This window comes from Coregonus clupeaformis, chromosome 1, assembly GCF_020615455.1.
Source record: "Coregonus clupeaformis isolate EN_2021a chromosome 1, ASM2061545v1, whole genome shotgun sequence".
In the NCBI taxonomy this organism is placed as follows: domain Eukaryota; kingdom Metazoa; phylum Chordata; class Actinopteri; order Salmoniformes; family Salmonidae; genus Coregonus; species Coregonus clupeaformis.
Genome location: NC_059192.1, coordinates 33,274,035 through 33,328,154, shown reverse-complemented (window position 1 = coordinate 33,328,154; position 54,120 = coordinate 33,274,035). Strand labels below are relative to the sequence as shown.

The 54,120-nt window shown below is 42.3% G+C and overlaps 2 protein-coding genes across 2 annotated transcripts; one reads left to right on the top strand and one right to left on the bottom strand.

The window, feature by feature from the left end:
• Positions 1–760: 760 nt before the first annotated feature.
• Positions 761–3,144, top strand: si:dkey-197c15.6 (putative nuclease HARBI1). Its single transcript, XM_041876903.2, has 2 exons — positions 761–1,661; positions 1,991–3,144. The coding sequence occupies exons 1-2, from the start codon at positions 968–970 to the stop codon at positions 2,395–2,397; spliced, it is 1,101 nt and encodes a 366-aa protein (XP_041732837.1). The 5' UTR covers positions 761–967; the 3' UTR covers positions 2,398–3,144.
• Positions 3,145–3,628: 484 nt separating this feature from the next.
• LOC121566944 (receptor-type tyrosine-protein phosphatase H) lies at positions 3,629–35,258 on the bottom strand. Its single transcript, XM_041876892.1, has 18 exons — positions 34,987–35,258; positions 32,836–32,899; positions 32,166–32,429; positions 15,608–15,871; positions 14,763–15,029; positions 14,174–14,437; positions 13,651–13,890; positions 13,225–13,491; positions 12,754–12,847; positions 12,616–12,666; positions 12,356–12,437; positions 12,022–12,112; positions 11,666–11,742; positions 11,097–11,231; positions 10,741–10,863; positions 5,884–6,044; positions 5,481–5,616; positions 3,629–4,995 (listed from the first exon to the last, which is right to left on the bottom strand). The coding sequence occupies exons 1-18, from the start codon at positions 35,056–35,058 to the stop codon at positions 4,840–4,842; spliced, it is 2,808 nt and encodes a 935-aa protein (XP_041732826.1). The 5' UTR covers positions 35,059–35,258; the 3' UTR covers positions 3,629–4,839.
• Positions 35,259–54,120: the final 18,862 nt, after the last annotated feature.

Here is a 54,120-nt window from a genome sequence, read left to right as displayed (position 1 = left end):
GGTGGAGGAAGTCAAACAAGACATAGTAGTTATATGCTCTGATTCATGTGCAGTGTTAATGAGTCTCCAGTCCTTTAGCTCACGTAGCAGACAAGACCTGCTTTATGAGGTGCTACAAACCCATGGCAGGATTAAACAGATGGGTATTCAGATAAGATTTACTTGGGTCCCAGCCCATGTGGGGGTGGAAGGGAACGAGGCAGTAGATGAACAGGCTAAACAAGCACTTAGTAGTGGGGATGTTGATGTTGAAGTTTCAATAAGCAAGGCAGATGCAAAAATACTGATATATACAGTGATGGTGCAGAGATGGCAGGAGCAGTGGAATAGAGATAATAAGGGAAGGCATTTATTTCAAGTACAGAGGAAAGTCGGGGAGGGGAGGACGGCAGGAAGGGACAGAAGAGAGGAGGCTATTTTTACAAGATTAAGGGTGGGACACAGCCAGTTGAATAAGATATTAAATGTGATAGGAAAGCATCCATCAGGAAAGTGTGATTATTGTCAGGAAATAGCAGTATCAGAGGGAAAGAGAGAGGATGAGATCTAGTATGAGGGAGAAGTGGATACAGGAAATGAGTTTAAAGAGTGTATTGAGTAGAACGTCATTAGATATAGTCTCAAATATTTTATCTATTTTAAGAGAAACGGGGCTGGCAGGTAGGATTTAGTTTCCCCCTGTCTCTGGCCCACACTCCAGTACAGTAGGTGGCGGTAATGCACCATAACGTTGGATGTCAACCGCCAATAAATCCCACTGAAGAAGAAGAATCCCACCCGTTTTTCATTGTTTACAATCGTTCTGTGCAATGAAACGTGTGTCTTTGATGCTTAAAGTGACTGAAATGTGACATTTTAGGACTTAGCTAAGTAGCTAGCTAGTCGGAATGTTCTAATTCCCTGCCGAGCATCGCATCCAAGACGGGGTATTTATCTGCAAACATTTGTTTGTTAGTCTAGCCTTGACATGGCTTTTGCTCCCGCTGTGTGGTTAGCTGCTCAAGCAGAACTCTACGAAGATGACGAAGAGGCCGAGGCAAACAACTTCCCCGAGCCACAGAAAAACTACTTGGGTGATTACGATGATGATTCTTTATTTGAGAGGTTTCATTTAACTAGACCTTGCATAAGTTTCATCACGGATTGCGTCAGGCTCCGAATGAAAGCCACGCTCCAGCAAATGAATGGACCTTCTGTCGATGAAATGGTCATAGTGGCACTGGACTACTACGTAAATGGTATTTTGTCGACCAAAGTCGTAGATATGATTCAAATGGAGCAAATGGAGATTCACGAAGTCATCAACAATGTCTCCAAAGTGTTGTCAGGTATGGTCAGGGAGTTTATCACTTTCCCGGCGAATGGTGAGGAACGAGCAAATGTGGCGCATGAGATCAAGAAAATATGCGGGATTCCGACCTCCATGGGCTTGGTGGGATGCATGCATATCAAGGTGAGACCACCTCAGCACGACAAGGATGCTTTTCGGAACACAATGGATAACCACACCGTCATGACCCAAGTCATATGCGACTGTGAAGGGAATTTCATGAGTGTTGAAAACTGCTGTGTTGGCAGCACACCAGAGCAAACCATTTGGGATATGTCGGATATTGCCCAGCAACTAAAGCATGGAGCACACGGGACGCATTGGATCATTGGTAAGCTAATTCTACACAGGAATATGTTTTATACATTTCTTATGACTAGAAATACTGTGCAGACCCACTAGCCACCCCAGTTATGGCTAAGGGTCTCCTGGTCTTGGAGTGCTATTAGGTGTGCATGCTGTTGTTTCAGCCCAATACTAACACCTGTTTTAAACAATCAACTAGCTGAATCAGGTAAGTTGGTGTTGGTCTTGAACAGTTCTGAGTGAGTTTGACCAAAAACAGTGGTCTAACTTTAGGTGGGTCACTCAGTCACAGTGTAAAAAAGTCTGTCGTGATTCACCAATGTTCATACTTGCCACTTTTTTGATCCCACAAAGCTGGAAAAGGCTATGCGTTGAGCAGACACCTCCTGACGGCCGTTTCGCCAGCCAAAGAGAAGGCAGATCGGCGGTTCAATGCAGCCCACGGCATGATCCACTCGGTCCTCCAGAGGACCATCACCTTGGTCAAGAGGCGCTTCAGGTGCCTGGCCAATCTGGGCCACGTGCAGCAGAACAGTCTGGACAAGAAGGCTGAGATCATCAAGGCCTGCTGCGTCCTGCATAACATCGCTAAGAAGTTTTCGGTGCCTGCGCTCAACGATACTGTGCTGGAGACCATGCACCCGGCCGAGAATCACCAGGTGCCGGTGGTGGAGGTGCCTAGCTACGCCGAGAAATCCAGAGCCGCCATTATCGGCATTTATTTCTCGCATTCCTCCGGGAATGACGGCGTTTCAGACTGAGGATGGTGAAAATGTTTATAAAATGGTTGTTGACGGTTGGGTTTAATAGGGGGATGGTTTGGCCTCTTATTATAACAGTATTTGTGAAAATGGGTGCAACTGGATTGACAATTTTTGTTTTTTACGCTTTGTGATACATGAAAACCAAGTGACAATACTTTGGATTGATCTATTTACATGTTTTTATACATTGTCAATAAATGTCAAGTAAAAATCAAATCCTCCATGAATCATTTCAATTGCAATTTTGAAATTGATAGGCTATAACTGAAATGTATTGAAAACACAAGCAGCATTGAGTATTCTAACACAATGATAAAAAACCTAAGTACATAGGTTAATGTGAAGTGTACTGAATTCTCCTGATTATATCCAGTGAATGATTACATACAATATAGGCTAAAACATTATGTACATGTGATGTGAAAATATTTAAATAAAAAATCTCAACATACAGAAGAAATTAGCAAGAGATTGCCATTGTTTGTCAGATCTTGGGCTCATAGATGGGCCACTTAACCACAAAGACTAAACTTTTTTTTAATCAATCACATTGGTGCAATTTTCACAACTCAAAACAGATCATCAAACACTCTTAAGCACATTTTCAATTGACTGAGTACAACAAACATTGTTCACTGCACCAAATCACTCTTAATTTGGATACATATTCAATCTACACTGAACAAAAATATAAACATTTAAAGTGTTGGTCCCATGTTCCATGAGCTGAAATAAAAAATCCCAGAAATGTTCCATACGCACAAAATTATTTCTCTCAAATGCTGTGCACAAATTTGTTTACATCCGTTAGTGAGCATTTCTCCTTTGCCAAGATAATCCATCCACCTGACAGGTGGCATATCAAGAAGCTGATTAAACAGCATGATCATTACACAGGTGCACCTTGTGCTGGGGACAATAAAAGGCCACTTGGCACAATTGGCCCAGGGTAGGGGAGGGAATGGCCGGCAGGGATGTAGCTCAGTTGATAGAGCATGGCGTTTGCAACGCCAGGGTTGTGGGTTCGTTTCCCACGGGGGGCCAGTATAAAAAAATATGTATTCACTAACTGTAAGTCGCTCTGGATAAGAGCATCTGCTAAATGACTAAAATGTAAAATGTGGGGGGGTGCTTTTCCCCTCATTCTGATTGGTTGGGCCTGGCTCCCCAGTGGGTGGGCCTGGCTGCACCCCTGCCCAGTCATGTGAAATCCAAAGATTAGGGCCTAATGAATTTATTTCAATTGACTGATTTCCTTATATGAACTGTAACGCCGTAAAATTGTGGCATGTTGCTTTTATATATCTGCTTTCCGAAATTTAAAATTCACTTTACTTTTGATAGATTTTCTTGTCATTTGTTAACAATACAATTAACTCAATAAAACTGCTCAAAACTAATAACCACTGAACAAAAATTATGTAGTGCCTAGTTACATTTACATATGAGTTATTTAGCAGACGCTCTTATCCAGAGCGACTTACAGGAGCAATTAGGGTTAAATGCCTTGCTCAAGGGCAGATCGACAGATATTTTTACCTCATAAATGTATCAATTTGATGTTGGAAGGTAAAAACAAATTATATATGGATGTGGCTGTAAATACTTCATCATCATCCTCCATCAGCCAGTGTGCTTCAAAGGACAAAGTGGAAAGAGTCACTATGTGCTACCATTTGGAGTTATAGTGTAGTGTACCATGCACTGCTGAAATACCTGGGTTGTATATAACATATTTCACTCATCTGAATTTCAGCTTACACCTTTCACTGTAAACGGATGAATTTCAAGCAGAGAGACAGGCGATACTGTATCAGTCACGTAGAAAAGGTGATCTTGTTCAATGTTGCTTGGGGCAGAAATGGGATACAACAATGTGCTACGTTTTTACAGTAGCCAACTGCTTTACAATAACCCTATTTCTGATGATTTGTCCTACGTATGTACTGTATAAGGATAATTAAACTAAGACATATATTTCTCAACATCCTCACAACCTACCATTGGATACAATTACAAATAATTGTGCATGTCAAGTAGTCATACTATATGGAACATTATATTTACATCTATTATTCTTTATATTCAGCACTTCAAAAATAACAGTTTTGAAATGTGTATCTTGCATTTTTTGCTATTGGATTTAATTGTAGTTAAAATGACAAAATGGTGAGCCTATCATTATCTGATGTATTAGTGACTAAACTGACTAAACGGTATTTCACGGAAAACATTGATTTTGCATGAATGACTCGGGTGAAAGATGTGTGAAACCCCATTGAATGCACAATCAAAGGTTCTGAACATAAGATAGGGGGCATTACAATTGTTATCAGTTTAGAGTTTTGTACTTCGAGAATTTTGAAAATATACCATTTACATCTGAAAAATGTGCCAAAGTGAATGAAAAAACGAACTCACAGCAGACAATCCATGGCCTTATCTTAAGACCTTTGGATTGCCAGCTTGAAACTCCCTCAGTGCTGTGGCGTTGGCGTAGATCAGGTCCGAGTTCTCATACAGGGCCTCTTGTATCATCTTCTCTTTGGGCTCCAGAGAATCCATGATGCATTGGTGCAGGAAAATATACTGCGACTGAAAGAATGTAAATGGCAATGATAAGCCACAAATATAGCCTCATAAGTCATGTATACATTTTTTAAATCAAACCTTTAGTCATTATACCCAAAGAGGGCGGGGCTGTGTGCTACACCACTGCTTATAACTATAAGTTAAGTATAACTATAAGAAATCTAAGATGTGTCAAATAAATGATATCCAGCTCAGGCCTCCAGCTATGCATTTGGTTTGCTAACTTGCTAGCTAAGTGGCTAGATGTCAAGATCAAGCTTCTTGGTTACAGCAGATACATTCAATCCCCTCCTGGATCAACATCCTTGTTGCCTAAATTGTTTTGTGCACATTCGGTAATACCATATACCCCGGTATGGTACAGAAACGGTATGACGGTATGAAAATCTAGATATCGCCCAACCCTAATCAATAGATATTGCCATGTTTTAGGGTAGTATCTGGTGTTAATGTGGTGATCGTCTGCATTAGGCTAACTCAGACCTTACCTCTGTCTGAACCATGAGCGGTCGACTCAGCCTCATCTTGTGCAAAAAGGCAGCGATGCCCACCGCCTTCTCCCTCTCCAGTTGTTGTAGCATCACGTCCAGAGCAATGATGGTGCCCGTCCTCCCCACCCCAGCACTGAGAAACAGGGAGATTAATATAAACATAACGTTTACAGATAGAGTACAGAAAAATCAATTTTAAGGAAGAGACAACCTAAAACTAGGCCTATACTTCTATAAGGAAAATTGCACTGTCACCACCAGTCATTGTACACACACCTCACTTGTTGGTTAACGGTGCGTTCTTGGAACACCTCAATAGGGTTGCCACATTGTACATCCCTATTTAGCATTTTTCTCTGTATAAAGTAATGGCTGGGTGTTGTCAGTACTGTAACATTACCTGCAGTGCACCACAGTGGGTCCGGTGTTCTCACGGCTCTCTATGTGCTGTCGGACCAGCCCTCTGAACTGGATCAGAGCCGCCGTTCCCTCTGGGACTCCGTGGTCGGGCCAGGCCGTGAAGTGGAAGTGTTTCACAGGGCGTTCCTCGGATGTGTCCTTCTGGAAGACAGAAGTATTTACAGTTGAAGTCAGAAGTTTACATACACTTAGGTTGGAGTCATTAAAACACGTTTTTCAACCACTCCACAAATTTCTTGTTAACAAACTATAGTTTTGGCAAGTCGGTTAGGACAACTACTTTGTGCATGACACAAGTCATTTTTCCAACAATTGTTTACAGACAGATTATTTAACTTATAATTCACTGTATCACAATTCCAGGGGGTCAGAAGTTTACATACACTAAGTTGACTGTGCCTTTAAACAGCTTGGAAAATTCCAGAAAATGATGTCATGGCTTTAGAGCAGGGGTGTCAAACGTCCGGCCCGCGGGCCGGATCAGGCCCGCGAGATGATTTTGAAAAAAAATTAACAAAAATAATAATAATAATAATTTTGTAAAGTATAAAAATGCGCTGCAATTTTTCAATAAAATAAACTGCTGTTCCAATTGCGTCCACTGGATGGCGCAATAGCAATTGTGTTAAGCAAGCAAACTGTTTATACCGGGGCAGAGCAAGTAGGTCAAGCACGTGCAGCCAATGAGCTACTTTGTTTTGCCCGCAATATTTATTATGGCTTCTACTTTTAACATTATGTGCTTTGGCACCCTCATTGCCCCAATATGTCTCTGTCAAAAAAGAGAAAAGTGGACGCAGAGTGTTCCAAGAAAAATGGTCATCCTATTTATTCACGGAATTGAATGGGAAAGCTGTATGTTTGGTGTGTTCAGAGCATGTTGCAGTGCTGAAAGAATATAACCTTCGTCGCCACTATGTGAGTCTTCATGCCGACAAATATGACAACTTTCAAGGACAGCGGAGATGAGAGAAGGTGAATGAACTGTTGGCGGGTCTGAAGAAACAGCAGTCTGTGTTTACTCACAGCCGAGACATCAGTGACGCTGCAGTGAAAGCTAGCTACCTCATTGCTAATGAAATCGCAGTTGCTTCAAAACCATTTAGTGAGGGTGAATTTGTAAAAACATGCATGATGAAGGCAGCGGAGATTGTGTGCCCTGAAAAGCGGCAGGCTTTTGCAAATATCAGCCTGACAAGAAACACAGTTGCAGACAGGATTTCCGATCTTTCAGTGGATTTGGACAGCCAGTTGAAGCAAAAGTAAAGTCATTTATTGCGTTTTCGGTTGCAATTGATGAAAGCACGGACATTACAGATGTTGCACAACTGGCCATTTTCATCCGCGGAGTTGATGACACATTGACCGTCACCGAGGAGTTCGTGGAGTTGGTGCCGATGACAGATACAACGACAGCAGCTGATATTTTTACCGCACTCGTCGGCGCGCTGGACAGGGTCGGAGTGGACTGGTCCCCGCTGTCAGCCTGGCTACAGATGGTGCGCCCTCAATGATCGGGAAAAAAGCAGGCGTTGTGACAAAGTTCAGAGAGAAAGTGCAATCTGCAAATGGAGGACGTGATTTTTTGACTTTTCACTGTATTTTGCACCAGGAGGCTTTGTGTTGCAAGTCATTAAAGATGGATAACGTCATGAAGGTGGTCATCCAAACTGTTAATTTCATCCGATCCAGAAGCCTGAATCACCGTCAGTTTGACAGCCTTCTCAGAGAGAAAGACCACATCTATGGCCTGCCATACCACACTGAGGTAAGATGGTTAAGCCGAGGTGCTGTGCTGAGGCGTTTCTTTGATTTACGAGAAGAAATTGAACAGTTCATGGAAGAAAAGGGCAAACCAGTGTTAGAATTTCATTCCGCAGAATGGATGCAGGACCTTGCATTTATGGTGGATGTTACAGAGCACCTGAATAACTTGAACAAACAGCTGCAAGGGCGCAACAAAGTTGTCACGCAGTATTATGACAGCATACGTTCTTTCAAGTTGAAGCTGTCATTGTGGGAGACGCAACTTGCCGGTGGTGATGCAGCTCACTTCCCCTGTCTGAAAAACGTGTGCGCGACCCAACATGTGGCAGACATGAAGCGGTTCAAAGATAAAATAACGGGACTGTTACGGGAGTTTGAGCAACGCTTTCAGATTTATGTTTATATGTTTTTATGTTGATGTGCTATTGTTTTTAATTGATTTTATTTTATTTGTATATTTAACCTATTCTTGACTCTGTGGTTCTTGCACTTGTTTGGGGAACAGGATTTCATTATTTTTATCTACATTTTTGCCTGAGAAATGACACCCTGATCTAGTTCTGTGATCTGTGATATACTTCTGTGAATCACTGAGGCATTGTGTGTTTGTGTGTTCTTTGTCCTCAGAACTTTCAAATAACTTGAGGTGTTTTATGATTAATAGTGATGTTGTGCTTTTGGACACTGTCCTCAGGCTCCAGCTTTATGTTTATATGTTTTTATGTTGATGTCCTATTGTTTTTAATTGTTTTTATTTTATTTGTATATTTAACCTATTCTTGACTCTGTGGTTCTTGCACTTGTTTGGGGAACAGGATTTCATTATTTTTATCTACATTTCTGCCTGAGAAATGACACCCTGATATAGTTCTGTGATCTGTGATATACTTCTGTGAATCACTGAGGCATTGTGTGTTTGTGTGTTCTTTGTCCTCAGAACTTTCAAATAACTTGAGGTGTTTTATGATTAATAGTGATGTTGTGCTTTTGGACACTGTCCTCAGGCTCCAGCTTTATGTTTATATGTTTTTATGTTGATATGCTATTGTTTTTAATTGATTTTATTTTATTTGTATATTTAACCTATTCTTGACTCTGTGGTTCTTGCACTTGTTTGGGGAACAGGATTTCATTATTTTTATCTACATTTCTGCCTGAGAAATGACACCCTGATATAGTTCTGTGATCTGTGATATACTTCTGTGAATCACTGAGGCATTGTGTGTTTGTGTGTTCTTTTTCTTTAGAATTTTCAAATAAACTTGACGTGTTTTATGATTAATAGTGATGTTGTGCTTGTACTATTTTGGACACACTGTCCTCAGGCTCCAGCTTTATGTTGTATGTTGATCGTATTAAAACAAAGAAAACAATCTGAAGTTGTTGTTTTTAAGTTATATATACCATGATTTTTCCGGTCCGGCCCACTTGGGAATAGATTTTCCTGAGCTAAAATGAGTTTGACACCCCTGGTTTAGAGGCTTCTGATAGGCTAATTGACATCATTTGAGTCAATTGGAGGTATACCTGTAGATGTATTTCAAGGCCTACCTTCAAACTCAGTGCCTCTTTGCTTGACATCATGGGAAAATCAAAAGAAATCAGCCAAGACCTCAGAAAAAAAATTGTAGACCTCCACAAGTCTGGTTCATCCTTGGTAGCAATTTCCAAACGCCTGAAGGTACCACGTTCATCTGTACAAACAATAGTACGCAACTATAAACACCATGGGACCACGCAGCCGTCATACCACTCAGGAAGGAGACGCGGTCTGTCTCCTACAGATGAACGTACTTTGGTGCGAAAAGTGAAAATCAATCCCAGAACAACAGCAAAGGACCTTGTGAAGATGCTGGAGGAAACGGTTACAAAAGTATCTATATCCACAGTAAAACGAGTCCTATATCGACATAACCTGAAAGGCCGCTCAGCAAGGAAGAAGCCACTGCTCCAAAACCACCATAAAAAAGCCAGACTACGATTTGCAACTGCACATGGGGACAAAGATCGTACTTTTTGGAGAAATGTCCTCTGGACTGATGAAACAAAAATAGAACTGTTTGGCCATAATGACCATCGTTATGTTTGGAGGAAAAAGGGGGGGCTTGCAAGCCAAAGAACACCATCCCAACCGTGAAGCACGGGGGTGGCAGCATCATGCCATGGGGGTGCTTTGCTGCAGGAGGGACTGGGGCACTTCACAAAATAGATGGCATCATGAGGAAGGAAAATTATGTGGATATATTGAAGCAACATCTCAAGACATCAATCAGGAAGTTAAAGTTTGGTCGCAAATGGGTCTTCCAAATGGAGAATGACCCCAAGCATACTTCCAAAGTTGTGGCAAAATGGCTTAAGGACAACAAAGTAAAGGTATTGGAGTGGCCATCACAAAGCCATGACCTCAATCCTATAGAACATTTGTGGGCAGAACTGAAAAAGCATGTGCGAGCAAGGAGGCCTACAAACCTGACTCAGTTACACCAGCTCTGTCAGGACGAATGGGTCAAAATTCACCCAACTTATTGTGGGAATCTTGTGGAAGGCTACCCAAAACGTTTGACCCAAGTTAAACAATTTAAAGGCAATGCTACCAAATACTAATAGAGTGTATGTAAACTTCTGACCCACTGGGAATGTGATGAAATAAATAAAAGCTGAAATAAGTAATTCTCTCTACTATTATTCTGACATTTCACATTCTTAAAATAAAGTGGTGATCCTAACTGACCTAAGACAGGGAATTTTTACTAGGATTAAATGTCAGGAATTGTGAAAAACTGAGTTTAAATGTATTTGGCTAAGGTGTATGTAAACTTCCGACTTCAACTGTGATGTCTGCTAAATGACTCAAATGTAATGTAAATGTAGATGCAGAGGCGACATTCACACAGGTAGTAAGCAGAGCATGCACTGAAAACCTTGTCCAGGGTGGTGTTCAGTAGGGAGAAAACATTTTGAAACAGTAAGATCAGAGATTTTCATTTTTTGTAGCAGAAAGTTCTGCAACTGTGTGCCCTACTGAACACGATGACCCAGGTTCCATAAGTAGAACAAGCACTATACTTACATTTTTCACTACAAACTCCCGCAGTGTCCAGTTGGTTTCCCTCTTCTCGGACCGGACTGTTACCAACAGGTCTCCGTACAGGCAAGGGGTGTAGTCCAAAGGCCAGTACTGCTCACATTTACTCTAGGGAGACACAGCCAGAATAGGTCAATGTATATAATCTATATAAATACTATATATATATCAATCTATATAAATACAGTACATAGAATCTAATCTGTCAAATTGCCATGTTCTGAGGGTCTTTGCCCGTTCTAGTGATTCTATTTCTATGACTGTTTATCTGTGATGTCACCACATTCTCCACACACCCAATGCAAAGCAAACACATTAACTCGGACTCCAACAGGACTCACCCTCCCTCCTTCGGTGCAGTTGGTTACCATGACCACACCCTTTACCCTTTGCTCCCAGATCATTCTCCAGAAGTCGTTGACGGTGGTGGGCAGGGGACCCTGTGCAGCGATGTACTGTCTGCTGTTACCGTAGCCCTGCGACAAAAAGCATCAGGGTTAACAAAACACACCTATTCTATTTATAGTCATTTTTAATGCCTCAGATGTGTAAACATTTATAGGTGTAAGAAGTTCCTCTAAGGCATCATATGATTCAGCGATATTGTAACGTGACACTAGAATATTATTACATTATGACATTTTATAACTTACATAAAGGGTTGTGTGGCGATGTATTGAAGAACGTGTACCGGCAAATAACTTAAAGTTGACCTTTGTTTCAAGCCAAGCCTTTACCGTAAGTGGGCCTTTTACAGTAGGCTATCAAGGTTCAGATCAGTATAGTAGATAATTCTAGTACTGATCTACTTACTGCAGTCAGAGTAAGAATACCTATATAGGATATCTAGGACTGATATGGACATTGCTCTTTATTAGGAAATCAGTGACTGACATGCTGCTGTACCTACAGGCATGTGATTGGCATTTATGTAGTCAGAGCTCATGTTTTGGTTTAGCTTGGTTAGCTTCACCCGACACCAGTCATCTGGAGAGAGAGAGAAAGGATTTAAAACGCTTGATGATTTAACAACTTCACTTTGAGGATTATAACCATTTAAAACTATAACCTCTAACTGTATAAAATCTGCAAGTGGGGTGATTAAGCCAAAACTCCGCCTGGAATCTGAGGGATATCTGATCCACCCTATTATACTTGGTCAATTGGCTGACACAAAGTTAAACTATTGCAATAACAAGTGGTGACGTCAATTCAACAACTGTATGTTGTTCATACGTGCAGAAATAGCAGCCAGAATACACTTACATGGCAGTACATTGGTGAAGCGGTTCTTGTTCTTGTTCTCCTCCAGAAGGGCTGCTTTTCTAGTCTGCTCTGTGCCAACAGGGATGAAGTCCTGCATAGAGATATAAACCATAGATCATAATGTAAAGAAAAACTCATTTATGTTTACATACTCAGAAGGGTCAGCTAAAGGCTTATGAACAGACAAACGGATGGATGACAAAGATGACAAAATAATTACAAGATGACAAAATAAAAACACAGGGAATACAACGTTGGACGATCGCCCAACTACTTTGCATTACCAACACCATGATGAAAACAAACAGAGAAAGCATGTTATCCTTATAGCTACCTCATACTCCTCACTGAATCCTCTGTTCGTGTCAGCGCTCATTCTGTGGAAGTGGTCTGGAAATTTCCCCATGGGAATAGCTCTGGGAAAAGAGAAGATAGTAAGTTCTCAGTTGAATAGTTCAAAGTCGTTACGGTTATTAACAGCTGTGATGTCGAATGCACGTGTCATTGGCCTTGCTATACATAGTTGCTAAAGGGTTGAGTTTAAGGCTAAACCTGACTCGTAAATACTGAAAATGAACTGTATACTGTACATACTTTAATTTATTGCTGGCTAGTTTGGATTCCACAAACAACGACTTGGGCCGGCTATTGGAAAAGGAAAAAGAAAAGCATTGATTATTGATTCCAAATGGTTTCCCTATCTAACACCATTGTGAAGGCAGCAGCACCAACCTGAACATGTCTGGCTTCTGACGCCATATGAAGAAAACCAGACAAACCAGAAGGCAGAGTAGCAGCACAGCCATGACTGACCCTGCAATGACCCCTATAGGGAAGAAACCTGGGCTTAGTATGAGAGTTTAGGGCATGACATGTTAATAAATAGGTTATAGGCCTACTTCTAAACATGTAAGAGTAATCATCATAATAACAATGGTCTGTTCTTCCACGGATACTGAGCAACATAAGCCTACTGACCAACACACATTTAGTATCAAAATATCATATAAAACAAGATATAAAAGCTCTCCATTTTGAATACAGGAAGCAGGTGAGATCCCATGGTTTTCTGCCAGCAGAAGGCATGGCAGCTATATCACATCATGCTGTGTGTAGATACTGTTATCGGTGGTAATACAGATATCATTGACCAATCGTTGAACCTTTTAACATGAGTTAAAGATAAATGCCAGGCTCACTCACCTCTTGGGTCTGTATTACAGCTGAAAGAGACAGCCTTACTCATCCGAGGCCCAGAGATTAATGCCAAAGACACTGGATAGGTCTGGGCAGGTTGAACCCCATCGATGTCTGCCTTCATCACACACACTCCCTTCACCGTCTGAGGGCTTTTCCCAGTCACATTCACCTCCACACTTGTCCATATTCCCTCCGGCACATCCCAGGCCAGAGAGAAAGCGTAGCCACCAGACAAATAGTCACATCTTGGACTTATCAGCGCTGGAGGAACTGATTAAAACAAAAAAGGAAGATGTCACATTAACTCCCTGCTAAAGTCACTATCCTACAGGTGTACCATAATAAATCAATGCTAGACTACTAATATAATTAGTGGAAAAGTGGACTAAACAAAATAGGTCACCTTGACAAAGTAAAAGACTGACTCACCCACAGTCTCCATGTGTTCACACATAAGAAGTTTTTTAGAATCCTGTCTAAACCAAAGAGTCACGTTGTAAACTGCGCCAGGGTAAAGGTGAATGAATGACAGATTGCCATTGTTAGGGCTGACGTGTTCTCCAGTTTGACTTCCATTATTTGCCTGTCCATAGGAGACTTCACTGGACTGGAGCACAGTCTGAATGGATGAGTTGGTGACCTCCCAGTGTAAAGCAGAACAAAATATTTCTGCAGGGAAAAGCAAGGGACTTCTGTTAATAGCTTTCACATTTAAGGATTCAATTATGTTTTTATGTGTGAAATGAGTGTGTTATTCAGGCAATACTTTTGCTGAGTTTAGATTCAACCCTTCTAAATAGTATATAAAACTCTAGACCACTATCCAAATAAAGTGGGACCAACTTGAAGAGCTAACTATCACTGTAGCCACATAAAACAACTGATTGGATAATTGTAGGGTAAGAACTGTGAGATTGTAATTGGAAATCAAGGTAAAAAAAATCACATTTACTTGTTACTGTGAAGTTGCTTTCTCCACTGCTCTTGATACCTTCAAACACAGTGAAGAGGGTGAAGACATATCTTTTCCCAGCATCGAGAGATGAAACTTGATGTGTCACTGTTTCTCCTAATTTATTAATTGGTATATTTCCCTTATCGCCGAACTGCAGCACATAACTGGAGACTCCATTCGCCGGCTTTTTCCACTCCAGAGTTATGCTGGTCTCAGTGCGGTCTGACTCTGTTACAGTCACAGCCTCAACATTGAGGGGAGCTAATACAGAGAGACAGAGAGAAGACACATAACCAATCAACACAGTCAATGGACCACTTCAAAAATGACTACTGTACATGTCTGATTTTATACAATCCCAATAACTATTCAGTATCAGACGATTCCAGAGTTATAATGCATGAATCCAAATCTAAAATGTCAATATTTTATTTAATCAAAATATTTGTGTGAAGATAAACCATATATATTTTTTAAGGCTATAGATATATCAGTATTTAATGTATCTCACACGAGTGATCCATGAAAATACTAAAAGACAATCCAGTATCACCCCCCCCCCCCCCCAAAAAAAACAACAACTTACCAGTGACTGCAGATAATTTACTTCCATCAATACTCCTGACACCTTCAAACAAAGTGAAGAGAGTGAACTCATATTTTGTCCCAGCAGTGAGAGGTGATACTATGTATGTAACTATTTCACTTTTATCAGATACAAGGATGATAGTATTAGTCCCAGTGGTGTTCTGCAGTTCATAAGTGATCCCTGTTCCATTCACTTTGTTCCACTGCAAAGTTATACTGGTCTCATTTTGCCCTGTCACATTGACACCATCTACACTGAGGGGACCTAAGATAGAAAGACAGGAAGATAACAATGACAATTAATGGATCACAATGTATTTACAATGTATCTACAATGCATTCACAATGTATTTACATACATTGTAAATACATTGTGAATACATTGTGAATACATTGTAAATACATTGTAAATACATTGTGAATTCATTGTAAATACATTGTGAATACATTGTAAATACATTGTAAATACATTGTGAATACATTGTGAATACATTGTGAATACATTGTAAATACATTGTGAATACATTGTGAATACATTGTAAATACATTGTGAATACATTGTATATACATTGTGAATTCATTGTAAATACATTGTATTTACAATGAATTCACAATGTATTTACAATGAATTCACAATGCATTCACAACTCATGTCACTCACTTTGTAGATTTTAGAAAGTGTAGATGTAATGTTATCTAAGACATCATTAGCATGATATTATATGCCATTTAGCAGATGCTTTTATCCAAAGCGACTTACAGTCATGAGTGCATACATTGACATAATATAGAGTCATTTAAGCATGCAAGAAATAACACAGAATCCATTCTTAGGACACTCACGGGTGACTGCGATGAAATTGTATGCTCTGCTTGGTACTTCTTTGAACATAGTGAAGAGAGTGAAGTTGTATTCTGTCCCAGCAGTGAGAGGGGAGACTGTGTATATCACTGTTCCATTTCCATCAGATACAGAGATGGTAGTATTAGTCCCATTGCTGAACTTCAGTTCATAAGTGATCCCTGTTCCCGACACCTTTTCCCACTCCAGAGTTATACTGGTCTCATCTTGCCCTATCACAGTGACATTTCCTACATTGGCGGGAGCTGAGACACAAAACAGAAAAATTCAGTCAGTAAAATGTTAGCTACCGGTATGGGAGCTGAAAAATAAGTAGAGAGGCAAATCAAATATGACCCTTCAACCAGTATGCAAATGTTTCACTGTACAGGTACAGTATGCACTTTCATATATTAACAGCTTAAAGACATACAGTTGAAGTCGGAAGTTTACATACACCTTAGCCAAATACATTTAAACTCAGTTTTTCACAATTCCTGACATTTCATCCTAGTAAAAATTCCCTGTCTTATGTCAGTAAGGATCACCACTTTATTTTAAGAATGTGAAATGTCAGAATAATAGTAGAGAGAATGATTTATTTCAGCTTTTATTTCTTTCATCACATTCCAAGTGGGTCAGAAGTTTACATACACTCAATTAGTATTTGGTAGCATTGCCTTTAAATTGTTAAACTTGGGTCAAACGTTTCGGGTAGCCTTCCACAAGCTTCCCACAATAAGTTGGGTGAATTTTGGCCAATTCCTCCTGACAGAGCTGGTGTAACTGAATCAGGTTTGTAGGCCTCCTTGCTCGCACATGCCTTTTCAGTTCTGCCCACAAGTTTTCTATAGGACTGAGGTCAGGGCTTTGTGATGGCCACTCCAATACATTGACTTTGTTGTCCTTAAGCCATTTTGCCACAACTTTGGAAGTATGCTTGGGGTCTGTCACGCCCTGACATAGAGTTCGCTAGTTGGTTTGGTCAGGGTGTGAGGATCTATGTAATGTGTATATCTATGTGTAAATCTAGTATGTTTAGATCTATGTTGGCCAGGTGTGGTTCCCAATCAGAGGCAGCTGTCGATCGTTGTCTCTGATTGGGGATCAAACTTAGGTAGCCTTTTTGCCTACCTATGTTGTGGGATCTTGACTCTTGTTTGGCTTGTTTGTGTGTAGCCATTGTGAGCTTCACGTTACGTTGCTTTTGTTGCTTTGTCGTGTGTTAACTTAGTGAACAAACATGTACAGTGGGGGAAAAAAGTATTTAGTCAGCCACCAATTGTGCAAGTTCTCCCACTTAAAAAGATGAGAGACGCCTGTAATTTTCATCATAGGTACACGTCAACTATGACAGACAAATCGAGAATTTTTTTCTCCAGAAAATCACATTGTAGGATTTGTAATGAATTTATTTGCAAATTATGGTGGAAAATAAGTATTTGGTCACCTACAAACAAGCAAGATTTCTGGCTCTCACAGACCTGTAACTTCTTCTTTAAGAGGCTCCTCTGTCCTCCACTCGTTACCTGTATTAATGGCACCTGTTTGAACTTGTTATCAGTATAAAAGACACCTGTCCACAACCTCAAACAGTCACACTCCAAACTCCACTATGGCCAAGACCAAAGAGCTGTCAAAGGACACCAGAAACAAAATTGTAGACCTGCAGCAGGCTGGGAAGACTGAATCTGCAATAGGTAAGCAGCTTGGTTTGAAGAAATCAACTGTGGGAGCAATTATTAGGAAATGGAAGACATACAAGACCACTGATAATCTCCCTCGATCTGGGGCTCCACGCAAGATCTCACCCCGTGGGGTCAAAATGATCACAAGAACGGTGAGCAAAAATCCCAGAACCACACGGGGGGACCTAGTGAATGACCTGCAGAGAGCTGGGACCAAAGTAACAAAGCCTACCATCAGTAACACACTACGCCGCCAGGGACTCAAATCCTGCAGTGTGAGACGTGTCCCCCTGCTTAAGCCAGTACATGTCCAGGCCCGTCTTAAGTTTGCTAGAGTGCATTTGGATGATCCAGAAGAGGATAGGGAGAATGTCATATGGTCAGATGAAACCAAAATATAACTTTTTGGTAAAAACTCAACTCGTCGTGTTTGGAGGACAAAGAATGCTGAGTTGCATCCAAAGAACACCATACCTACTGTGAAGCATGGGGGTGGAAACATCATGCTTTGGGGCTGTTTTTCTGCAAAGGGACCAGGACGACTGATCCATGTAAAGGAAAGATAGAATGGGGCCATGTATCGTGAGATTTTGAGTGAAAACCTCCTTCCATCAGCAAGGGCATTGAAGATGAAACATGGCTGGGTCTTTCAGCATGACAATGATCCCAAACACACTGCCCAGGCAACGAAGGAGTGGCTTCGTAAGAAGCATTTCAAGGTCCTGGAGTCGCCTAGCCAGTCTCCAGATCTCAACCCCATAGAAAATCTTTGGAGGGAGTTGAATGTCTGTGTTGCCCAGCGACAGCCCCAAAACATCACTGCTCTAGAGGAGATCTGCATGGAGGAATGGGCCAAAATACCAGCAACAGTGTGTGAAAACCTTGTGAAGACTTACAGAAAATGTTTGACCTGTGTCATTGCCAACTAAGGGTATATAACAAAGTATTGAGAAACTTTTGTTATTGACCAAATACTTATTTTCCACCATAATTTGCAAATAAATTCATTACAAATCCTACAATGTGATTTTCTGGATTTTTTTTCTAATTTTGTTTGTCATAGTTGACGTGTACCTATGATGAAAATTACAGGCCTCTCTCATCTTTTTAAGTGGGAGAACTTGCACAATTGGTGGCTGACTAAATACTTTTTTTCCCCACTGTATGCATTCCACGCTGCACCTTGGTCCAATCCTGTACTCAACGAATGTGACAGAAGATCCCACCAAATACGGACCAAGCAGCGTGCCCAGGAAAAGCAAAAAGCCTGGACATGGGAGGAGATACTGGAAGGAAAAGGATCATGGACATCGGAAGAGATCCAGGATGGTATGGATCGCCTTCCTTGGGAGCAAACAGAGGCAGCGAGGGAGAAAAGACGGCGACTCCAAAATGCGAAACGACGACGGAGACCCGAGAGGCAACCCGAAGAAAAACATTTGTGGGGGCACACGGGGTGGTCGACGAAGCAGCAGGAGGCCATGTAAGGGCTGACTGTAGAGGAGGAGGCCGCTATTTTAGAGGTCCTCCAAGACCTGCGGATCAGCAGTTTGAGAGAGGAGGCCACCACATTACGGGGGCTGATAGCGAGGATAGAGCAGGAGAGCTCCCTTCAAAAGGAGGCGCTGCAGGAGGCCCTTAGGGAGAAGGAATTAGTGGATGCACGGAGAGAGGAGCTGGTCAGGCAACAGAAGGAGCGTGTGTTCATTGAGGAACCAAGTTATGCGGCGATACGCTCTGTGTCGCCAGTGGACCTTCACAGCCCAGTGTGTCCTGTGCCAGCGCCCCGCACGTGCCGTGTGAAAGTGGGCATCCAGCCAGGACGGGTTGTGCCGGCTCAACGCTCCTTGTCTCCAGTGCGCCTCCACAGTCCAGTATATCCTGCGCCAGTCCTACGCACTGTGTCGCCAGTGCGCGTTCACAGCCCAGTGCGTCCTGTGCCAGCTTTACACTCCAGACCTCCAGTACGCCTCCACAGTCCCGTACCTGCTCCTCGCACCAAACCAGTGGTGCGTGTCTCCAGTCCGGCACGGCCCGTGCCTGCTCCTCACACCAAACCAGTGGTGCGTGTCTCCAGTCCGGCACGGCCCGTGCCTGCTCCTTGCACCAGACCAGTGGTGCGTGTTCCCAGTCCGGCACGGCCCATGCCTGCTCCTCGCACCAAACCAGTGGTGCGTGTCTCCAGTCCGGCTGGTGCCAGAGCAGTCCGCTCCACCGGTGCCTGGTCTAGCTCCGGTCAGCGGCTCTACTCCAGGGCCAGAGCAGTCCGCTCTACCGGTGCCTAGTCCAGCTCCGGTCAGCTGCTCCACTCCAGTGCCAGAGCAGTCCGCTCCACCGGTGCCTAGTCCAGCTCCGGTCAGCTGCTCCACTCCTGTGCCAGAGCAGTCCGCTCCACCGGTGCCTAGTCCAGCTCCGGTCAGCTGCTCCAGTCCAGAGCCAGAGCAGTCCGCTCCACCGGGGTCCAGTTCTGCTCCGGTCAGCGGCTCCACTCCAGAACCAGATGTCAACCCCTCTCCAGGGTCGGGGCCTCCCACACCAGGGTCCAGACAGGGCTTGGTGCTTCGCGGGGGGATTGCCGGTCCAGGCCCAGACGTCGGCCCCTCTCCAGGGTCGGGGCCTCCCACAGCAGGGTCCAGACAGGGCTTGGTGCATCGTGGGAGGACTGAGAGGGGAAGCATCGCGCCGAGGTCCAGACCGGACCAGGGGTGCAACGGGGAGGCAGTAAGGGAGAGGACGTCACGCCCGGAGCCGGAGCCGCCACCGAGGCTAGATGCCCACCTGGACCCTCCCCTGTTAAGTTAGGTTTTGCGGCCGGAGTCCGCACCTTTGGGGGGGGGTACTGTCACGCCCTGACATAGAGTTCGCTAGTTGGTTTGGTCAGGGTGTGAGGATCTATGTAATGTGTACAGTGAGGGAAAAAGTATTTGATCCCCTGCTGATTTTGTATGTTTGCCCACTGACAAAGAAATGATCAGTCTATAATTTTAATGGTAGGTTTATTTGAACAGTGAGAGACAGAATAACAACAAAAAAAATCCAGAAAAACACGTCAAAAATGTTATAAATTGATTTGCATTTTAATGAGGGAAATAAGTATTTGACCCCCTCTCAATCAGAAAGATTTCTGGCTCCCAGGTGTCTTTTATACAGGTAACGAGCTGAGATTAGTAGCACACTCATAAAGGGAGTGCTCCTAATCTCAGCTTGTTACCTGTATAAAAGACACCTGTCCACAGAAGTAATCAATCAATCAGATTCCAAACTCTCCACCATGGCCAAGACCAAAGAGCTCTCCAAGGATGTCAGGGACAAGATTGTAGACCTACACAAGGCTGGAATGGGCTACAAGACCATCGCCAAGCAGCTTGGTGAGAAGGTGACAACAGTTGGTGCGATTATTCGCAAATGGAAGGAACACAAAATAACTGTCAATCTCCCTCGGCCTGGGGCTCCATGCAAGATCTCACCTCGTGGAGTTGCAATGATCATGAGAACGGTGAGGAATCAGCCCAGAACTACTTACAAGTTTTTCTGGATTTTTTTGTTGTTATTCTGTCTCTCACTGTTCAAATAAACCTACCATTAAAATTATAGACTGATCATGTCTTTGTCAGTGGGCAAACGCACAAATTCAGCAGGGGATCAAATACTTTTTTCCCTCACTGTATATCTATGTGTAGATCTAGTATGTTTAGATCTATGTTGGCCGGGTGTGTTTCCCAATCCGAGGCAGCTGTCGATCGTTGTCTCTGATTGGGGATCATACTTAGGTAGCCATTTTGCCTACCTATGTTGTGGGATCTTGACTCTTGTTTGGCTTGTAGCCATTGTGAGCTTCACGTTACGTTGCTTTTGTTGTTTTGTCGTGTGTTAACTTAGTGAATAAACATGTATGCATTCCACGCTGCACCTTGGTCCAATCCTGTACTCAACGAACGTGACAGGGTCATTGTCCATTTGGAAGACCCATTTGCGACCAAGCTTTAACTTCCTGACTGATGTCTTGAGATGTTGCTTCAATATATCCACATAATTTTCCTTCCTCATGATGCCATCTATTTTGTGAAGTGCCCTAGTCCCTCCTGCAGCAAAGCACCCCCACAGCATGATGCTGCCACCCCCGTGCTTCACGGTTGGGATGGTGTTCTTCGGCTTGCAAGCGACCCCCTTTTTCATCCAAACATAACGATGGTCATTATGGCCAAACAGCTCTATTTTTGTTTCATCAGACCAGAGGACATTTCTCCAAAAAGTACGATCTTTGTCCCCATGTGCAGTTGCAAACCGTAGTCTGGCTTTTTTATGGCGGTTTTGGAGCAGTGGCTTCTTCCTTGCTGAGCAGCCTTTCAGGTTATGTCGATATAGGACTCGTTTTACTGTGGATATAGATACTTTTGTACCTGTTTCCTCCAGCATCTTCACAAGGCCCTTTGCTGTTTTTCTGGGATTGATTTGCACTTTTCGCACCAAAGTACGTTAATCTCTAGGAGACAGAACGTGTCTCCTTCCTGAGCGGTATGACGGCTGCGTGGTCCCATGATGTTTATACTTGCGTATGTGACAGGTTAAAGGAAATATTCATAGCCTGTTATACACTAAAAAGTATCAGTAAGTTCACTGTATGTGAGGATCTTAAAATATCTAAGGTTAAAAAGATCATGCATTCAGTACTAGTTCATAGAGATTGATAAAATTCATATAATTGTGTTAAAAGGTTAAAATCCGTCAAGTGTACAAAGGGTAAAAATTGGAAGAGGAATGTGTAAACGTTATATTGATTACTTTATTTTGTGGTGCCTAATTTAAGGGTAAAAGTGTTAATCTGTGATCTACTAAATGCTCTTAATCTATGAGCCTGAGATCGATTGTGTCACGGTTTACTAAGCCAGAACCCAGAAGCAGACCAGGACAAGGTAATTTGAAACAAAGGTGAGTGTTTATTTAATAGATCCACGAGTGAGACTGAATAATCCAGGGAACAGAGCGGGTGGCGTGGATGGGTTGTTGAGGGTGCAGTGGTAGGTCCAGTAATGGCTCGGCAGCCGCCGACCATCAGGCAGAGGTTGGGTGAAGGTTCCGGGTGAGTGACTGCAGATAGAACAAAACGGAGGTAAGTATACAGCAAGTCAAAAAGGTGCAAAACAACAAAACTAACGCTAGAAGTTCCAAGGCTGATACACGGACAACATACTGTTCATGGCTAACGATCCGGCAGGGAATGGATGTCAGGTCAGAGCTTATGAAGGTGATGATCAGGGCCAGGTGTGCAGATTGCTGATGGAATGCAGGTGTGGAAATCAGGAGAGCTCCCGCCTAGCAACGTAGCCCGGCAACCAGGCAGGGAGCGTTCCAGAACCCTCGGGAAACTGGAGATCCCGAGCAGAAAAACTAATACACAGACAGGAACCGACTCAGACTGCCGGAATCGTTACAGATTGCTCTGGTCTCCACCCAAGTTCCCGGGGAAATCGTGGTCTTTTCCTCATTTCACTAAAGTTTTCAGTGAGGAAACATAACTGCATCGCTCTCATGATTATTTCTCCCCCTTTTCAGGGGCGTAACATTTTGGAGGCTCCGCTGAGATAGCTGCTCAGATGTCCGGTTTCCACATCCTGGTCGCTGAATTCCGAGCCAGCTAAATCCCCACATAACAACCCAGGCAGTCTGTAGTGAGGAAAGTGTTGCTGTTCGAGGGGAGCTGGAAGTTGGTGGTTAAGTACGTGTCAACTGAGGCCATTGAGAGACCATCAGAGACAGTAAGGACCATCTAATTCAGAGTCAACTCCTGCACAGTAAAAGTTCCTCCTGTCAACATGACAACCTCCTTGGAAGAACTACAGGAAGAGGTAGTAGGATAATTGCATACCCTGACAAGACAAGTTACTAGACATATGTGATTTCCTTGACATAACAGGCGAACAGAGAAGAGATGTTCAAGACAAATCCCACATATCATTGATGACTCACATTATGATTTTCCTTGAAAGAGAGGAAGTTGCAGAGTTAGAAGATGGCGGCATGTCGGAATTGTTGCTACTTAAAGACAAAATGACAGAGATGATCAGTGGCATAGATAACAAAACAGGGCAAACTGACCATGATATTGAAACAGCCGGAACACATCACAGAATAGAGGAACTGAGAACTGTAACCCCAAAACAAGGGGTGGGAACTGAGCAGAGTACTGCAGCCAAAGCCAGTGATTCTCTGCGCCAGCCCCAACCCCCTGCCCATCTTCAGGGGAGCATGCAGCTCTCACCCAGTGCACAGCCCGGCTCATACTGGCGCAAAGAGTTAAACATTTCTGGTCAGATAGGTGAACCGGGCCAGAAAGATAAACTGACTTTTTCCAGCCTTGCTCATCAGATTGAGAATGGACTTAACAGAGGCTATCCTGAGGTAGAAATAGTAGATGCAGTAATCAGGGCTATTTCTCCAGGCTCACAGCTACGTAGCTACTTGGAAGGTAAACCTCAGCTAACTCTTCCCACACTTAGATGCATCCTGCGTTCCCACTTCCAAGAGAAGAGTGCAACAGAGCTTTACAAACAGCTAGCTTCAGAAGCACATCATAGCAAGGAGACCCCTCAAAGCTTCCTGATGCGCGTCTTAGATTTGAGGCAGAAAGTACTATTTGCATCCCAGGACTCAGAATCAGGGCTTAAGTATGACCCTGCTCTAGTCCAGCGCATGTGTTTACACACAGTCCTTACAGGTCTCCAGAGTGACAGTATCAGGATAGACATGCAACCTCTCCTGCTAGATAGCGAAACATCAGATGAGGTTTTGCTAGAGAAGCTTAACATTGCTTGTGCTAATGAGATAGAAAGACGAAACAAAAAGCGGTTAAATGCCCCACAGCCTGCTACAACTGTAAGTGTAGTCCAGTTAGAAGATACGCCATCTGCAAAGTGTCCTGTGAAGGAAGCCAAAGCTAAGATACCCGCAGAACTGTTAACAGAGTTAGCTGAACTTAAGACAGGTGTAGCTTCCCTAAAAGGTCTCAGTGCAGAGATTGCTCAGATTAAGGAGACATTACAGCAACCTGTGTTTCAGTCACCGCCTTACGCCTATGCCCCACCTCCAGTTAGGAGGCCAGATAGGGACCCCCAGCCACCTGTTTCCCAGCAGCAGTATTACAGCAACTACAGTCAGCCCCAAGCACCTGACCCTGTGCAGCATCAATATGCACCTAACCTGTATACCAACCGCTCTGCTCAAGCTCCAAGGAGGTGTTTTGTCTGCCAGCAGGCCAGAACAGATGCATGCTGCACACACTGCCTCCGATGTGGGAGTGGAGAACATTTTCAAGCTGGATGTAAAATCCGGGGAGTCAGACCATCAAAAGAGGCCCCTTTAAACGGGGAAGGGTTACCGCTGAGGGACGATTGTTAACCGTAGCTACCATAAAGTCCCATAAATGTGCAAATTGTGCCAGAGAAGATTCATTTGAGAACCTGAAACAATGTTCATCATGTAAAGAGACACTGTACTGTTCCAAAGGATGTCAAAACCAACATTGGACTAAACATAAGGAAAAATGCACTCACCTGAAAATTGACTCTACCAGTGAAAAGTTTTCCTGTACAAAGGAAAATGCCCACTCTTTACCATCCCTAGCTCAAGTTTGCCACCCCCATAAGGTCACCTCGCTAGTCGGCAGACAGTGCCTTGTTGAGTGTCACCTGAATAGCCACCACCTCCAAGCCCTATGGGACACAGGCTCTCAGGTATCAGTCATTGATGAACGATGGAAAGAGGAATCTCTCCCAAACGCAAGGCTGAGGGATGTTTCAGAAATTCTGGACTCACCTGATGATCTAAGATTGACGGCAGCAAATGGGACTGAAATGCCGTACCTGGGATGGATTGAAACAACTTTTCGGCTAGCCTCTCAAACTGACCAAACAAAGGAACTGGTCATCCCAGTGCTGGTAATGAAAGGCTGTCACCTATCTCATCCCATCATTGGTTTCAATGTTATTGAGCACATCCTGACAATGACCGAAAAGACTAAACGGTACAGTACAGTGAAAAAAGCTTTCCCAAGCCTCCAAAGAAACAAGGTGAGAGCTTTTATACAGGCTGTTAGCGCAGAACAGACAGATGAATACGCAGTGAAAACCAAGAAAGAGAAGGTTGCTGTACCAAAACACAGTAGCATTCAGATTGAGTGTCGTGTAGCTTCCCAGCCTTTCAAAGAGGACATGACAATGCTTTTCCAGCCAGACCTGAACCCACAGTGGCCAGGTGTTTTTCCAGTTATCATGCTTGATGTCTCTAACCCCACTGACCACGACATTGCCCTGCTAGGCCACACAATAATCGGTACAGTACAAACCATTATGACTGTGTTACCTGCCCAAGTCTTTGAAAAAGCTGTCACCCCAGCCACAGTGAATCACACCAGCGTTCGAACCCCATGTACTGCTACTGAACAGTGGGAACCACCAGTAGGTTTAAGTCACCTAACCGAAGAGCAGAGAGAGGTTGTTAGGCAAATGCTTAGAGAAGAGTGTCACTCCTTCTCCAGATCAGACAATGACATTGGCTGCATTGAACGATTGAAAATGACTATTCCTCTAAAGGACTCTGAACCAGTCAAGCACACATACATGTCAGTGCCCAGGCCACTGTATCAGGAGATGAAGGGTTACCTTCATGACCTCATAGCCCAGGGCTGGGTTAGGAAGTCAAACTCTTCATATTCTTCACCTGTCGTGTGCGTTAGAAAGAAGGACGGGACCCTCCGGTTGTGTATAGATTACAGAAATCTGAACAGAAAGACACATCCCGACCGCCAGCCCATCCCTCGGGTCCAGGACATCATGGACAGTTTAGGTGGTAATTCCTGGTTCTCCCTCTTAGATCAGGGAAAAGCGTATCACCAGGGGTTCATCACTGAAGAAAGCAGATCATGAAAGCATTTGTGACCCCGTGGGGACTCTATGAGTGGATACGTATGCCATTCGGCCTCATGAACGCTCCTGCAGCTTTTCAGCATTGTATGGAGGAATGTTTGGAAGGGCTCCGGGATAACATCTGCATTCCTTATCTGGACGACACGCTCATTTTCAGTAAAACTTTCGACAGCCATGTGAATGATGTGCGAAAAGTTTTGCAGCGTCTCAGAGAGGATGGCATCAAACTCAAGCCAAGTAAGTGTGATCTCTTTAAACCCCAGGTCCGTTATTTGGGCAGAATAGTGTCTGCAGAGGGCAGCAGAGTTGACCCAGCTGATTTTGAAGCAGTAAGAGCATTGAAGGAAATCAGACCAGAGACTGTGGGCCAGCTCAGAAAAATGCTTGGTTTACTCACTTACTACAGACAGTACATCAAATACTTTTCTAGGAGGGCCAGCTGTCTGTATGACCTCCTGAAAGCAGATTCAGAGAAATTACCTGACCACCCACGGAAAGCAAAAACAAAGAAAGTAAGTCATGTGGTGCCCTCAAACAAGTCAATCCTGTGGACTGACCAGCATCAACAGGCACTTGAACAGCTGATTGAGTGTTTGCTTCACCCACCAGTCTTAGGTTTCCCTGATTTCACTCAGCCATTTGTTGTACACACTGATGCGTCACACCAAGGCTTGGGAGCAGTTCTTTATCAAGATCAAGATGGGAAGCTTAGGGTCATTGCTTATGGTTCTCGAACTTTAACAGCAGCTGAGAAGAACTATCACTTCCACTCTGGCAAGCTAGAATTTCTAGCTCTAAAATGGGAAATCACTGATAAGTTCCACGATTATTTGTACTATGCTCCGACCTTCACTGTATACAGTGATAACAACCCGCTCAGCTACATTCTGTCTACTGCAAAACTGAACGCAACCACTTCCAGGTGGGTTGCAGAATTGGCTGATTTCCACTTTACAATAAAGTACAGGCCAGGCAGAGAGAACAGTGATGCAGATGCTTTGTTGAGGATGCCACTGGATGTAGAGTCACTGATGAGAGAATGTTCTGAGGAGCTTCCACCAGACACCATTGCCGCCACGATACAAGCAGTTGAGGTACAGAAAGAGTCTGTTGTGCCTTGGTCACTTTCAGCTGCATCTATGTCAGTATCAGCTGAAGGTGAGACAACCACTGCAACAATCAGCTCGATCCCAAAAGATGGGATAAGAGAAGCACAAGAATCTGATCCGGTCATCTGTCCTGTGCTCGATTTCAAACTGTCTGGTTCCAAGCTGCCAGTTAAAGAGCAAAAGGAAGCCTATGCATAATAACATGGGACACCAAGGTACTGACCGCACGGTATCACTAGTACGTGACCGCTTCTTCTGGCCATATATGCAATCTGACATCGAGCACTATGTGACTAAAACGTATAGCTGTGTCAAGCAGAAAAAGCCAGGCCATGAAACAAGAGCTCCTCTGACAAACATTGTGATAACACAGCCATTTGAACTGGTATGTATAGATTTCCTCCATCTCGACAGATGCAAAGGGTGATATGAGTACATCCTTGTGATTGTTGATCATTTTACACGTTTCACTCAAGCCTACGCCACCACATCAAAGTCAGGAAAAACTGCTACAAATCTCATCTTCAATGACTTTGCCCTGAAGTTTGGGTTCCCCTCCTGCATCCACCATGACCAAGGGGGAGAATTTGAAAATCTGTTGTTCCACTCAGTGGCATGGCGGGGTCCAGAACAACACCCTACCACCCGATGGGGAACGGTCAAGTGGAACGAATGAACAGAACATTGTTGCAAATGCTAAAGACACTAACTGAGACACAAAAGTCAAATTGGAACGAGTCTCTGAACAAACTGGTTTATGCCTATAACTGCACCCGTTGCGAAGTGACTGGCTATTCACCATTTTATCTTCTGTTTGGGAGATCACCCAGGCTTCCAGTTGATATGCTCTTTGGATTGTGCACAGAGGCAGATTCCAGTAACCAGCGAGACTACGTGAAGAAATGGAAACGAGGAATGGAAGAAGCATACGCCATTGCAAATGAAAATGCTCGGAAAGCTGCTGAAAGAAGTAAGAAGTACTATGACACTAAAGCTAGGAGTTTAGTGCTACAGCCTGGCGAGCGAGTCCTGATTAAAAACCTGACACCAAGAGGAGGACCAGGCAAACTCTGTAACTATTGGGAAGATCAGATTCACACAGTATTGAGACAAATGGGTTCAGACCTGCCAATTTATGAGTTGAGACCAGAAAAGGGTAGGGGACGCTCCCGGGTCCTGCACAGAAACCTGCTCATGTCCTGTGACCACTTACCATTTGAGACACAACCAGAAATGACTAAAGATGACAAAAGTATGAAAAAAAAAGAGACATCAGCCTGCATCACAGCCTCTAGATTCTGATGAAGACAGCGGGGATGAATATGACCTTCATCATGAGCCGCTGCAGGTCCCCACATCTCCTACAGTACCTGAGGAGAGGTATGCTGAACCAGCAAGAGAGTCGGAACACAGGCCCCCACCAGTGAAACAGACAGTTGCAGTGCCAGTTCCTGATACGCTACCAGCACAGCCTCTTGTTGAAAAGCAGCTGGAGGAGACAACAACAGTTAAAGACCTGCCTGCTGAAGAGATGAACTTGCCTGCTGAAAATGTGCCTGATGATCGGGCCTTTCCTTCATTAACTGCTGCTGCTGAACCTGAGGAACCAGCCTACCAGCTGCCACAAAGAGAGAGACACCCTCCAAGACGTATCACCTATGATCAGCTTGGTATCCCTTCCTGCTACAGTATCCAGCCACAGCCACAGTTGTTCCCTGTCTACCCTGCACCAGGACTGGTACCATGGCTGCCATCACTACAGCGATATTACCTTCAGCCACCCTACATGTATGGACTTCAGCAAACATGAGGCTACAGAGTTGACATGTTTGACCATGGACTACTGACTGATTTCTCAGACTGTCACAAGAGACAATTAGCAGACTATGCATATAGATCATTAAAACTGATGGACTGTTGACAATAGTATGAGAAGACTGCTTATGGACTGTTTATACAGCTGGTCAACAGATATGGACTGTGAATATAACTTCTTGGTTCTATTTGAACTGTGAACTTTGACCTCTGCTCAAGTACTAGCTTACAGAAGAGGATGTTCTACATCCAGTGCATATAGACTGTTTAAGAAGACAATGTTGGTAATGTTGGGACAACATTTATTTTGTCGGGGAGAGTGTGACAGGTTAAAGGAAATATTCATAGCCTGTTATACACTAAAAAGTATCAGTAAGTTCATGGTACAGTGAGGGAAAAAGGTTTTTGATCCCCTGCTGATTTTGTACGTTTGCCCACTGACAAAGAAATGATCAGTCTATCATTTTAATGGTAGGTTTATTTAAACAGTGAGAGACAGAATAACAAAACAAAAATGCAGAACAACGCACGTCAAAAATGTTATACATTTATTTGCATTTTAATGAGGGAAATAAGTATTTGACCCCCTCTCAATCAGAAAGATTTCTGGCTCCCAGGTGTCTTTTATACAGGTAACGAGCTGAGATTAGGAGCACACTCTTAAAGGGAGTGCTCCTAATCTCAGCTTGTTACCTGTATAAAAGACACCTGTCCACAGAAGCAATCAATCAATCAGATTCCAAACTCTCCACCATGGCCAAGACCAAAGAGCTCTCCAAGGATGTCAGGCACAAGATTGTAGACCTACACAAGGCTGGAATGGGCTACAAGACCATCGCCAAGCAGCTTGGTGAGAAGGTGACAACAGTTGGTGCGATTATTCACAAATGGAAGAAACACAAAATAACTGTCAATCTCCCTCGGCCTGGGCCTCCATGCAAGATCTCACCTCGTGGAGTTGCAATGATCATGAGAACGGTGAGGAATCATCCCAGAACTACACGGGAGGATCTTGTCAATGATCTCAAGGCAGCTGGGACCATAGTCACCAAGAAAACAATTGGAAACACACTACGCCATGAAGGACTGAAATCCTGCAGGGCCTGCAAGGTCCCCCTGCTCAAGAAAGTACATATACAGGCCCGTCTGAAGTTTGCCAATGAACATCTGAATGATTTAGAGGAGAACTGGGTGAAAGTGTTGTGTCAGATGAGACCAAAATCGAGCTCTTTGGCGTCAACTCAACTCGCCGTGTTTGGAGGAGGAGGAATGCTGCCTATGACCCCAAGAACACCTTCCCCACCGTCAAACATGGAGGTGGAAACATTATGCTTTGGGGGTGTTTTTCTGCTAAGGGGACAGGACAACTTCACCACATCAAAGGGACGATGGACGGGGCCATGTACTGTCAAATCTTGGGTGAGAACCTCCTTCCCTCAGCCAGGGCATTGAAAATGGGTCGTGGATGGGTATTTCAGCATGACAATGACCCAAAACACACGGCCAAGGCAACAAAGGAGTGGCTCAAGAAGAAGCACATTAAAGGTCCTGGAGTGGCCTAGCCAGTCTCCAGACCTTAATCCCATAGAAAATCTGTTGCTAAACGTCAGCCTCGAAACCTTAATGACTTGGAGAAGATCTGCAAAGAGGAGTGGGACAAAATCCCTCCTGAGATGTGTGCAAACCTGGTGGTCAACTACAAGAAATGTCTGACCTCTGTGATTGCCAACAAGGGTTTTGCCACAAAGTACTAAGTCATGTTTTGCAGAGGGGTCAAATACTTATTTCCCTCATTAAAATGCAAATCCATTTATAAAATTTTTGACATGCGTTTTTCTGGATTTTTTTGTTGTAATTCTGTCTCTCACTGTTCAAATAAACCTACCATTAAAATTATAGACTGATCATGTCTTTGTCAGTGGGCAAACGTACAAAATCAGCAGGGGATCAAATACTTTTTTCCCTCACTGTATGTGAGGATCTTAAAATATCTAAGGTTAAAAAGATCATGCATTCATTACTAGTTCATAGAGATTGATAAAATTCATATAATTGTGTTAAAAGGTTAAAATCCGTCAAGTGTACAAAGGGTAAAAATTGGAAGAGGAATGTGTAAACGTTATATTGATTACTTTATTTTGTGGTGCCTAATTTAAGGGTAAAAGTGTTAATCTGTGATTTACTAAATGCTCTTAATCTATGAGCCTGAGATCGATTGCTCTGGTCTCCACCCAAGTTCCCGGGGAAATTGCGGTCTTTTCCTCATTACACTAAAGTTTTCAGTGAGGAAACATAACTGCATCACTCTCGTGATTATTTCTCCCCTTTTTCAGGGGCGTAACACGTACTATTGTTTGTACAGATGAACGTGGTACCTTCAGGCGTTTGGAAATTGCTCCCAATGATGAACCAGACTTGTGGAGGTCTACAAAAAATGTTCTGAGGTCTTGGCTGATTTCTTTTGATTTCACCATGATGTCAAGCAAGGTTTGAAGGTAGGCCTTGAAATACATCCACAGGTACACCTCCAATTGACTCAAATGATGTCAATTAGCCTATCAGAAGCTTCTCTAAGGCCATGACATCATTTTCCAAGCTGTTTAAAGGCACAGTCAACTTAGTGTATGTAAACTTCTGACCCACTGGAATTGTGATACAGTGAATTATAAATGAAATAATCTGTCTGTAAACAATTGTTGGAAAAATGTAGATGTCCTAACCGACTTGCCAAAACTATAGTTTGTTAACAAGAAATTTGTGGAGTGGTTAAACAATGAGTTTTAATGACTCCAACCTAATTGTATGTAAACTTCCGACTTCAACTGTATATTAACAGCTTAAAGACATATTAACAACTTAAAGACCTATATTAATAGCTTAAATACCTATATTAAGAGCTTAAATACCTATATTAAGAGCTTAAATACCTATATTAAGAGCTTAGAGACATATTAATAGCTTATAGACCTATATAAATAGCTTAAAGACATATATTAATAGCTTAAAATGTATCCGATGACCACCTACCAGTAACAGCTAGAAAGTTATATCCAATGCTGCTGCCACCCTCAGACACAGTGAAGAGAGTGAAGTTGTATTCTGTCCCAGCAGTGAGAGGGGAGACTGTGTATGTCACTGTTCCATTTCCATCAGATACAGGGTTGGTAGTATTAGACCCATTGCTGAACTTCAGTTCATAAGTGATCCCTGTTCCATTCACTTCGTTCCACTGCAAAGTTATACTGGTCTCATTTCGCCCTATCACAGTGACATGTCCTACATTGGCGGGAGCTGAGACACAAAACAGATAAATTCAGTCAGTAAAATGTTTTGCAATATCATTGTTCTCCTAAAAAGGACTTAGTCACATCTGCTATGACTAGGGCCCTGTGTTTTGTTTTATCATGTCACATGACCTGGATTTTAAACATTATTTTCAGCCTTTTCCATAAATGAGACCAAATATGAAAGCGATTATCTGAGGATGGTGCTGGATCATCTGACATAAAAAGAAAAGGTGGGCAGGTTGATGTTAAAGCTTGAAATAAAGGTTAAAATCCAATTAATGTTACATGATTAACCAAAACACAGGGCCCTAGCATATGGCATGCAATATAACTCAAATATCATGTTCATGAAGTTAAAGCATAACTCAATCACCTGTCAAATGATGTAGGGTATGAGATTGAACACTTACTTGGTTTAGGGGTTGTAGGCGAGATTGTAGTTGTAGTGTTTAGTGACAAAGGAGTTACTTGACACTGAAAGCAGAATTATAGCTATGTTAGAAAAACCTACAATAAGATGGGACAACGTTGACAACACACACACACACATACACAATAACATAGCTTTAGTAGAACTATATTTAGTAGGTGGATTATAGCAGCAGCAAAATAAACTACAAATCTGACCGATTCTCCAAAGTGTGCTCTCACACACACCTTCTGCTCCCACTTCCTGCTTTTACATTTCATACAGCTGTTATCATTTCTGCTTTTGCTCTTCTCCATTACCAAAAGTTGTAAATCAAGCCATGTGAATGATCTGAAATGACCCTCCCTCCCTTCTCAAAATCCAAAACTGTAAGCATACATTTTGCTATACTTCACCAATAGCGACCAATAGACATTTGCCCAAATGATTTGCAATGTTATCATTTGTTTTCACCTTGTATGAGTCTCTCCTATTACTAATATTACTTGTATAAAGCAGTTTAGTTGATTAGTGTCTTACTAGTACTACAGTATCATGGGGAACCAAAGTACAACTGTACAGTACTTGTACAATATCTGCAGGACAGAGGAGTCTATCACTTACAACATCAGTTCTCTGGAAATGATTGTGTATTTACCCAAATTGTGACATAAACCTCAGAGGTCCAAAAAGAACTCACGGTATCTAAGGGGATCTTATTCAGCCTTAATTACATACAATATGTTATAATTCAATTGACCATTCCAATAGGCCTATTCCTAATTCCAATGTAAACTTACCAAACCAGTTACAGCTAACTACCAGTAGCTAACAATGTTTAATGCCATCACTGTATGTCCAATAAATCACTGTGTGTGTTTATTTCATGAGAATAACTCAAAATAAACATTTTGTATCATTTATTTCCCTGAGCCTCCTTTTGCCATTGAAATGCTCAGCCTGATCGTGCGAGCGTGTTGATACAAATGTAAATATATTTACATACACAGCCCTGATTGGTGGATAGGATCATCTAGACTCTAGAGCCTACCCCGTGTACCCCTTTAAATTAGGAGGATACATATGCAAATATAAATTGACTGGTCATTGGTCAGAATAATCAGATCAGATTGTGATGTCATGCTATGGTCCAAAAACTCCATCCCACGTGAACAGGCTGAAATTCCAACCATTTTTACAATTTATTTTTAAGCTTTCACAGTGTTATTTCGACCTCATAGTGTGTAAATATCATTAAAAAAAAGGAAAATCGCGTTTTTGACTGCACTGCCCCTTTAAAGCTTTAGGCACATTGAAGTAAGTGTATGATGGTTGCATTTCATAAGGTTTGCATTTTATCTCCCCCAAACTCTTTCAACTATATCCAGTTAATATGTGTTATAATCCAATAAATCAATCTACAGTAAATGTCAAATTTCCAGCTGATGTCCTACAGTAGCTAGAGTTATAGAGTATATCAGTTTCCAATCATCTGGTTGAGGGGGTATCTGCCTTTTGATAAGAAAATCATTTCAGGGCTAACTCTACAACAAGATGCATTACTTAGGCTGCGTTTACACAAGCAGCCCAATTCTGATCTTTTGCCCAATTATTGGCAAAAGATCTGATCTGATTGTTCAAAAGACTAATTAGTGGCAAAAGATCAGAATTGGGCTGCCTGTGTAAATGCAGCCATAGAAGCAAATTTGTATTGAATTACTTTGTATAACAAAAATATATCTTGTTTGCTGCTTTTAACAAATAGTCAGTCATAAAATGTTACTGTACAATATCTACATTTAACAGTACACCTGTTAGAGTCAATTCCATTTGAATTCAGTCACTTCAGGGAAAAAAATGGAATTCCAACTCAATAATTGAGGTGTTTATTTTTAACTTCTTGAATTGGAATTTCAATAAAATAGACCCAAAACCTGCCTAACGCAGCAATTAATGTGCACCGTACTGATTCAAGTGTTGTTGCCGTTTCATTTAAGCTTGAATCGATTTAGGCATATTTTCTGCTCTAAACAAACTTCTTTTAAGCAGACAATTACAGTAAAAAACGATCAAATCAAACTACAAGCATACGTGAAACCCCAGAGGCCCAGTCTATTCAAGTGACACAAGAAGCAAAGTGAAAATGACTTACCCACACTCCTGTCACACAGAGGCACATTATAACGTGAGATAATCCCATTGCTAGTGATGAAGACCAAACCATGCCAAGGCACAGGGTTCTCACTGTACAAATTGCACTAACACCAATTACTATTTTCCATTGAAGTTCTTATCAACTAAAAGCAACAGTATGTTGGCCTGCCTAGGTTGTCGTCGTGCCCTGAGTAGCCTATGCCAATCCTTTATTTGCTTAATTCCACCAGTGTTTGCTTTTAATTTTCTCATACGTCCTCCTCTCGGTCACCTCTGATCTCATATCATGGCTGTTTGCAACTTGTTTTTTTGTTACTTCTCTTTTTTCTGCTTGAAACAACCACACACACAGAGACCTTTGCCCCGCCTATTACTTCCTTATTACCTCGTCACCTCATGTAAAGTCTTGGAGAGTATCTCTATCATGTAAATGTAAAAGGTGTATGCAAATTGCTAACTGCTTACCAGTTGGGTGATTGAATGCCGTCTATGAACAACTAATTGGAAAACGTGTTGGTGTGTTTTTGTGTGTGTGTGGGGAGTTAGGAAATTAAGCAACAGAAATATGTAGCACTAGGTGTTGAATATATGATCTAAGTAGAGTAGTTTCTGTTTTCATAGATGTGGTTGGGTGGCTTTGTTGCACTTGCTGATTGAGTGACAGGAACAAAATGGATATTTATGGTTTTACAGAGAAAGTGAAAATCAAAGTACTTTCACCTTGTGGTTTTCAGCAATAGAACAATAAGGAAATGGGCCCAGAAACTACTGATAACACATTTGCATTATAGTGACACATTAACAGGCCAAATATGACTTTATAATACTTCAATAAAACATTAACGAATCAAAGATGACTTTGACACACATTGAGAAAATAGAAAGAGAGCATGAGGTAATACAGCAGTGCAGTGGAACCTAAATGTTCAGGTTTGAAAGAGCTCATTCACCTCAATGATAAGGTAGCACTATTTGGATGTGTTATACATTGAACTCTACAAACAAATGATACTTTCCCAAAAGACACACATCCGCATGACATGTACACCCTTTAGAAAAGCACAGAAAAGCATGGCAGCATACAGTATTTGATTAATGACTTGTTTTGTCAGGGGCTTTTTCAAGAAAATGTATTGTGAATGAGCTGGGTGATATCGTGCAATGTCACAATAACTGCTGTTTTCTCTCTATTTACTAAAACTATTAAGATGAGGGTTCGAGGTGGGTGCGAGCAGGAGGGGATGTTTTGGGCTTTATTTGGAAGCCCCTATTGACACCATCAGTCTATTATTCCACTCTCAAGTAGTAATTCAGGTTTGCCCCGTTCTCTGCGCTCACATCAACACTTTCTGAGGCAGCATATTCTCTCTACTTGCCTACAGATGCAAATAAAAACAAGGTTCACTCTCATCTGTAGAGTCCCAAATCAGGTGATTAAAAAGTATGGGACTGTATGACAGTATGCCTAACCAGAGATCTGTATACAAAACATTAGGAACAGCTTCCTAATACTGAGTTGGACTCTATAAGGTGTCGAAAGCGTTCCACATGGAGGCTGGCCCACGTTAACTCCAATGCTTCCTACAGTTGTTTCAAGTTGGCTGGATGTCCTTTGGGTGGTGGACCATTCTTCATACACATGGGAAACTGTGAAAAACGTGCAGCATTGCGGTTCTTGACACAAACCGGTTCTACCATACCCCGTTCAGAGGCACTTAAATCTTTTGTATTGCCCATTCACTCTCTGAATGGCACACATACACAATCCATGTCTCAAGGCTTAAAATTCCTTCTCTAACCTGTCTCCTCCCCTACACTGATTGAAGTGGATTTAACAAGTGACATCAATAAGGGATCATAGCTTTCACCCAGATTCACCTGGTCAGTCTATGTCATGGAAAGAGCACGTGTTCTTAATGTTTTGTATACTCTGTGTATAATGATGAGATGCTCATGTCTCCGCCCTAACAATGGGAGTCGTTGTCCCAAAGGTGGGAAGGCAGGCGACAACCTTAGGTCCAAAATAAGCCCATAGAAACACATTGGGCTTATTTTGGACAGATTTAGTGGCCTCTTACTCTCTGGCCGAACTAATAGTGAACAATGGCAACTTGGCGACAGAGAGGCCACTATTGTGCAACATACTGTATAAAGAAAGGAATGCAGCTGTTATGTAGCCTACCACATGAACGGGTCCATTTTTAGCCCTCTAAGAAGAAGAAGACCCTCTATCTTGAGCCATAAGAGGTCATTAACATTGTGACCTTACTGGTGGGGGCCTTCAAAGACTTGGTCACTGGTCAAGAGAACTATCTCCATAATGACTTTTAAATTCAGTTCCCCCCTGGAACATATTGGTAACGAGGGACAATTAGTGGCTAAGGAAGTATTGAGAAGAGTCCAGGTAATATGGATCTTGAATGGCCCTTACTGTTCTCAAAGACATCATGATTTCATGGCATGCATCCATTCAACCTTGGATACATTTTTGCCATTTATTAGAACCATGCACTTTTGAGTTGAGTTTATTTCCTTCATTGCTAGCTACAGTATCATCTTCATTTAAATGTTGGACGCCTAAGTTATTAGTAAAAATGAAAGTATTGTGAATGAGGATGGAAGGCTAGTAGGCCTACTGTTGCACTTCTCACTTTTAAGTCAGCAGCACAAGGCTGCAGTGACCACCCCACTGCGAAAGATGAAGGTGGTGTAGGATTCAAAGCAAATGCAACTGACAGAGGAGCATGTTTTATGCACTGAGGTATAACAGAGATTTTTATATAATGGGATTCGTTGTCCACAGAGCGGAACAGCAGGCTGTCAAGTTCCCGCCTATTCCTCTCTTTGGATTGGTCGATACATCTAGTTATTATTAGTATTTTTTTGTCTCATTTAAATTTTTTGGTGTGTTTTAGATCGGCTTTAATATTGCATATTTATTGTAGGTTCTATTCATTTAATTGTTTTCATAATATACTTTTTTTCCTCTACCCTACCATCCCTACTCTAATTGGAGTAAACTAACAGACAACAATTATTCTACTGCTACTTACAGCTATTTCACTCACATCTACGGTACCTGTAATTAAATAATTATACAAACAGTATATTCCTAATTTCCTCTTTCTTCAAGTGTTGGATTTTCACCCACAGCGCCAATCCACCATTCATTCTGATCTTAACTCCAACCCTCCCATGTCCACAGATTAACCCATATTTCCCAGTATAATGCCATTTTGCTATTTCCTTTTGCAATACATCCCTCCATTTTACTATGATGTCTTATGAGGGTCCTGAACCTCCCTATTTGTAACATTTCTACTGATGTTGCCCTAAAAAAAATAAACTTTACCCAAGAGTATAATGATATTTCCAATTGACTGATCATCGTAGTTTTTCAGATCCCCTAACAATACAGTTTGCAGGTCCATCTGAACCCTCATATTATGACATAACCTTTCCTGAACCTGACTCCAAAAGAGACACTGATGGACAGTACCAGAAAATCAGTGGAGGCTGCTGAGGGGAGGACAGACCATAATAATGGCTGAAACTGAGCAAATGGAATGGCATTTGATACCATTCCACCTATTCTGCTCCAGCTATTACCATGCGCCTGTCCTCCCCAATTAAAGTGCCAGCAACCTCCTGTGCAGAAAATATGTTCTATTGATTATGTTTCGTCGTGGCAGAGTCTGCAGAAGGCTGACTGTTCAATGCCCCATATATTGAGCAATCTTTTGTGGCTAAACTTTTATATAATAGCTTAAATTGAATCTCATTATTGTGATACTTTTTTGAATTTCAATGAGAGGTGTTGACGTCAACTGCCTAGTGTTCAATGGAGAGAGATGCTATGCTACAAGCCTCTTGCCATGAATATGCATAGCCATCTCGAGACAACTCCGATATAAAGTACACTCGTAACAACCTAAGCATTACGAAACGTATATTTGATCAAATAGTAGTAGTAAATAAGCCATAAAAAAATATGATATCTGTGCTTCTGTAACTTTCTCACTCACCATTTTTATTTGTCAAATGGCGGTCAAGCATCGATCACCAGAATATGACCCTTGATATTATTTTGAAAGGAGCATCAAGATCACTGTGCACTTTCACCACCCTGTGAAGTTCATCATAATTTATTTAATCTGTAGCCTAATAAACGGCATGCTTTCCTGAGTGGTAGTGGGAGGACCACACACCATATCATCGCATGACTCCAAGTTTACTTCGATGTGAGTGTTATTATTCAATATTTGCGCATAAAGGCGTTTCTACCGCCATTTCTCGCGTAATTGATTTTACAGACACAAAAAGATCATAGTGTGACTTTACTCGCATAAAGACTGTGGATGGACCATTCAAACATGCCCAATATCTTCAGCTGTGAGTGATGAAAAAAATAATCTGCGACAATTATTTGAATAATTCAATGGATGTTTTGTGCACAAAGGTGATGACTAAAGTGTTTTAATAGGAATGTTCTAATCTGACTTGTGGCCGTGTACGGAAATTGTCTTTCTGGGCCGGGTGTCAGTTAAACTGAAGTTTGACCAGTGGAGGCTGGTGGGAGCTATAAAAGGATGGGATCATTGTAATGACTGTAATGGAATTAATGGAACGGAGTCAAACAATAGCTCCTCCCACCAACCTCCACTAGTTAAACTTCAGTACCATGTAGGAGCAGTCTGACCGGAACCCTGGCCCCTCGGTTTTAATCAATGTCATATATAAACCCTGGATTGCCAATTTTATGTATTGGCCATTGAGAGGCTTTGAAGCCACCGGTCAGCCATATTGGTACTCTCTAGTAGGATCAGTCCTCCATAAATATAAATGGAATTCTACAGTATTTCAATTAAATGTTTCAAAGACAAAATTACATGTATTTAAGTATTTATTTAGTTTTAGTAGGGACAGTAACATTAGTACTCTCTAAAAAAAATACTTTAAGAAAAATGTTTTTATATATTTTCTCATTTTTATGTTTAGCTCACATAATGTAATTTAAAAGTATGCATTAAGGTGTCTGTAATAGAATAAACGTGTCAAAAACGAATGTAGACATTAATAAATGCATTTCTATGGCTTCCAAAATATTTTTTACAACTGAGGAGTTCAAGATGGCTGCGCGGTGGCTTCAATACAGTGACCCATATTAGTCATCCAGGGTTTATACCTATCAATGTTTTTATCACGTAATCGACAAGGAAAAAAACCTCACCAGATGGAGCCTTTAAGACTACCGGTTTTCAGATTTTGCCTTCAAAATAAAAGTCTGCGGTAAAACGCTATGTGTATGATAAACTAATCTGTAAAATGTAAATGTAATCCATATTTTTTGCATAGCGCATAATGTTAACATTTTGTACAAAAACAAATCAATTATAACTACATGGAGGAAAAATCTAAACTAAAGAGAAGGTGGAGCACATTGAGAAATGGTAGGAGCTTAAGTAAATGAACGTCAAGAACATAATAATAATATACTGGGGGTTTTTTTGTACATCATTATTTTAATGGTATGATTCTTGTTTATTTACTGGTGCTATTTTTCAATGATGCAATTTTGAAACGTAATGTTTAAGAAAAGTCTTACTGTATTTTTGTTATATTGCACAAACAAATTGCACTGTACAGGATAAACAATCGATTGTGTGTCCATAAAACTAGGTTCCAGTCTACTCACTAGAGTCCCTAGAATACAAAAGTTGAGTTTGAATAAAAAGCTAGGTCATGCTGGACTTTTACTGTGGTCAAACAGCTTAAAATGCGGTGCCTGGACACTATACGGTTCAAATATAGCAGGGGTGTCAAACTCATTTTAGCTCAGGGGCCACATGGAGGAAAATCTATTCCCAAGTGGGCCGGACCGGAAAAATCATGGTATATATATATATATATAACTTAAAAACAACAACTTCAGATTGTTTTCTTTGTTTTAATACGATCAACATACAACATAAAGCTGGAGCCTGAGGACAGTGTGTCCAAAATAGTACAAGCACAACATCACTATTAATCATAAAACACGTCAAGTTTATTTGAAAATTCTAAAGAAAAAGAACAAACACACAATGCCTCAGTGATTAACAGAACTGTTTCACAGATCACAGAACTATATCAGGGTGTCATTTCTCAGGCAGAAATGTAGATAAAAAATAATGAAATCCTGTTCCCCAAACAAGTGCAAGAACCACAGAGTCAAGAATAGGTTAAATATACAAATAAAATAAAAACAATTAAAAACAATAGCACATCAACATAAAAACATATAAACATAAAGCTGGAGCCTGAGGACAGTGTCCAAAAGCACAACATCACTATTAATCATAAAACACCTCAAGTTATTTGAAAGTTCTGAGGACAAAGAACACACAAACACACAATGCCTCAGTGATTCACAGAAGTATATCACAGATCACAGAACTATATCAGGGTGTCATTTCTCAGGCAGAAATGTAGATAAAAATAATGAAATCCTGTTCCCCAAACAAGTGCAAGAACCACAGAGTCAAGAATAGGTTAAATATACAAATAAAATAAAAACAATTAAAAACAATAGCACATCAACATAAAAACATATAAACATAAAGCTGGAGCCTGAGGACAGTGTCTGTCACGATCGTCAGGGAGAGACCAATGCGCAGCGTGATGAATGAACATGTTTACTTTATTAAATTAAAGCACGAACAAAACAACAAACGACTCGTAACGTCCACGGTGACAATGACCGAACACGGAACAAAAACCCACAAACACAAAGTGAAAAACAGACAGTTAAATATGGCTCCCAATCAGAGACAACCAGCCAACAGCTGACACTCGTTGCCTCTGATTGGGAGTCACTAAGGCAAACATAGAAAACAACAAACCAGAACCCCCAACATAGAAATAAACCACATAGAATGAACACACCCTGGCTCAACATATAGAGTCCCAGAGCCAGGGTGTGACAGTACCCCCCCCTAAAGGCGGACTGCGACCGCGCCTCAACCAGAGAAAAATAGGGGAGGGCTGGGTGGGCACTCCTCCTCGACGGCGGTTCTGGCTCCGGGCTTGCCCACCACCCTCCAATAAACCCCCCATAGCGCCCCTGGTCCGGTCTGGCCCCGCTGGCTGGAGCTGACCTGGACGTAGCAGGAGCGGCTAGCTTCAGCTCCGTTGGGGAGCAATAAAGCGGTACCTGATTTGGCACCGATGACCCAGGCACGGGTTGTGCCAGACTGACGACGCGCACCCCAGGTTTGGTGCGTGAGGCAGGAAAGGACCGGACCTGGCTGACGATGCGCACCCCTGGCTTGGTGCGTGGAGCAGCGACGGGCCGGACCGGGCAGACGATACGCACCCCTGGCTTGGTGCGTGGAGCCGGAACGGGCCTCACCGGACTGATGACTCGCACCCCTGGCTTGGTGCGTGGAGCAGCAACGGGCCGGACCGGGCTGACGATGCGCACCCCTGGCTTGGTGCGTGGAGCAGCGACGGGCCGGACCGGGCAGACGATACGCACCCCTGGCTTGGTGCGTGGAGCCGGAACGGGCCTCACCGGACTGACGACTCGCACCCCTGGCTTGGTGCGTGGAGCAGCAACGGGCCGGACCGGGCTGACGATGCGCACCCCTGGCTTGGTGCGTGGAGGAGGAACGGGCCTTACCAGGCTGACGACGCACACCATAGGCTTGGTGCGTGGAGCAGGGACAGGCCGGACTGGGCTGACGAAGCGCACCACTGGCTTGGTGCGGGGAGCAGGAACGGGCCGAGCCGGGCTGACGAAGCGCACCACTGACTTCGTGCGGGGAGCAGGAACGGGCCGAGCCGGGCTGGACGAGCGCACCACTGACTTGGTGCGGGGAGCAGGAACAGACCGGACCGTACTGGGGCACACACCACTGGCCCTACACCGGGATCTGGAACGGGCCGGACCGGACTGGTAACACACCCCAGTACCTCTCGCCGTGCCTCTCCACCTTCCATCCCCTCTTCGACCAGTGGCCCCCGTAACCTGGCGGCCTCCTCTGCCAACCCGCTGGACCGCTCTATCGCGGCCTCCTGCTGCCCCGACGTCGTGAGCCCCCCCCAAAAAATGTTCTGGGGTGTCTCTCCTCCCCGTGGGCCAGGCCTCTATCGTTCTCGCCCAACTCTCGCTCTTCTGCCCCCAATCCAGCCATTCTGCTCTTCATTAGGCTTGACCCAGTCGAACTCTTCCTCCACTGTTCCCAAGTCCATCCACTCTGCTCTTTACAAGGCTGGACCCAGTCGAGGTTGCCACGGAGATCTGCAAGCGATTCCCCTGGCGATGGCTCCTGGACACGCTGCTTGGTCCAGTTTTGGTGGGTTTTTCTGTCACGATCGTCAGGGAGAGACCAATGCGCAGCGTGATGAATGAACATGTTTACTTTCTTAAATTAAAGCACGACCAAAACAACAAACGACTCGTAACGTCCACGGTGACAATGACCGAACACGGAACAAAAACCCACAAACACAAAGTGAAAAACAGACAGTTAAATATGGCTCCCAATCAGAGACAACCAGCCAACAGCTGACACTCGTTGACTCTGATTGGGAGTCACTAAGGCAAACATAGAAAACAACAAACCAGAACCCCCAACATAGAAATAAACCACATAGAATGAACACACCCTGGCTCAACATATAGAGTCCCAGAGCCAGGGTGTGACAGTGTCCAAAAGCACAACATCACTATTAATCATAAAACACCTCAAGTTATTTGAAAGTTCTGAGGACAAAGAACATACAAACACACAATGCCTCAGTGATTCACAGAAGTATATCACAGATCACAGAACTATATCAGGGTGTCATTTCTCAGGCAGAAATGTAGATAAAAATAATGAAATCCTGTTCCCCAAACAAGTGCAAGAACCACAGAATCAAGAATAGGTTAAATATACAAATAAAATAAAATCAATTAAAAACAATAGCACATCAACATAAAAACATATAAACATAAATCTGAAAGCGTTGCTCAAACTCCCGTAACAGTCCCGTTATTTTATCTTTGAACCGCTTCATGTCTGCCACATGTTGGGTCGCGCACACATTTTTTCAGACAGGGGAAGTGAGCTGCATCACCACCGGCAAGTTGCGTCTCCCACAATGACAGCTTCAACTTGAAAGAACGTATGCTGTCATAATACTGCGTGACAACTTTGTTGCGCCCTTGCAGCTGTTTGTTCAAGTTATTCAGGTGCTCTGTAACATCCACCATAAATGCAAGGTCCTGCATCCATTCTGCGGAATGAAATTCTAACACTGGTTTGCCCTTTTCTTCCATGAACTGTTCAATTTCTTCTCGTAAATCAAAGAAACGCCTCAGCACAGCACCTCGGCTTAACCATCTTACCTCAGTGTGGTATGGCAGGCCATAGATGTGGTCTTTCTCTCTGAGAAGGCTGTCAAACTGACGGTGATTCAGGCTTCTGGATCGGATGAAATTAACAGTTTGGATGACCACCTTCATGACGTTATCCATCTTTAATGACTTGCAACACAAAGCCTCCTGGTGCAAAATACAGTGAAAAGTCAAAAAATCACGTCCTCCATTTGCAGATTGCACTTTCTCTCTGAACTTTGTCACAACGCCTGCTTTTTTTCCCGATCATTGAGGGCGCACCATCTGTAGCCAGGCTGACAGCGCGGGACCAGTCCACTCCGACCCTGTCCAGCGCGCCCGACGAGTGCGGTAAAAATATCAGCTGCTGTCGTTGTATCTGTCATCGGCACCAACTCCACGAACTCCTCGGTGACGGTCAATGTGTCATCAACTCAGCGGATGAAAATGGCCAGTTGTGCAACATCTGTAATGTCCGTGCTTTCATCAATTGCAACCGAAAACGCAATAAATGACTTTACTTTTTGCTTCAACTGGCTGTCCAAATCCACTGAAAGATCGGAAATCCTGTCTGCAACTGTGTTTCTTGTCAGGCTGATATTTGCAAAAGCCTGCCGCTTTTCAGGGCACACAATCTCCGCTGCCTTCATCATGCATGTTTTTACAAATTCACCCTCACTAAATGGTTTTGAAGCCACTGCGATTTCATTAGCAATGAGGTAGCTAGCTTTCACTGCAGCGTCACTGATGTCTCGGGTGTGAGTAAACACAGACTGCTGTTTCTTCAGACCCGCCAACAGTTCATTCACCTTCTCTCATCTCCGCTGTCCTTGAAAGTTGCCATATTTGTCGGCATGAAGACTCACATAGTGGCGACGAAGGTTATATTCTTTCAGCACTGCAACATGCTCTGAACACACCAAACATACAGCTTTCCCATTCAATTCTGTGAATAAATAGGATGACCATTTTTCTTGGAACACTCATCGTCCACTTTTCTCTTTTTTGACAGAGACATATTGGGGCAATGAGGGTGCCAAAGTACATAATGTTAAAAGTAGAAGCCGTAATAAATATCGCGGGCAAAACAAAGTAGCTCATTGGCTGCACGTGCTTGACCTACTTGCTCTGCCCCGGTATAAACAGTTTGCTTGCTTAACACAATTGCTATTGTGCCATCCAGTGGACGCAATTGGAACAGCAGTTTATTTTATTGAAAAATTGCAGCGCATTTTTATACTTTACAAAATTATTATTATTATTATTATTATTATTATTATTATTATTTTATTTTTTCAAAATCATCTCGCGGGCCGGATTAAACCCGTTTGCGGGCCTGATCCGGCCCGCGGGCCGGACGTTTGACACCCCTGAAATATAGCAATGTGTCATAGGACACATTGTCATACCAAAAAATATACAACATAGTACAATATGTTTATTCAAAAAGTCAAGAGAGATGCAATTAAATTTGGCCCAAAAAGCATACTTTATTCATAACAAATATCACAATGAAGTTAATTAATCAAATTGATCATCAACAGTTACACAGAAGTTTCAAATTATATGCATGATCAGGGTTCAGGATATCAGCTCATGAAATACACCAAACAATCTCAGAACCATAGTACATGTGCAGGTTACACCAATTAATCACATCATTGCAGATGTATCTTCTTTTGACAATGTACAATGGTGAACACCTTATTTCAAGGTGTTCACCATTATACTCATTGAATCTGATCTACAGTGCCTTCAGAAAGTATTCAAACTGCTTTCTTTTTTCCACGTTTTGTTGTGTTACAGCCTACATTTAAAAGTGATTAAATTGAGATTCTGTGCCACTGATCTACACACAATACCCCATAATGTCAAAGTGGAATTTTGTTTGTATTTTATTTTATTTTTTATTAATACAAAATGAAAAGCTGAAATGTCTTGAACCAATAAGTATTCAACCCCTTTTTTATGGCAAGCCTAAATAATTTGCTTAACAAATTGTATAAAAAGTTGCAATAATAGTGGTTAACATGATTTTTAAATGACTACACCATCTCTGTACCCTACACATATTGGACAGTAGAGAGAAAAACGTGCTACCCGTCTCTGCTAAAGTCCTCAATCGAATATTGAATTTCAAGCACAGATTCAACCACAAAGACCAGGGAGGTTTTTCAATGCCTCGCAAAGAAGGGCACTGATTGGTAGATGGGTAAAAAATAAAAAAAGCAGAAACTGAATATACTGCACCTTTGAGCATGGTGAAGTTATTAATTAGGCTTTGGATGGTGTATTAATACACACAGTCACTACAAAGATATAGGTGTCCTTCCATCTCAGATGCAGGAGAGGAAGGAAACTGCTCAGGGATTTCACCATGAGGCCAATGGTGAACAGTTACATAGTTTAATTGTTGTGATATGAGAAAACTGAGGATGGATCAACAACATTGTAGTTACTCAACAATACTAACCTAAATGACACAGTGAAAAGAAGGAAGCCTGTACAGAATAAAATATTTCAAAACATGCATCCTGTTTGCAACAAGGCACTTAAGTAATTCTGCAAGAAATGTGGCAAAGAAATGAACTTTTGGTCCTGAATACAAAGTCTTATGTTTGGGACAAATCCAACACAACACATCACTGAGTACCACACTTCATATTTTCAAGCATGGTGGTGGCTGCATCATGTTATGGGTATGCTTGTCATCAGCTAGGGATATTTGGGGGGGATAAAAATAAACTGAATACAGCTATAAGCACAGGCAAAATCCTAGAGGAAAACCTGGTTCAGTCTGCTTTCCAACAGACACTGGGAGACAAATTCACCTTTCAGCAAGACAACAACCTAAAACACAAGGCCAAATCTACACTGGAGTTGCATAATGTTCCTGGATGGCCTAGTTACAGTTTTGACCTAAATCGGCTAGAAAATATATGGCATGATTTGAAAACGTCTGTCTAGCAATATCAACAATCAACTTGACAGAGCTTGAAGAATTCTAAAAATAATATTTGGCAAATATTGTACAATCCAGGTGTTCAAAGCTCTTAGAGACTTACTCAAAAAGACGCCGCCAATGGTGCTTCTACAAAGTATTGACTCAGGAGTGTGAATACTTACAGTACCAGTCAAAAGTTTGGACACACCTACTCATTCAAGGGTTTTTCTTTATTTTTACATTGTAGAATAATAGTGAAGACATAAAAACTATGAAATAACACATCATGTAGTAACCAAAGAAGTGTTAAACAAATCAAAATATATTTTATATTTGAGATTCTTCAAATAGCCACCCATTGACTTGATGACAGCTTTGCACACTCTTGGCATTCTCTCAACCAGCTTCACCTGGAATGCTTTTCCAACAGTCTTGTAGGAGTTCCCACATATGCTGAGCACTTGTTGGCTGCTTTTCCTTCACTCTGCCGTCCGACTCATCCCAAACCATCTCAATTGGGTTGAGGTCGGGGATTGTGGAGGCCAGGTCATCTGATGCAGCACTCCATCACTCTCCTTCTTGGTCAAATAGTCCTTACACAGCCTGGAGGTGTGTTGGGTCATTGTCCTGTTGAAAAACAAATGATAGTCCCACTAAGCCCAAACCAGATGGGATGGCGTAGCTCTGCAGAATGCTGTGGTAGCCATGCTGGTTAAGTGTGCCTTGAATTCTAAATAAATCACAGACAGTGTTACCAGCAAAGCACCCCCACACCATAACGCCTCCTCCTCCATGCTTTACGGTGGGAACTACACATGCGGAGATCATCCGTTCACCCACACCGCATCTCACAAAGACACAGCGGTTTGAACCAAAAATCTCAAATTTGGACTCCAGACCAAAGGACAAATTTCCACCGATCTAATGTCCATTGGTCGTGTTCCTTGGCCAAAGCAGGTCTCTTCTTCATATTGGTGTCCTTTAGTAGTGGTTTCTTTGCAGCAATTCGACCATGAAGACCTGATTCACACAGTCCCCTCTGAACAGTTGATGTTGAGATGTGTCTGTTACTTGAACTCTGTGAAGCATTTATTTGGCCTGCAATTTCTGAGGCTGATGACTCTAATGAACTTGTCCTCTGCAGCAGAGGTAACTCTGGGTCTTCCATTCCTGTGGCGGTCCTCATGAGAGCCAGTTTCATCATAGCGCTTGATGGTTTTTGCGACTGCATATTGACTGACCTTCATGTCTTAAAGTAATGATGGACTGTCGTTTCTCTTTGCTTATTTGAGCTGTTCTTGCCATAATATGGACTTGGGTCTTTTACCAAATAGGGCTATCTTCTGTATACCCCCCTACCTTGTCACAACACAACTGATTGGCTCAAACGCATTAAGAAGGAAATAAATTCCACAAATTAACTTTTAAGAAGGCACACCTGTTAATTGAAAAGCATTCCAGGTGACTACCTCATGAAGCTGGTTGAGAGAATGCCAAGAGTGTGCAAAGCTGTCATCAAGTCAATGGGTGGCTATTTGAAGAATCTCAAATATAAAATATATTTTGATTTGTTTAACACGTTTTTGGTTACTACATGATTCCATGTGTGTTATTTAATAGTTTTGATGTTTTTACTATTATTCTACAATGTAAAAAATAGTAAAAATAAAGAAAAACCCTTGAATGTGTCAAAACTTTTGACTGGTAGATATTTCTGTATTTCATTTTCAATAAATTTACAAAAATGTATAAAAACATGTTTCCATTTTTTCATTATGGGGTATTGTGTGTAGATGGGTGAATTTTGTATTTATTTAATCCATTTTGAATTCAGGCTGTAACACAACAAAATGTTGAATAAGTCAAGGGGTATGAATACATTCTGAAGGCACTGTAGTGTCCAGGCACCTCACTTTAAGTTGTTTGAACACAGTAAAAGTCCAGCAACACTTCTTATGACCTAGCTTTTTGTTCAAACCCATCTGTTTTGTATTCTAGGGACTAAAGTGAGTAGACTGGACACAGGTTTTATATACACACAATCGATTGTTTTTCCTGTACAGTGCTATATTTGTACCATATAGTGTCCAGGCACCCCTTTTTAAGCTGTTTGACCAGGCCAGCAACACTCCATATTATTCAGAGCCCCGTGAAATGACACCATATATAGATTCTACAGACCCTACTGAGTACACTCCAGCCCACTTTTACATTGGCACAAATAATAGTTTTTTCTCTATAAGCCAATATGTAATGGCAATACAGCAGTGGAGGCTGCTGAGGGGAGGACGGCTCATAATAATGGCTGGAACGGAGTGTTCTTTCCAGACAGAACACTCTGTTCCAGCCTATATTATGAGCAGTCCTCCCGCCAGCAGCCTCCACTGATATACAGTGATTTGCATTGGGGGCATTTATTTGACCTCGGAACATGTTTTAAAACCAAACATTTATGCAAATGTCACCTAAATATGAAAAAATATGAATAATTGTTCATGTTTAGACAATTATTTTTCATACATCATTAATAAATACAGGTTAATGACTTTTATTAGGAAAATGTATGACATAATGTGACCCAGAAGTACATCTTAAGTGTTGTTGACAAGTAACTGATAGCCCAGTAAGGCTGTTGGCATGAAGTAGGAATAAATAGATTTAAATAGTGGAGTATGGTAGTTATTATTATAGTTATTTTTTCTTTTTTTTAGTGTAGTATTAGATGGTATGGTATAAAAAAAATTAAAAAAATAAGCAAAGTATAAGGGAGTTATACTCCAGTCTAGTAGGTGGCGGTAATGCAACATTTATTGGATACCAACCGCCGTAAAACCTAATCGAAGAGGAAAGCGCTGTTTCTCAGGTCAACTAACTAGCTGCTCTGGTAGTGATTAGAAACAAAAGGGAGAAAGTAAGTACAACATTCTGGTACTTCAGTATTTGATACGTCAATGCAATTAGCTGGAGGTTTACAAGCTAACGTTAGCTGTGAGACATTATTTAGGTTGTTTACTGTGGATAGCTAATATTGATTTGGGTAACACCAACAAGCTAGCTAGGTAGCTAACGACTATCTCTAACGTTCCTTATCAGAGAAGTACACCCGTGTTGGTGACCTAGCCAGTTAGAAAGCTAGTTTGTCTTGATCTGCATTCCTCGTTTTTGTCTGTTAGCGAGCTACCGTTACTGTACTGTAGGTCACTACACTCACTGTCGCGCATTACTTAGACTGCTTGGCAAGTGCCAACCTGCCAAACTTTGCAATGTATGGGCATGCCTTTATTTGTTAAATCCAGGATTCGAGATATGTTAGACCAGGGGTACTTAAGTACTATTTTAGAAGGCCCGGTCACACTTATCCTAGCTAAGTGGTAGCCCAAAGGCCGGCAGATATCGAGACGTTTAATCTAACCGTCCAAAGGGAATAGATGCAGCCGGCTATACGTTCACATCCCCCGTGTACCGGTTTTCGTTCTCCATAGAACCTGCAAATGCGTCGACTTCCTCCTTAACTCGATTTAATGGCAAGAATGCGGGAAATATGCGTATTTTCTTTGCGAAACACGATTTTCCACCACAATGCTAATGTTACGTCCTGATTTTGCGCACCACATTCAGCCTGGGGTAAACAGGTTCCTGCAACCTGATTGGCTGAACGCAATAGCAACATCCGGGACTAGCATTCCTAGGCATAACCCATTATCCATGGTGGTGGAATGGTAGGCTTATTTCCCGCTTTTTTTCTGCCTTCTCGCCATTAACGAGGAAATCGTCGGATTTGCAGCCTGAATGGAGAATGCTTTTTCAATACGAACCGGTCCACGTTGATGCATGTATAGCTAGCTGCATGCATTCTCTGTGGACGGTAAGATGAAACGACTCAATGTGGCCATCTGCCGGCCTTTGGGTTAGCTAGATGGCAAAGGTCCAGATGGATATTTTAATTTATCAGTGTAGTAAGAAACCCCCACCTCGCAACAATGCGACCCCAAACTGTTCACTATTAACACATCTTGTTGGCTGATTTTATTTTTATGCCGTTTCAAAACTAATTTCCTGCAGTTTCACATTTTGCCATGGGGCTGAGAGAACATTTAGCAACTTTAAAGCACATTTCCTGCCATGTCTTGTGTATTGATATACTTGAGTAACCCCCCAAAAAAAAAACCAACATCAATAGGCCCCTGGGTATTTGACTTGGCAATGAGAACCACACGATTTAGATAGCTGCTTAGCCTAACTTACCTACCTAGCTAATATTGGTTAGTGGATCAGCTGGACATTTCTGACCGGTTATAATCAGTTCTGTCTGTCAGTGAATGACATAACAAAATAAAAACTGCCCTGCACTACCACATTTGTTCCTTTTTTTTGTCTGGACCCGCGGTCCGTTCTGGGTCAGAATACGGACCGCGATCCACCTATACAATAGGCCATCATTGATTTTGGCCCAATTGGCCTGGCATATTCCCACGTTCAAGGAGCTTTCTGTTTTGATTGGGTTATTTAGCCTAAAAACCTTTTAGGCCTACCTAAAAAATAAAAAAACAACTCTACATCTCTGCCCAGCCTGGCAATAGTGGCCAAAAGGGTGTTTAGCATTCCCAGTGGCTCTGCAAGTGTGGCGAGGATATTCTCCGCTGCGGGCCTGCTCTCAAGGCACCATTGCATGAGCCTGAAGCCACAGACTGGCCAAACTCATGTTTCTAAAAATGAATTCATAAGTCATTTTTAGTTTAATTTCTATTTAATTCTTAGTAAGTCACAGCCTACAGTGGGGGAAAAAAGTATTTAGTCAGCCACCAATTGTGCAAGTTCTCCCACTTAAAAAGATGAGAGAGGCCTGTAATTTTCATCATAGGTACACGTCAACTATGACAGACAAATTGAGAATGTATTTTCCAGAAAATCACATTGTAGGATTTTTAATGAATTTATTTGCAAATTATGGTGGAAAATAAGTATTTGGTCACCTACAAACAAGCAAGATTTCTGGCTCTCACAGACCTGTAACTTCTTCTTTGAGGCTCCTCTGTCCTCCACTCGTTACCTGTATTAATGGCACCTGTTTGAACTTGTTATCAGTATAAAAGACACCTGTCCACAACCTCAAACAGTCACACTCCAAACTCCACTATGGCCAAGACCAAAGAGCTGTCAAAGGACACCAGAAACAAAATTGTAGACCTGCACCAGGCTGGGAAGACTGAATATGCAATAGGTAAGCAGCTTGGTTTGAAGAAATCAACTGTGGGAGCAATTATTAGGAAATGGAAGACATACAAGACCACTGATAATCTCCCTCGATCTGGGGCTCCACGCAAGATCTCACCCCGTGGGATCAAAATGATCACAAGAACGGTGAGCAAAAATCCCAGAACCACACAGGTGGACCTAGTGAATGACCTGCAGAGAGCTGGGACCAAAGTAACAAAGCCTACCATCAGTAACACACTACGCCGCCAGGGACTCAAATCCTGCAGTGCCAGACGTGTCCCCCTGCTTAAGCCAGTACATGTCCAGGCCCGTCTGAAGTTTGCTAGAGTGCATTTGGATGATCCAGAAGAGGATTGGGAGAATGTCATATGGTCAGATGAAACCAAAATAGAACTTTTTGGTAAAAACTCAACTCGTCGTGTTTGGAGGACAAAGAATGCTGAGTTGCATCCAAAGAACACCATACCTACTGTGAAGCACGGGGGTGGAAACATCATGCTTTGGGGCTGTTTTTCTGCAAAGGGACCAGGACGACTGATCCGTGTAAAGGAAATAATGAATGGGGCCATGTATCGTGAGATTTTGAGTGAAAACCTCCTTCCATCAGCAAGGGCATTGAAGATGAAACGTGGCTGGGTCTTTCAGCATGACAATGATCCCAAACACACCGCCCGGGCAACGAAGTGAGTGGCTTCGTAGAAGCATTTCAAGGTCCTGGAGTGGCCTAGCCAGTCTCCAGATCTCAACCCCATAGAAAATCTTTGGAGGGAGTTGAAAGTCTGTGTTGCCCAGCGACAGCCCCAAAACATTACTGCTCTAGAGGAGATCTGCATGGAGGAATGGGGCAAAATACCAGCAACAGTGTGTGAAAACCTTGTGAAGACTTACAGAAAACATTTGACCTGTGTCATTGCCAAGAAAGGGTATATAACAAAGTATTGAGAAACGTTTGTTATTGACCAAATACTTATTTTCCACCATAATTTGCAAATAAATTCATAAAAATCCTACAATGTGATTTTCTGGATTTTTTCCCTCATTTTGTCTGTCATAATTGACGTGTACCTATGATGAAAATTACAGGCCTCTCTCATCTTTTTAAGTGGGAGAACTTGCACAATTGGTGGCTGACTAAATACTTTTTTCCCCCACTGTAGGCTGTGACTTACTAAGAATTAAATAGAAATTAAACTAAAAATGACTTATGAATTCATTTTTAGAAACATGAGTTTGGCCAGTCTGTGGCTTCAGGCTCATGCAATGGTGCCTTGAGAGCAGGCCCGCAGCGGAGAATATCCTCGCCACACTTGCAGAGCCACTGGGAATGCTAAACACCCTTTTGGCCACTATTGCCAGGCTGGGCAGAGATGTAGAGTTGTTTTTTTATTTTTTAGGTAGGCCTAAAAGGTTTTTAGGCTAAATAACCCAATCAAAACAGAAAGCTCCTTGAACGTGGGAATATGCCAGGCCAATTGGGCCAAAATCAATGATGGCCTATTGTATAGGTGGATCGCGGTCCGTATTCTGACCCAGAACGGACCGCGGGTCCAGACAAAAAAAAGGAACAAATGTGGTAGTGCAGGGCAGTTTTTATTTTGTTATGTCATTCA

Coding starts and splice junctions, on each gene's coding strand:
- si:dkey-197c15.6 (XM_041876903.2), top strand. CDS start 968: ATGGCTTTTGCTCCCGCTGTGTGGTTAGCTGCTCAAGCAGAACTCTAC. Junction 1,662..1,990: donor CGGGACGCATTGGATCATTG/GTAAGCTAATTC, acceptor GATCCCACAAAG/CTGGAAAAGGCTATGCGTTG.
- LOC121566944 (XM_041876892.1), bottom strand. CDS start 35,058: ATGGTTTGGTCTTCATCACTAGCAATGGGATTATCTCACGTTATAATG. Junction 32,900..34,986: donor TCTGTGTGACAGGAGTGTGG/GTAAGTCATTTT, acceptor TTCTGCTTTCAG/TGTCAAGTAACTCCTTTGTC. Junction 15,030..15,607: donor CAATTTCATCGCAGTCACCC/GTGAGTGTCCTA, acceptor TTTCTATCTTAG/GTCCCCTCAGTGTAGATGGT.